At 44.4% G+C, this 64,986-nt stretch overlaps 1 protein-coding gene across 3 annotated transcripts; it reads right to left on the bottom strand.

Moving 5' to 3' along the window:
• Positions 1-15,829: 15,829 nt before the first annotated feature.
• C1H19orf44 (chromosome 1 C19orf44 homolog) lies at positions 15,830-63,326 on the bottom strand. 3 transcript variants are annotated; one of them, XM_083180670.1, is made up of 10 exons: positions 63,114-63,326; positions 61,755-61,870; positions 46,622-46,935; positions 46,193-46,481; positions 39,886-40,237; positions 36,902-36,972; positions 19,942-20,419; positions 19,643-19,717; positions 18,650-18,816; positions 15,830-16,074 (listed from the first exon to the last, which is right to left on the bottom strand). In XM_083180670.1, the coding sequence occupies exons 2-10, from the start codon at positions 61,860-61,862 to the stop codon at positions 15,964-15,966; spliced, it is 1,965 nt and encodes a 654-aa protein (XP_083036796.1). In that variant the 5' UTR covers positions 61,863-61,870; positions 63,114-63,326; the 3' UTR covers positions 15,830-15,963. The 3 variants fall into 3 exon arrangements, with proteins under 3 accessions (XP_083036796.1, XP_083036792.1, XP_083036801.1); XM_083180666.1 differs by having other exon boundaries at positions 63,119-63,326; XM_083180675.1 differs by having other exon boundaries at positions 19,942-20,416; positions 63,119-63,325.
• Positions 63,327-64,986: the final 1,660 nt, after the last annotated feature.

Raw genomic sequence — 64,986 nt, 5'->3', positions numbered from 1 at the left:
TTACATCAGGGTATTAGAGCTGGGAATGCTGGGAGCTAGGCACTTCTCAATATTAATTAGGGGATACTGGCTCCTCCCCTCTAAGACCCATCATCCCCCAGTGAGAAAATTGTGCCAAGGGAGTTAGGTCACAATTTTCACTGCTCCTAGCAGAGTTTGGCTTTTATTGATTTTACACAAATTAGATCCCTTCCCCACTTACTGAAAAGTGTGGGTCCGGGTATCCTGCGCCCCTGGACATCCAGGCAGTCGGTCAGGACCTCTAAAAGGTTCCTGCCTGGACTTTGACGTGCACCTGCCGCCCCTGCTGCAAAGGGGACGCCAGGCACGATTCCGGACCTCCGGGGGTAAGTACTGCGCTTGGCGAACTTTCCCCAAACCTTTCCCTGCTCTCACATACAGCCGCGCTGTATAGCGGCGGTGGCTGAGGAAGACGCCATTACAGAGACCGCACGCGCGCTCGCGTCATGTGTCCCACGGCTTCCTGGCTTGGTAGGCGAGTTTCCAGCACGGCCAGGGTGTTGCACTGTGCTAAGGCTGACTCTTTTCCTTTTTCACAGGATTACTGCAGCCTAGTGTGTGCTCGACCTTATAGGGTCTGTCAGTACATATATATACTGTATATATAGAGTGTTTATTGCTATATATTTAATTTGTGCATCAGGGCTTATTCTCTTCCAGGACCCACAGACCCCAGAGGTATTGGTATGTGGCTGAGTATCTGGAAGTGTGAGTGTGAGTGTTGCACTGTGGTACGGTTCGGTTTGGGGCCGGTCTTTTGCAGTGACCATGACGGGCAGGTCCAAGGCCTCGCAGAAGGCTTTCACTTGCACCGTCTGTACAGCGAAGTTTTCGCATTACGCGGCAGATGGGAACGCGACTGTGTGCCAGTCATATTCCGATGCCTCATCGGCGTCTCAGTCAGGCGCTCAGACTAATGGGCTTCGGTTTTGGTGGGTACCATGTCGAAGCTGTCGTCGGAGCTGGCGGTATCTCGCAGGGAGGAACCTGCTTGGGTGGCTTCCTTGGCGAGATCAGTGGAGGCTTTGGCGGGCTCCATGAGCAGACCGCAGAGACCTGCTGCAACAAGCCAGAAACGCCCCTTTCAGGGGCTAATTCAAGACGATGATTTGGAGGAGGAGCAGGAGCCTTTTGATGAGATGGAGGATGGTGAATGGGAGGAGGTACAGGATATACTTCCTGATACAGAGCCTACTCCAATGGGTATAGAAGCCCTTATTTTGGCTGCTAAGGAAGTCCTGCGGTTGCCAGAAGATCCGCTTCCTGAGCCTCAGTAATTCAACCTCTTTGGCATTACTCAGAAAGCTTCAGTTGTATTCCCTTGCCCGAATCAGGACCAGCTGTTGGCGGCATGGAAAAATCCGGATAAAAGGTTTCAGATTCCGAGGCGGTTTCCGTCCCTGTATCCTTTTGATCCGGCAGCCCTGAGCAAATGGGAGAATCCACCACCAGTGGACACGTCTGTTTCCCGGCTGTCGAAGAAGACTACGTTGCCGGTCCCAGGGGCTTCTAAAAGATCTGTCGGATCGGAAAATGGAAGCTACTCTCAAGACCATTTATGTGGCCGCAGGTACTCAGCTCAGACCGGCCATTGTGTCGGCTTGGGCGAATAAAGCCAATGTCAAGTGGGCATACTTAATTATTGAAGGATTGGAGTCTGGGATGCCTCTGGATGAACTTCGCCAGCTGGCAGAACACATCAAGGAGTCGGCCACGTTCCTAGGGGAGGCTGCTAAGGATGCTTCCCTGATTTCAGCAAGGATCTCAGCAAATGCTATTTCTGCTCGGCGAGCCCTTTGGCTTCGCTCATGGCAAGCGGACGCGGAATCTAAGAGGGAAGTGGAGGGTCTTCCGTTTACGGGGGATATCCTCTTCGGTCCAGAATTAGATAAGTGGATCTCGCAGGCAACGGGAGGGAAGTCGGCTTTCCTCCCATCGGCGGCGCCTCCTCCTCCTAGGCGACAGTTTACAGGACCGTCGTTCCAGTCCTTTCGGACGCAGCGGCCCTTTCGGGGCCGTGAAAGAGTTTTCCAGTCATCCAGAGGTGGCCGAGCCAGAGCTCGGCCTTAAGCCGCCCCAAGAGCTCAGGATCCTAAGCCCCCGCAGAAGCCGGTGTCATGACGGTTTACCAGCTTCCGTCAACGACTCGCAGGTAGGTGCCCATCTGTTGGCCTTCAGAACCCAATGGTTCTCCCTGTCAGAGGATCCGTGGGTTCACAGGATCATCTCAGAGGGCTACCGAATTCAGTTCGAAGCTACTCCTCCGATACGTTATTTTACAACGGCTCTGCCGACAGACCGGGACAAGAGAATGGGCCTTCTTCAAGCGATCCGGGGTTTATTGGATTCTCATGTCATTATTCCAGTGCCAGCAGCCCAAAGGAATTCGGGGTATTACTCAAACCTCTTTGTGATCCCCAAGCCGGATGGGTCTGTTCGGCCCATTCTCAACCTCAAGTCATTGAATCTGCTCGTCTCCTATCAACCATTGAAGATGGAATCGAACCATTCAGTAATTGCATCCTTGGAGCCAGGGGAGTACATGGTATCCTTGGATATCAGGGATGCGTACTTGCATATCCCCATTTGGATCAATCACCAAGCATTTCTTCGCTTTGCCATCGGAAGGGATCATTTTCAATTCAGGGCTCTTCCGTTCTGGTTATCTTCAGCTCCCAGGGTCTTTACCAAGACTCTGTCGGTGGTCATTGCGTCACTCAGGAGTCAGGGAGTGACGATAATCCCGTATCTGGACGACCTCCTAATCAAGGCCCCAACGGTGGAGTTACTGGAGGTTCATGCAAGGTTGACAACTCAGTCACTCACCAGCCTGGGTTGGATAATGAATTTCAAGAAATCCTCACTAGTTCCATCCAGGAGGATTTTATTTCTGGGTCTTTGGCTAGACACAGAAGTACAGAGAGTTTTCTTACCAGAGGACAAGATCCAGGCGATTTTGGTTCTTGTACAGAAGGTTTTGCTTCCTCACAAGGGCCCTTATTCTGGTTGGTGCGGTCAGAGCCGCACACGGGGCTCCGACCGCACAAACCAAGGGCCGCCCACCCGACGGATCGCCACGGCCGTCCGTACACGGACGGCTGGCGATCCGCACAAAAATGGTGGAGGCTACGCCTCCACCATGGTGGGAGCTGCCCCCTGCCTTCGATGGTCGACGACCATCGAAGGCAGGCCCGCACGCCGCGGCAGCTCCCGCAAGCTCAGACCACACGGACAATCGTCCGTGTGGGAGCTTGAAAGGGGGCTGAAAGCTGACATCCGGCGACGTCAGCTTTCCGCCCCCATGTCATGGTAATGAGGGCGTCATGCCCTCATTACCATGCATACGCCCCGCGTTTGCATGGGAACGCCCATGAAACGCGGGGCGTACACATAGGGTAATGAGGGGCTGAAGCCCCTCACGCCCCTATACGCCCCCTTTGCGGCGGACGAAATCCGTCTGCGGCGAAGGGGGCTGCACATGCGCAGAATGACCTCTGCGCATGTGCAGAACAAAAACATCGGCGGTACGGCCGCACGCGGGCCGTACCGAGCCGAGTAGAATAAGGGCCAAGGTGAGCCTTCATCTGTGTGTACAGCTGTTAGGGAAAATGGTGGCGACCTTCCCGGCCCTGACATGGGTGCGTTTCCATTCAAGACAGTTCCAGTGGGATCTCCTCAGGAAAGGTGCGGGTTCGCATCTAAATCTTCACAGACGGATTTGATTATCGGCAGAGGCAAGATGCTCTTTACTATGGTGGCGTCACAGAAACCACCTACTAGAGGGCCGTCGGTTTGCAATCCAAGACTGGATTGTATTAACAAAGGACGCCAGTCTCCGCGGCTGCGGAGCCGTGGTGCTTCATCTCCGACTTCAGGGCAGGTGGAGGCCTCACGAGCAACACTTATCCATCAACGTGTTGGAGATCAGAGCGATTTATAATGCCCTGTTGGAAGCTCAGGACCATCTTCAAGGACAGCAGGTGAAGATAAGGTCGGACAATGCCACGGCAGTCGCCTACGTAAACAGGCAGGGCGGCACAAGAAGCGGGATGGCCATGAAGGAGGTGACAAAAATTCTGCAGTGGGCAGAACGGATGAAGGTAGTTCTTGTGGCCGTTTTCCTTCCTGGTCTAGAAAATCTGGAGGCCGATTTCCTCAGCCGGGAGGATCTACATCCAGGCGAATGGGCTCTCAACCCCGAAGTATTCCAGGAACTCACCATCAGGTGGGGAGTCCCCGAGGTGGACCTGATGGCGTCTCGGAAGAACCATCAGTTGCCAGCTTACGTGGCTCGCGCAAGGGACCCTCACGCCATAGCAGTAGACGCTCTGTCGACGCCGTGGGAGTTCGATTTTGTGTACCTGTTCCCTCCGCTGCCGCTGTTGGGTCGGGTTCTCAAAAGACTCAAAAGGGAGTCAGTGCAGGCAATTCTGATAGCACCTTGGTGGCCTCGCAGGACTTGGTTCTCGGACATCCAGTTGTTGCTGGCGGACGAGCCGGTTCGTCTGCCCCTCAGACCAGACCTTCTTCAGCAAGGACCCATCCTTCATCAGGGTCTGCCCCAACTGCATTTGACGGCGTGGCTGTTGAGACCTCAGTCTTGCGGGAAAGGGGGGTTCCAAGGATAGTGATTCCTACTATGTTAACCCCTTCCCGACATTTGACGTACATTTACGTCATGGTCGGGATGTACTTCCCGACACATGGCATAAATGTACGTCATGACTGTAAACTGTCACCGCATCTATAGACGCGGTGACAGAGGGACGATGGCTGCTGTCCCTGACAGCAGCCATCTTCCCTCGTGGCCCAGGGGGGGCAGCGATGCCCCCCCCCCATCGGCAATCGCTGTGATTGGCTGTTCAAATGTGAACAGCCAATTACAGCGTTTTCTGTGTACCGGCGAATAACGTCGCTCGGTAACACAGGGATCGGTGGTGATTGGTGCTGTTAAGTACAGCACCAATCACCACCGGGTGTAAAGGGGTCACTGGTGGTCACCCCACCTCAACCCACCTGCCCCCAAGGCTGTGATTGGTCCGTCGGACCGACGGACCAATCACAGCCATTACACCTCACAGAAAATAACGGAGACAGCCCTGCAGCCGCCATTCCGGTCAGGAACAGCGTGCAGAGCGGTCTCCGTGCCCATCTGTCCCCTTATACTGACCTGATCAGCGTTGGTGGCATCCGTGCTGCCAGCTGCTGGTGCTTCCTGGTTGCTGTTGCTTCCTGGTGCTTGTGCTGCTGCTGCTGCAGCGTCATTGTGTCATAGAACATAATATTGTATAATATAATTTTGTCTCTGCTGCCCCCTGCTGCCCCCCTTTTGTGCTGATCAGTATAAATTAACTGATCAGCAACTTTTTTGGGGTGCAGGTTTTTTTTTTTTTATGTATACCCCGTCAGGTTGCACCAAAAGTTGTGTGCCTGCTGCCCCTCACTGCTAATCAGTGTTGCATCACTGATCAGCAGTTTTTTTTTTTTTTTATGGTGTTGTGGGTTTTTTTTTTACATTTTTTTTACACCCACGGTGATTTTGTGGGTGTCCTGTTGCCGCTGAGCGCTGATCAGTGACGTACATCACTGATCAGCATTTTTGGCACAGGGTTGATCTAATTTTTTTTTTTTGGATCAAATTCCTGCTGCCTTTGACTCATCAGCAGTTTTTTTTAAGTTTTTTTTTTTGGAGGGTGCTGTGGGGTCTTTTTTTTAATTTTTTTTTACACCCACGGTGATTTTGTGGGTGTCCTGTGGCCGCTGAGCACTGATCAGTGACGGACGTTACTGACCAACATCTGTGCTCAATTTTTGGCGCAGAAGCTTTTTTTTTTTCTTTTAACTTACACGTGTTAAAGCACTACATACACACTACATACCCCCCGTGTTGAAATAAAGTTTGTACCCCCCCCCTACACTATACACGTGTTGAAACACTACACTTACACAAACACAAAAATAATAAAAATGTCCCAATCATCGCAAAGACTGTTTTCAGCGGAGGAGGCATATGCCCTTATTGCCTCTGACACTGACACAGCCAGTGAAGTAAGCGATGAATTTGCATTCGTCTTAAGCTCCTCTTCCTCCTCTAGTGATGAGGGACCCCCTCAAAGACGCCCCCGTAGAGCAGCTGAGACCCCGCCCCAATGATTGATCTCGTATGGACCCCACCACCAGACAATTTTGAGCCCCAGGTTCCTAAATTTTTGGCCAACCCAGGAATCCAATTTGATACTACAGGCCTCAAAGAAATTGACTTTTTCAAAGTCTTTTTCTCTGATGATTTTATAAATTTAATGGTGGACCAAAGTAATTTATATGCCCAGCAGTTTATTGCCCAAAACCCCACGTCATCATTTGCTAGGTGGACCCCTGTAGATGCAGTAGAGATGATGACGTTTTGGGGTCTGGTGTTACATATGGGCATAGTTAAAAAGCCAGAAATTAGACAATATTGGAGTACAGATGTTCTGTACAGCACCCCACTTCATCGTATGGCCATGACCCGGACTTGTTTTGAGACGATCCTTAAATTTTTGCATTACAACGATAATGCACAGTGCCCACCCAGAGATTGTCTGGGATTTAGTGCACCCCTTCCTGGATAAGGGTTATCACCTCTATGTGGATAACTTTTACACCAGCATCCCCCTGTTTAAGGCCCTTGGTTCAAGAGGTACAGCAGCTTGCGGTACTGTGCGCAAGAACCAAAGAGGCCTCCCAAAAACGCACGTTGCCCAATTACTGAGAAAGGGTGAAAGCAGGGCACAATCCACCGAAAATATGTTGTTGGTCAAATATAAGGACAAGAGGGATGTCCTTATACTGACAACAATTCACGGAGACAGTACCACCTCCGTCCCTGTACGAGGTACCAGTACCCACACCTCAAAACCTATTTGTATCCTAGATTACAATAAGTACATGGGCGGAGTGGATCTTTCAGATCAGGTACTGAAGCCGTACAGTGCCCTGCGGAAAACAAAAATATGGTATAAGAAGCTGGCCGTGTATATCATCCAGATGGCACTGTATAACGCTTACGTACTATTCCGTTCTACCAGCCTAGTTCTACTTCTAGTACTGGCCCCAGTACTTCTAGTACTGGCCCCCGTATTGTATCAGGGCAGCATTTTCCTAACGAAATCCCCTCCACTGGAAAAAAGGGCAGGACACAAAAAAGGTGCAAAGTTTGCTATAAAAAGGGAATAAGAAAGCAAACTATTTTCCACTGTGAAACTTGCCCCGACAAACCAGGCCTATGTATGAAGGAGTGTTTTAAAATATACCACACATCTATGGATTATTAGGTTCATCATTTCACCGTGCTTCGGGGGTCTTGCTAATGCGACATAGCACCCACCATTCATTCCACCAGAATCTGTGCTGCAAAATCCAAATATCACTCCTTCCCTTCTGAGTCCTGCCATGCACCCAAATGGTATTTTTTGGTCACATATGAGGCATTGCCGTACTCGGGAGAAATTGCGGCACAGATTTTGGGGTGCTTTGTCTCCTTCATTCCTTGTGAAAATGAAAAATTTTGAGCCAGAACTGCATTTTTGTGTAAAAAAATGTAATTTTTCATTTTCACAGCCCAGTTGTACCAAAATTGGTGAAACCCCATGGGGTTTGAAATGTACACTATACCCCTAGATGAATTCCCTGAGGGGTGTAGTTTGCAAAATGGGGTCACTTGTGGGGGGGTTCCTAACTTTTAGCATCTTATGGTGCCTAGAAACCTACATGGTGCCTAAAAAATAATCTCATAAAAAGGAGGCTCCAAAATCAAGTAGGTGCTCCTTCTATTATGAAGCCTGTGGTTTGGTCAACGTGCACACTAGGGCCACATATAGGATATTTATGAAAACAAAAGAATTGGGGGAATCAATTTTTAGTCACATTTCTCTAGTAAAATCTACTGTGTTCCTTAGAAAAATGTATTAAAATTGAAAATCTGCAAAAAAAAATGAAATTTTGAAATTTCACCTACACTTTGTTTTAATTCCTGTGAAACACCTAAAGGGTTAACAAACTTCCAAAATGCTGTTTTGAATACTGTGAGGGGTGCAGTTTTTGAAATGGCATCATTTATGGGGGTGTCTCACATACAAGTCCCTCAAAGTCACATCAGAACTGAACTGGTCCCTAAAAAAATCAGTGTTTGAAATTTTCTTGAAAATTTAAGAATTTGCTATTCATGTTTTAAGCCTCCTAGTGTCCAAAAAAATTAAAAGGAGGTTGAAATAATGATGGCAACATAAAGTAGACATATGGTCTTTGTTAGTTATTAACTATTTTGAGTGGTATGATTATTTGTCTCACAAGCAGAAAATTTAACATTTTGCAAATTGCAAAATTTTCAATTTTTTTACGACATTTTGGTATTTTTCACAAAAAAACACAGACTGTATCGACCAAAATTTACCACTAACTTGAAGTACAATGTGTCACGAGAAAACAATCTCAAAATCACTGGGATAAGTAAAAGCAAAAAAAAGTTATCCCCACATAAAGTGATACATGTCAGATTTGAAAAAAAGGGCTCTGTCAGGAAGGCAAAAACAGGCTGCGGCGGTAAGGGGTTAAGGGCTAGGAAGCCTTCAGCGGCTCATTAACACAGGATATGGCGCTCGTATGCTGCCTGGTGTGAATCAAAAGGCTGGCCATTTCGGGTCTTCAAATTGTTTAGCCTTTTACTGTTCCTGCAAAGAGGGTTGGACGGGGGGCTGAGACTGGGATCTCTGAAGGTACAGGTCTCGGCCTTGTCCATTCTTTTCCAGAAAAAGTTGGGCCATATTCCAGAGGTGCAGACCTTTTTTCAAGGAGTTCTTCGGGTTCAGCCTCCCTTTATTCCTCCGACGGCACCTTGGGACTTAGATTTGGTGCTAGCTTTTCTTCGGTCACAGACCTTTGAGCCTTTGGATAAGGTGGATCTAAAGTTTTTGTGTTGGAAGACCGTTCTTCTATTAGCACTGGCCTCGGCTCGGAGAGTGTCGGAGCTTAGTGCTCTTTCATGTAAGCCTCCGTATCTCATTTTCCATGAAGACAGAGCGGAGTTACGTACGCATTCCGGGTTCCTCCCGAAGGTGGTATCCTTTTACCACATTAACCAACCCATTGTGGTTCCTGCGTTTCGCGGGGACTTGCCGGAGCAATCCTCTTTGGATGTTGTCCGGGCTCTGCAGATTTATGTGGACAGAACAAAATCTATTCGCAGATCCGATTGTCTGTTTGTTCTGTATGACGCATTCCGCAGGGGTTGGCCTGCGTCTAAGCAGACGATCGCACGTTGGATCAGGTTGACGATCCATAGTGCATACTTGCATGTGGGTCAGGTTCCACCTGCTTCTGTGATCGGTGAGTACGTCTTGGGCCGCCGGGAGAGGGGCTTCGGTTTCTCAGCTTTGCAGGGCGGCCACTTGGTCATCGCGGAATACTTTCGTGCGATTCTACCAGTTTGATACTTTTGCCTCTTCAGCCTCGACCTTTGGTCGGTTGGTATTGCAGGATCCTCAGCATTCTCCCTCCTGGGGCTTGGTCTTGGAAACCTCCCCGATGTAAGCCAGTGGTCCCTGCTGCATGTCAGAGAAAAGAGGATTTTGGTACTTACCGGTAAATCCATTTCTCTGAGATCAGCAGGGACCACTGGACGCCCGCCCGGCTTCTGGATCCTGCCTGTTGTGGTTACTGTTTCAGCCCGGTCTTGTTTCTGACTGTGTGTGTGTGTTTGTGGTTTATGTTTGGTGTTCCTGTAACCCTTTCCTCTAGTGGGCCAATTTCCTCACTGGGGGATGATGGGTCTTAGAGGGGAGGAGCCAGTATCCCCTAATTAATATTGAGAAGTGCCTAGCTCCCAGCATTCCCAGCTCTAATACCCCGATGTAAGCCAGTGGTCCCTGCTGATCTCAGAGAAATGGATTTACCGGTAAGTACCAAAATCCTCTTTTTTTTGGAAAAGTTCCCGTTTGAGTGCCACTGCTGTTTTCTTCGACTTCTGATTATATATATATATATATATATATATATATATATATATATATATATATATAAACAGGGAAGGGACCGCGGCACTGAAATAAACAGACTGACACCTACCTCTCACAGGTTAACGTTTCAGCCCTTATTCAGGCTTTTTGTCAAAACAGCTTAGTGGTTCCATAATTTTTTTTATTAATAATATGGAATATGTACGGTGATTCTCTGTATCACTGGATGCATTTTTAAAAAATTAAGGAACCACTTAGCTCTTTAGATAGAAGATCGAAGAGTCACGCATTAATTTCTCTGCTGTCCCACCATGTAAGATTTGCACTGAGGTACAGCTTATTTTATTTATCCATTTTTTTTTTTTTATACGGTCATCCTGTGCATATGCATTTATTAATTTTAAAAGTGTCTAGAAAAGATCCTTTAAAAACTTTCTAAAAGTATTCTTGAAACTCCGCATCCAGTGAGGGAGGGAAACATCAAAAAAATCCCCACTCTGTAATGTTTTTAAATAGATGTATGTGTATTGGGCGGTCCCCAGGGCCGGACTGGCCATCTGGCACTTCTGGCAAATGCCAGAAGGGCCAATGGACTTGTGGGCCGATATTGTGCTGCAGTAATAATAATAATTGCGGCTGCCGCGGCCGTTATTTACATACTGACGCCATGACACCGCAGCGTCATGATGTAGGGGCCGCTATTGAAACCTCCCAGCTATTTACAGCTCCATCCCTGTACATTATTGTGGCTGCCGCGGCCGTCATTTGTATACTGACGCCATGACGCCGCCGCGTCATGACGTAGCTGCCTCTATTGACACCTCCCGCTATTTACACTATTTCCAGGAAGCCCGGCTGGCCGCCGTACAGTCCGCGCCGCCCCTTCTTTACTAACCAATTGCTGCATCATGACACCGCTGCGTCATGACGTCTTCACGCGGCGGCATTATTGAGGCCGCCGGCACCCTGCTGTAAGTCTGCACAGTGCAGCGTCCGGCGTCCCCCATTACCAATAGCCCACATCATGACACGGCGGGCGCTAGTGAGCCTGCCCCGCTGCCTCGTATCTTGGCCGCACTCTAGGCTGCCCCGTCCGGCATTAACAGTTTTACATCATGACGCCTCAGCGTTATGACGTCAGGACGCCAGGACGCCGGCCCCCACTTGACCCGGAAGAGATGGAGTGGACTCAGGGCAGGGGAGTCAGACAAGTCACGACCCCACCACCGTAAGAAGTGATCAACAACATGATCACATGCATTATTTAAGGGAGTGCTATTTAAGCAGAGAGTGGTGGCTATAGGAGGATTCCGTCCATGCTGTACTGAGTTCCTGCAGTGTCACACAGTCCAAGGAAGCAGAGATAGTAAAGGTGCCCACACACTAGAAAGATCTGCGATCAAGTGTTTTTTGGTTTCTGACTGAGTGACTACTACTAGTTTAGTCCTTATTTCCTACCCCTTGTCTTGCCCTACCCTAGGCTCCAAACCTCTGACTTAAGGTGCCCACACACTAGAATGATTTTTGGGCCGATTTTCGATTAATCGGTCAAAAATCGGTCAAAAATCGGCCGATGCTCGCTCCCGTGGATCTTTTGCTAAATCTTCTGATCTTACGTGCTGCTCAACAGATCAGAAGATTTAACAAAAGATCCAAAGAAATGCACACGGGATCTTAAGAAAAATCTTTGGTAAAGATGTGCGCTTGCCTGAAATCTTTTGTCCAGATCGGACAAAAGATTTGAAGGCTAATTTATGCGCTCATCTTAAGATCGCAGATTTATTTATCTCTAGTACTGCCTTAGGCAGCTTCCTGCAACCCACTTTGAAGACTCAGTGAGATTTCTTGTCTGACACTCTGTCTGTAAATTTGCACCCAGGCTCAGCCAGCAGAAATAATTTCCATTATTTTATTTAGTTAAAGTAAACCACTGACTGTGACAGACTGCCTGCTAGCTTGTAATAACCTATAGGGGTCACTTGTAGTTCTGTGGTGGGCAAAGAAAGTTTAATTTTTATTCTATGGACTGAGTGACAGTGATTGTGTGATGGCCAGCTAAAGTGTTAATCAGGAGCCCCAGGAGGGCCCTGAATGACTGATCATGTGCTAAGCATATTTCCATTCCTGGTCCAGGGCGGACTTACTACATAAGTAGATGCACAAATGTGAATGGGCATAACAGTGTGTGCTACAATGTGTAATGGACATAACGGTGTGTGCTACAATGTGTAATGGGCATAACGATGTGTGCCACAATGTGTAATGGGCATAACAGTGTGTGCTACAATGTGTAATAGACATAACGGTGTGTGCTACAATGTGTAATGGGCATAACGATGTGTGCCACAATGTGTAATGGGCATAACGGTGTGTACCACAATGTGTAATGGGCATAGCGGTGTGTTCCATAATGTGTAATGAGCAGTGTAATGCCTCCTTTTTGTGATGCCAAGCCTCCTTTCCATCAGGCCACACCCCCTTTTTGCTGCACGGCTTGGCCGCGCAAAGGTCCCTCCTCCTTCAGGTGGGCCTGTGTGCTCTAAAAATGCCAGGGCCGATTTTTGGTCCCAGTCCCGCCCTGGCGGTCCCCTAGAATGGAGAGCCGCATATAAGGAGTTACCAGCGTCAGCCAGGCCACCCCACTGATGAAGTCTTCTGTCGAAACGCGTAGGGGCGTGGCCTGACTGACACAAACGTGTTCGGAGCAGAGGAGAGCGGAGTGTGTCCCCGGAGTACTGTGCGGCATGGCGTTTCCATCCCTGCACACAGCCAGTGTGTAGTCGGTAACCGTGAATATATATATACACACACACTTACACTTTTCTTGTAGTCGGGCAACTCCTGTGCTGACAGGTTCAGCTTACAGGTACTTGCCCGGGTGCCCGCTTAAAGGGTTGGTGTCCCCCCACATACAGAAAATAACAAACCAGCGTCACTCCGGGTCTAGTGAAAAAAACTCAAACTTTACTGCGTGATGTCACACAGTAAAGTTTAGTTTTTTTTCACTAGACCCGGAGTGACGCTGGTCTGTTATTTATATAATATATATATATATAAAAAAACACATGGTTGTGGGACTTCTCTTGGGTGTGGCTTTATGTCTGCAAGGCCACTCCCCCTGCTGTATGACAATTTTGGGGCATGACTGTGTGTTATTTGTCACACTGGGAACAAGTCCAGCACTTCAGCAGCTGTTGAGCTGTCCCCAGTCTCTCCCACCCCTAAATGGATGGGATACGGTCATTTGGTCTACAGCATGATAGTCAACAGTCATTAGGTCGACATGGTTCTAGGTCAAAAGGTCATTAGTTCGACAGGTCATTAGTTCGACAATGTCTAGGTCGACATGGGGTTTTTCACTGTTTTTTTGAGACAACATGTTCCGACAGGTGGTATTTCATGCCCTACCATCCACTAGGGCGTGGTGGGAGAATAAAATAGTGTGCCGAGCGCAGCGAGGCACCGTGCACTGAAATTGTGTCCATGTTGACTGTGTTGACATTCAGGTAATGACTGTCGACCATCATGCTGTAGACCAAATGATCCCAACCCAAACAGATGCCTTAATCAACACATCAGTGACACAATCTGTCGCCCTCCTAGCAGTACCAAGTTGTGGGGAATGCAGAGTGTATCTGCAGATTGTGGAGGCCATTTTCCCCAGCAGGAGATAATAAATATATATGTATTAATGACCTGCTACTATTACCATGATCACCGAGTGTACAGGCAAGTGGATACAACACTTTATAACATCATTGGGGCACCATTGTTATTTCATATGTCAGTGGTGGCCAACTCCAGTCCTTGAGAGCTGCCAACAGTTCACATTTTCCAGACAACCTGTCTGCTGCACAGGTGCACTCATTACTCACACATTTTAAATGATCCACAGGTGGAGGTAATTACTTCACTTGTAATTCTGTGGGGAGACATAGAAAACATTAACTGTTGGTAGCTCTCGAGGACTGATTGAGTGAATTCAGCCAATCAGCATCCGGCCAGTTTTTTGTAAAAAAAAAAATATTTACTTCCTGCCCCTGCAAATGCCGCTACCAGCACCCAGCCGCTGCTCTGACCCCCGCTGCACATAGATGTGTGCCAGTGGTGCTTCACCACTGGCGCGCACCTAAGGATCAGATAAGACACATTGTGGGTACTAAAAAGCTCCCACAATGTGACACTGATGGGTCCGATTGCGAGACATTTGATGCCCCGCCGTTGTGATTACAAGGTCTGGGTCCGATGCGCACAGGACCGGCATATCACCAATTTTTGGCCCGATTTCACAGCACGATCCGTCGGAATCAGACCAGTGCATTTGGGGCCTTTAGGTAGCCACAGTCTGGATTCCAGAGATATATATATATATATACACATACCTCCCAACATGACCCTCTCCAGGAGGGACACAATGCTCTGTTTCTGGACTTCCCTCTTAATTTATGATTACCATCACCTGTGCTGAACCACCTTTCTTATCAATTAACCTGATTAAAACAGGTGATGGCAATCATACATTAAGAGGGAAGTCCAGAAACAGAGCATTGTGTCCCTCCTGGAGAGGGTCATGTTGGGAGGTATGTATATATATATATATATATAAATATAATTAGTTATACCCAATTCTCTGAGGTTTCAGTGTGGAAAAATGGGCAATGGGCCCAATTCAGACCTGATCACACAGCTGCAATCTCGCAGGCCAGGCGATTATCGATAGACTGTGCATGATCTGAGTACGCATGTGCTCTGCGATACGTTTCTGCATGGCCAGGCATTTGAGGAGAAGTCATGTGATGTCAGCTCCGTTCTTGATCTGTGGCTATTGAAGCCGCCGCATAAGTCCTGGGTTACGCACAGATTGCATACACTGGAAAAATCATTTGATGGATTTGAAGCTAATTTTCTTAATGCCTCACTAATCAATTAGGCTTGCACGGGGTGGGATTTCACTCTGTCAGAGCAGTGTATTCCTGATCGCAGGGCTCCAAATATAGCAGTGAAGCGATCAGGTCTGAATTAATGTTTAACTCCAGAGAAGACATGATTTGTATGGGTAGAACTGATTCAGACCTCACCTCACAACTGCAAATTTGCAGATGACTGCGAGTAGGTATCCACCACCCAGACAGAGTGAAAACCTGCCCTTTGTAAACCTGCGAGTAAATTGCAAAAATGACGAAATCCGTACGCAATTCACACACCACAGAATAATGTTTCCAGTCTGTGCAAATGTAAGTGATGCAAGGGGCAAACCGGAAGATTTCTAGAACAACTGCTGGACTCACATATTGGCTATACACACACTGAATGATCTGGCCAATATGTCTTTCTGATTGGGCAAAAATATATAATGGGCCATATTCTGGTTACTACTGAACTCCTGATAGCACAAAATTGGCGATCATCACTATTGCTCAAATTGAAATGAATGAATATGAAATGGCAGGTATTCCCTATGGGTCCTCGGCTTCCGATTCGATGGTTCCTGTGGCATGATTATTGGACCAATAGGCCATAAATGTTTTACTAGGAATATATATTCCTGGATGGATCATCAGCGCTAATCTGATTATACTCTGATTCTAATCTAATTATGATGCTACTTCCCTTTCTTCTGTAATATCTATCCAAAATTACTTGGGCAGGATTGTGTCTGTTTTCTCCTTCATATCTGTGTGCAATGATTTCCGATTATGTTTTTTCCCTTACCCTGTCCCCATCCCCTTTTATTATTTCTGTACCCGGTTTCCCAATTTTTTGTTATATAAATCCCAAAAATTATTATTGAGGGGAAAAAAAACAAACTACACCAATGTTTTATATATCAACTTTTATAAAAAAAATATATGTATTAAAAGCGAGTTCTTCTACTTTCAATGCAGAAGCTGGAGAAGAGATTCAGCATACAAATCAGAAAAAAAATTTGCATTTAGTGACTAGAGTTAAATTAGCTAGCTTTAACGTGTCCTTGCTCCCGGGCTGCTGATAGAGATTGCAGCCTGCTTCCTTTCGCTCTCAACCCATGATTCCATCCCAGAGCCTTCTGCTGTTTAATGTACTGTGAACAAGACAAGAGTAAAAGAAAAAGCTATTTAAAAGTTATTTTTTTAACATTTCTATTGACAAATATTTACTAAAATACAAAAAACCCAAAAACAAATGTAGAACCTAAATGGTGTGGACACACGGTGAGATTCCCTTGCTATTCGAGTGCTATACAATCTTTGCTAACTCTGTACTATTTACATACAATTCATACAATCTGCATTAGATTTGCACTATATAGTCATTGCTGCCCTGTCTATCTGGCTTTCGATTTGTGCTGTCACGGGAGCGCGCATCAGGATCGCAAATGTAAAAAAACCTATGTGATCTACATACGATCTGCATGCGATGTTGACTATATAGTCAAAAACTAATGTCAAATCTCACTGTGTGTACACAGCATAAGCCACGTACACCATAGATGCTTAGAAAATATGGGAAAACAACCCAGTGTTTATGCCCCCTTACCTAGCAATTCAATTAAAACACTCACTTGCCCCCAAACATGACAAAAGTTGCTGAAATTACTAGTAACAAGTAGAAATCCCACGGCACATTGGGCCTTATTCTGGTTCACTCTTAGAGGCAAATTCCTTCTCAAATGGACAAAACTATGTGCACTGCAGGTGGGGTAGATGTAAAATGTGCAGAGAGAGTTAGATTTGGGTGACTTATTTGGTTTCTGTGCAGGGTAAATACTGGCTGCTTTATTTTTACACTGCAATATAGATCTTACTTTAAAGTAAAACTCCACCCAAATCTAATTCGCTCTGCACACTGTTACATATGCCCCACCTGCAGTGCACATGGTTTTGTCCATTTGAGAAGGAATTTGCCTCTGAGAGTGAACCAGAATAATTGGCCAGTAACACACCATAGAGCACTAAATCACAGTAAATTCCCTTTTTTCCCCCAAAGAAAATCCCTTTCCTATGAATGTTAGATGGTAAATATAATACAGGTTGCATACAAATTCTTATCAGAAAATGCCACTCTATGGTAGTGTTTACAGCTGTAGACATCAGTATACACATTCCCAACAGTATGCCAATGCCATTCTACACAGTATTCCCAGAAAAATGCATTCAGCATCCTGGCAGTTAGGGGTAGGCACTTAGAAGCGGAGGGTAGGGCTAGGCTGCATGAAGGGGAGGGGCTGTTTAAGCCCTAACAGGGGGTGCTAAAGTTATTTTTTCAGGGGGGGGGGGGGTTAAATATACTTACCTGGGCAGTTAGGATTCCCTCCATCGGATGCTGGCATTGGCATTCTGAATGCACTCGACCCATCCCACCATTCATTCATTTTTATTCAGCTGTAGGTATAAGCATACACAAGCTGCATACACATTTACATCAGGAATGTAGGCATCTTTGTGTATGCAACTCCCCAGCAGTTCTGTCTGCAAATGCCTGTAGTCAATACCATCATATGCAGACCTGTCCCATGCTGGGTGTGGGAGATATGGCATACACATTGCACAGGCACAACTCATTCAGTAACTCTGGCAAAACACCCAGGTGGCTATTCTCTTCCATGAATACACCTAATTGCCACCTAGCAACGCTCAGTTCTTGTACAGCAAGAGGCGGCCAAGGTACACAAGACTCATATGCATGCTGCAAGCAACGTAAGCAAAAACAAAAAATGCTACACCCTCTCTGTAGAGCAAATCTGAGTGAGGCCCAATCTGTCCAGAGTGTCCAAGATATGCCTATTTTAGGTCAGGTAATAACTACTTGGCCCATGTAGTCTGCCCTAAACAAGTATACACACACACACACACACACACACACACACACACACACACACACACACACACACAATTACACACTATAGTACATTTTTGTCAGAAGCCATTTAACCTAACAGGATATTTTTTTGATTGTGGGAGGAAATCAGACTACCCAGTGGACACCCTCACAAGCATGGGGAGAATATACAAACTCCACACATTTAGGGCCATAGTGGTACTCGAACGCATGACCTCAGTGTTTTGAACCATTACACCATCCGTACAGTTGCAGGATATTTTTTGTTGTTTAAATAATGTCTCTCAACACAACTGCAATCATCATTACTGTTTAACCAAGACCTCAATCAAAACTGCTGCAAAAACAAAAATGTATCCATAGCTAAAAATCAAGTTTATGTTTACATAATAGCCGTCTCTACATAATATCCATGTCTATGCATAATATTTGTCTGTCCTATGTCAAAGTGGCACTAGGGCACTCCATCAGATCCAGCATGCAGGCATCCTGATGGTATATGCATTGCGTGTAAGGCCTGGGGGAGGGGTTAGGGTGCAGGGTAGGAAACAGGGTTAGTGGGGAGGCAGGGAGAAGGTAAGTATACTTACCAGACTTCTCTCAGGATTCCCTCTATCAGGATGCGGACGTCAGTACTCTGACTGCCAGCATCCCCTCTAACGGTCGTCTGTATGTACTCCATTTGTAAGAAATATTCTCAAACCTGCATCCACACAGTTAACTTAATATTCTGTATTTGTTTTGTGGTTAATTATGGAGGGTTTTCATATGAAGTTACTTACGTACTGGCTGTAACTGAATTGTAAAAGACTACAAACCTCTTTAGTCTCCTCCAGCGTGGTATAGTTATACAGATCATTTTCCAGAGACTGAACTGTGGAGAGGTGGAACTGTCTAGCCATGTCTGCAAATGTCTGAGTGAGGAGAAGCTGCTGCTTTAACATGTCATTCAGTGCCAGAGCCATAGGACTGTATGTTGTAAGAGCTACAGGAAGAATACAATGAAAATAACAAATAATGAATACAAAAACTAATATGCAACATAGACAATTCAGTGAATATGTAATAGTAAAGTAAGTTGTCGCCATCAGTAGGACAGATACACACTTGTTGATATCCTTTGTTCAATTGAACAGATGATCTATCTCGTGGGAGTGGCTATGTAATTCACAGACATATCATGTCCACTTACAGCACGGCCAATGACTGCTATATTTGTAGATATATCTGTGCATCGTGCTGTGGTTATGGGCGATCGTGGTTATCAAACTCAGCCCTCAAGGACCCCCAACAGCTAACGTTTTTCAGGTCACCTATCAGGTGCACAGTTGTATTCATTACTTAGGGGCATATTTATCAACAGGTGGAGCTAATTATTTCACTTGAGATTCTATAAGGATACCTGGAAAACATGAACTGTTTAGAGTACGGAGGACAGAATTTGAAAACTTATGCAATAAGCTACCCTCCAGCTGTTGAACAAGTACACATCAGAGCATACACTGCAAGAGTTTTAGCATGGCCAAATCGCAAAATGATGGCAGAATATGCTGGGATGTGTAATTATACAACAGAAGGAGGGACAATTATTGCCCCCCCCTGCTCTGGTGCACAATTTGAAAATACCCATCATCTGCTAAATACATACATTAATAGTATACCAGTAAGCCATATAAAATAGCCACACAATATTATAGAGCAATACGTATTGGTAAAAGGTATGAGGGAAGCCTATTATAGTCCAACTAGGGTTGGGAAAAGTGGTGTAAATATCTTAACCATTAGATTGCTAAACTGATTGATTAGATTACCTTCAATTAATTCATGGCTCACCACATGACTGACCATTGACACTGGCTCCATGATGATGGGGGTGGTAGCGTGCCCTGTGACACAAAGAAACAGTATTGAAACAAAACGGAAATGATTGCTACAGGATTAAAATAGACTTCAGATAAAGGTTTCTCTATCATGCTATAATGGAAGAAGATGGAAAAAGGAAGTGTAGTTTGCGTAAAGAAGAATAAAGGGATACAAGACAAATGTAGTATTAGGGGTAGTAAATGGCATTTGTGATAATGCGTTGTATATACGTGGTTAGAATTACTACCTTGTGGCCAGTGGTAAATTAATCCAGCATCACTGGTCTGTACAGCAATTTCCTTTACTGGCACACTCTGCCCCTTTCCAGACCATTTCTTGCTGTCTCTTGGCTTTTTGGGCTGAGTGATAGAACGACTGGAGGGAAAGCTGTATTCTTTTGATGATTTAGAGCTAGAACTCGACTTTGAACTTGGTTCTGTTTCAGAGAGCACAGAATGTTCAAAATCCTTAGAGTAGACAGACTGTATGTCAGATTCTTCAGGTTGTCCTTTAACATAGGACTCGGAGGAACCTGAACGGTCTTCATGGCGATGCTCTGACATGTCTGAATCCTCGTTGGTCTCTGACTGTATTTCTGATGCAGAATCCTCTTCAGAGGTGGAGCTCTGCTTTCTGGGCAACCTATTACCTTTTTTGTGTGAAAGTTCATGGTTTTGGGTATCAGAGAGATGACCAAGATTCATAGCTCTGTGATTAGCAGTCTGCTGGTGGAGGAAATTAATTAATACTGATTATAACAAAGCCAGCCACATATCTACTAAATAGCTTAAGTCACGTTTTTCCATATCTCAATAATCTGAACTCATTAAGGGGGTTATTCTAGATCACTCTCTCTGACAAAATCCTTCTTAGATGGACAAAACCATGTGCACTGCAGGGAGGCAGATGTTACTTGTGTAGAGAGAATTAGATTTGGGTGGGGTTTTACTTCAAAGTGATCTATTGTCAGTATTTTCCCTGCACAGAAACAAAACAACTCACCCAAATCGAATTCTCTCTGCACATGTTACATCTGCCCCCCTGCAGTGCACATGGTTTTGTCCATCAAAAGGCCCATACACACTTGTAGACTTTCATTTCAAAAGACTTTGCCAAAATCTCTAATAGATTTATCTTTCACCAAAGTAGTGCGAACACACTGAACTATTTTCCCCAAAGAGCAAAAGATTTTCAGGAGGCAAAAGACTTTGCTGAAAATCTTTCAGTATAAGGCTATTTACATGGTGGGTGGGTTTAAATTCCAAGGGTGGGAACAGCGGCCATATTATTCTGTGCATTTCTGTTCTTGAGGCCTGATTCAGAACTGATCGCTAGGCTGCATATTTTCGGAGCCCAGCGATCAGGTAAACGCCACCTCGGTCAGGCAAAATCCCGCCCATGTGTATGGCAATGATTATTTGCAGCCTTGTACATAGGGAGAAATCCATTCGCCTGCGCCAGCAATGAATACGTTACCACCATAACATAATGTATATTGGTGGGCAGTGGCGGCTGCAACGTTTACATTGCTGGCAATGTATACATTGTCGCCATAAAAAATACACTGGTGGGCAGTGGCCTGTGCCAGCAATGTATATACAGATGGGGCCACTGCATCGGAGCGGCTCTCATTGTGCCGTCCCACGTTGTCTGCCAGAATGGGGCGTGCGCGCAGGAGATGCTCGCGTGCCACATTCTCAGCAATGAGACACTCGTCCCACCGTCCACCATCTCCTGCCAGCTACAGCAATATGGCAAGCTGGCGGCAAGGGGGAGAGCGGCTCCATCTGTATTACAGCCTTATAAATATCGTTGGTGGGCAGTGGTGACAGAAATATATACATGACTGGCATGTGCCATCCATGTATATATTACTGACATATATATATCTCATTGGTGGGCAGTGGTGACAGAAATATATACATGGCTGGCATGTGCAATCCATGTATATATTACTGACATATATATATCATTGGTGGGCAGTGGTGACAGAAATATATACAGGACTGGCATGTGCCATCCATGTATATGTTACTGCCATATATATATCATTGGTGGGCAGTGGTGACAGAAATATATACATGGCTGGCATGTGTCAGTCATATATATATATTACTGCCTTTAGAAAAGTCATTGGTGGGCAGTGTATGGAACAGTGCAGGGGGCGGGGCGTTCCGGCGGACGGGGCATCACGCAGGGATGTGAGGCCGGGGGAGCAGAGCTGCAGGCCGGAGCCAGCGTGGGAGAAGGTAGAGCGGTGTATGTGGCAGCGCCGCAGCGGCAGAGCGGCAGGAGCAGGTGAGTATGCTCCATCAACAGCACGGGGGAGCCGTGGGCGGGAGCTGGGGGAGGGCGCAGGGCGGCAGCCGGGCTGAAAGCAGCTCCGAGTTCAGCCCGGCTGCTGTATACACTCAGCGATGATGGCTGAGAAAGCAGCCATCATCGCTGGCATGCTGGTAAAACCAGCAGATAGGAGACTTTGCTAGCGATGATGCGGGAGCGCGCATCATCGCTAGTCTTCCATCGGTGGGCCATACACACTAGGCGATTTTCAGCGGAAAATCGCTCAAAAAGGCTGTTTTGTGAGATTTTCAGGTGAAATCGTTAAGTGTGTATGGGCCTTAAGAAGGATTTTGTCAGAAAGAGTGAACCCTAAATGTGCAATAATTTAGTGTTCATTTACGCTATGAAAAAAAAAAGAGGGGATTAAGAGGGGACATAATTAAATATCTACAAATACATTAAGGGACAATACAGAGAATGGTCAGGTGCTCTGTTTAACAGAAGGTCTATGCAAAGGACATTCGGCATCACCTAGGTTTAGAAGAAAAGAGATTTCATACACAGGAAAGGATTCTTCACAGTTAGGGCAGTTAAGATTTGGAATTCTCTACCATAAAAGGTGGCGACTGCTGATTCAATTAATACATAAAAAAAAAAAAACAACAACAGTTTTTTAAGACATCCAGGGATACAACTTTTATTAATGTCGTACAATGGGAGGATCAGTCAGGTAAATATCAGACATATAGCAATTGAAATACTGTTGAAGGAATGTTATCGTTTATATAATTAGTATTTTTTTCAACTTCACAAACCATGTCACTATGGCCCTTATTTAGGTTTGAGCGCAGTACAAATTTGTTCTCAGAATGGGCAAAACCATGTGCACTGCAGGTGGGGCAGATGTAACATGTATAGAGAGAGTTACATTTGGGTGGGGTGTGTAGAAATTGAAATCTAAATTGCAGTGTAAAAATAATGCAGCCAGTATTTACCCTGCACATAAACAAAATAACTCACACAAATCTAACTCTCTCTCTAAATACATGTTACATCTGCCCCACCCGCAGTGCACATGGTTTTGCCCATTTTGGGAACAAATTTGTACTGCGATCAGATCTGAATAAGGGCCTATGTCATTCTAGCATCCTGCACCTTTCAAAATCAAAGCAGTGCCACTGCCTGGGGTGTCATTCTCTATTGCCTGTATTTCAATTCTGATACAGACCAAACTGTGCTAGAAGCACCACAGCAGAGAGACACTCCCCAGGCAGAAAAGGGGGATTTTTGTAAGAACTTACCGTTCGAATCCCTTTCTCTGATTCTATCCTGGGGACACAGCTCAACCATGGGATGTAGGAGGGTCTAAAGGAGCCAGGCACCTATGCTAAAGCTTTGAGAGGCAGGCTCCTTCCTTCTGCATCCCAGACTCCTCAGTTCAACTTCCAGAGCACACTAGGATACATTAACTCAGTACAACGCCTGAACATATTAATATGCACAATCAATTTACATAACCATTATAACATGACAACACATGAAAGTTATTACTTACTGAGCAGAAGGGAGGGAACGCTCTGTCACCTGGATAGAATCAGAGAAAGGGATTCGAACAGTAAGTTCTTACAAAAATCCCCTTTTTTCTTTCATCCATCCTGGTGACACAGCTCAACCATGGGACGTTCAAGAGCCGGTCCTTTGGGAGGGTACGCTCAGGTCTGCAGTTCTCATCACTGCTCACCCGAATGATGTGTCCTCCGACGCAAACTCATGGAACCTATAATATTTGGTGAAAGTGTGAACAGATGACCAAGTGGCAGCCCTGCATATTTGTTCTGCTATAGCCCTGTGACGCACCGCCCAAGAAGCAGCAACCGACATGGTGGTATAAGCATTGATTCTGGAAGGCACTGGTCTGCCAACTCTGGTATAAGCAAAGGCAATTACCGACCGTAACCAAGAGCAATGGTCTGCTTAGAAGCTGGCCAGCCCCTTTTGTGAATATTATACAAGACCAATAGCGAATCAGTTTTACAGAGTTCCTTCACCCTGTCCACATAAACGCGCAAAGTGCAAACATCCACATTTTTTTGTCCCTTTTTTTGGTGTCCTTCGGAGGACTGAACACCGGAAGAACAATCTCTTGGTTTAAATGAAACGAAGAAACAACTTTTGGCAAAAACTTAGGAACTGTTCGCAACACAGCCCTATCATCATGAAAAATCAAGAATGGAGACCTACAAGATAAGGCCCCTAACACGGAAACACACCTTGCAGAGGCGATTGCCAATAAAAAGGTCAATTTCTATGTAACAAATTTCAGGTCAGCCGACCTTAACGGTTCAAAAGGAGGTTTATGAAGGACTGACAACACCAGGGACAAATCCCAGGGTGCCACTGGTTGTTTATAAGGAGGCTTCAGCCGCGTAACTCCTTTGAGAAAGGTCTGTACCTCCGGTAACAAAGCTATTTGTTTTGAAAAAAAAAGATAGACAAAGCAGACACTTGAACCTTCAAAGACTGAAGACTTAGGTCCGAAGAGAAACTGTCCTGTAAAAATTCTAGAAGTCTGGAAACTTTAAACCTAGATGTGTGTACTTTTTGTCATTCACACCACCTAATGTATGTCTTCCACACTCTATAATAGTTAGCAGAAGAAACCGGTTTCCTTGCATTAATCATGGTACGGAGAACGGCTTCTGAGAACCCCTTTCTCTTTAAGATAGAGGTTTCAAGAGCCAGGCCGTCAAATTTAGTCGAGCTAGATCCTGATGCAACAAAAGGACCCTGTCTGAGCAGGTCTGGCCGAAGGGGAAGACGCCACAACGCTGTCGATAACCTCAGAATGTTGGAGTACCAAAATGGCCAATCCAGTGCTATCATGATGACGCATGTTCCTTGTGACCCCTCTGCTTAAGAAACTCCTCTCTGCTTAAGAAATCCGCTTCCACATTCTGAATTCCTGGAATGAAAACCACAGATAAAGCCGGAACATTGGTCTCTGCCCATTTGAAGATTCAAGACATTTCTACCATCGCCATCTTGCTGCGACTGACCCCTTGGTGGTTCAGATATGCCACAGCCGTGGCATTGTCCAATTGAATGCGAATATGAGACCATCTCAGCATTGCTTCCGTCTGGGACAGAGTCTTCCAGACTGCACGCAATTCCAGCACATTGATCGGCAATGCCAATTCTTCCCTGGACCACAGGTCTTGCAACCTCAACTCCAGAGCCACTGCTCCCCAGCCCCTGAGACTGGTGTCAGTGGTGACCACATCCCCTTCCATGACCAAAGAGAGCGACCCAATTGGACAGCGTCCACCAAAGTAAAGATGTCTGCATCTCGGACATCAAGACCACTTTATCGGTTTTCATGGTCTTGGGATTTCCTGACCAACATGCCAAAATGTTCCATTGAAAACAGCAGAGAATGGAATCTGGCATACTGAAGGGTCTCGAAAGTCGTCACCATCTTGCCCAGTAATTTCAGGCAATGCCACAGTGATGGCCCGGGTTACCTCAGAATGCTCCAGACTAGCTGACAAATGTCCCTGGCCTTCACTTCCGGCAGGAATACATGATGCTCTTCATCATGTATTCCTGCCGGAAGTGAAGGCCAGGGACATTTGTCAGCTAGTCTGGAGCATTCTGAGGTAACCCGGGCCATCACTGTGGCATTGCCTGAAATTACTGGGCAAGACGGTGACGACTTTCGAGACCCTTCAGTATGCCAGATTCCATTCTCTGCTGTTTTCAATGGAACATTTTGGCATGTTGGTCAGGAAATCTCAAGACTATATATCCAATAAGACTCCCAAAAACTGAAGTTTAAGTGGGACACAGGTGAGACTTTCGTAGATTTAAAATCCACCCGTGGGGGCGTGGCTTGGCCGGGAAGCTGAGCAGGCAGGTATCACCACAGCTCCTACTAACCTGCACTGTGGGTCCCGATTGCAGCGACACCAGCGACCACAGAAGGGCAGATCCTTCTCCTCTACACCCGGAGAAGCCGGGCGGTGTGCGCCGCGGAGTCGGGGAGTGGTTTTAACCGCCGACCGGAACCCGGGGACTAAATTTTTGGAGCAGGCCGGGATTCGGGCTCCAGGACGGACGCGCCGTCCGCGATCACCCCTGCAGCGGGTAAAGAGCTCCCCAGAGGGAGCAAAAGCACCCCCACACCGACGCAGACCCCCTAGACCACCAGAGGCACTCCTATCTGCCTGGAGTGAGCCACAAAGAGAGGTAAGGTGATCAGGCTCCAGCACAGTGCTGTGGAGCCGGCGGCCATTTTACATAAGGATATCTGCAATATACAGCAGTGTGCCCACCCAGTGCCCCTTGTCCTGCGGGGACTGGGTTTCACAGTGGACTGAATTTCCACCAATTACTACTACCAGCAGATTACCTGCTCCCATCTCCCTGCACCCTAGCACTCTGGTGATGTCTATCCTGCTGAAGGGGGGTCTTCGGGGGCAACATCTGGTAGCTTTTCATTAAAGCCATCTGACTAACCCCAGGGCAGATTACAGACTCCATCATTTGACCGTCATCAGTTATTATTAAGATATAAGGAATACTGCTCTAATTTGTTTGGATCTGAGGAATATATTTGCTGCTCTGGTTAACTCTGAAGACAAATAAACCGGGAGCTTCATCTATTGGCCCAAACGAATAATTGCAGGACATTGCAGATCCAGCTCTCATTCACATGGGACCTTTTCTGGGGTACACTGATCAAAATACCACCATGAAGTAATTATGTAGGTGTGCCTCTGTCATTATATAGAACGAAGATTGTGCACATAACGACTGCCACATCATTAACAAGACTGCGAAGATACCAACACTACGACATTGCCTACTTCTGGTGATCCCAAAAGCTTAATATGCCAACTAAACGCCAAAAAGATACTCCTGGCACTTCACAAGTGAGTTTCTTCAAGGCTCAGCCTTCCCCATCGACCACAAAGTCGACATCCTCCACCGCGGCAGCAAACCATAAGCAACTTTCGGCCCTCTCATCCCCATTTGATCCCAAACGAAAATCACAGACTGACGACTCCGACATGGGAGACGATTCCCCTCTAACGGTGGGTCTAATGAAACAACTTCTTGCCTTCTTCAAGACAGACATCACGGCAGAATTTAAAACAGCTCTGCAAACCTGTCAACAATCAATTGATGATATTGGGCAGAGAACGGATCATCTGGAAACTAAATGTGAAGAAATAGTCGGCTCCCATAATGCCCTCCTCACCTCACATGATGAACTGCTAGTTGAGGTTGAATCCCTACGGAATAAAATGGGGGAACTCGAGGACCGATCAAGACGCAATAACGTCAAAATCAGAGGAATACCGGAATCGGTGACCAATTCAGAATTAGAAGATTATGTTACGAAAATATTCAAACGGCTACTACCAGAAGCAAGCAGCCAGGATCTACTCTTGGATCGTGTTCATAGACTCCCAAAACCCAGAACGGCCCCACAGGATGCAACTAGGGACACTATAATGCGCTTCCATTTCTACCATATCAAAGAAAAAATACTGCGGGCTACGAGATCCAAGGACCTGGCGACACCGATTCTGGGTCCCCTCCAGATCTTTGGTGACCTCTCGGCGGCCACCATAGCCCTTCGACGTACCTTTCTACCAGTAACCAGAGCGCTTCAAAAAGCCGAAATCCAATACAGATGGGGGTTTCCCACCAACTTAATAATTCGGCGCAATGGCTCTACAGATGTAGTGATGACACCAGAGGACGGTATCAAACTCCTCGTTAAATGGAACTTGGACGGTATCACAGCAGCTACTTCAAAGCATCCCAGGCTGAATAATGACTGGTCCATGGCGAAATAAGCTGGGCTTATCTTCATACACAGTATATCCTTTTGAATATTGCCCTATATAATCGTTGGCTGTTTTACCGTTTATACTTTAGAGAGTTGTCAGGTGTCTGTGTGGCTGACCCGCTCCTGGTAAGAATGAGGGGGTATGCCCTAGCTGCCTAACTTTGCTGCTTTCTCAGTAATGGGGAGGAGCGGGTTGGTAGTGCAGATACTACGTTTTTCTTGTTTTGTTTAAAAACCATAGCGTGATCTAGGAACGTATCCTGGAGTGTTATAATCGTACTGTTATACTAAAATTGTCTTAACCTTGGAAAATGATAATACCAGCTTGCACTAATCTCATGCATAATAAGCTAATCGACCAGAGAATGACAGAGGCATATATTTCCTCCACGCCTCCTAAATGTGCCGCCTCCTATGGTGGCCTTATTTAGTAGTGCCTACTTGGCACTCTCAAACCCCCCCTTATTTCCCTTGTTTTTTCCCCCCACCTAACCGAATGGTATGGTCTCTAGTATACTCCACTGAATGGTCCACGCCTCTGACTCTACACAGTGGTGGTCCTATTCCTAACTCTAAGCTAGTACTGGTGTTGGGAGCCAACCAACAAAAAAACTACAAGCATGTGAACAGCACTCATCATTTTCAACTAAATAATGGTTAATGTTTTATCTTTAAACGTTAAGGGTCTTAATTCACCGAATAAAAGGAAACTAGCTTTACATCATTTTGCTAAATTGAAAGCACATGTAGTGGCGGTCCAGGAGACCCATTTTATGGCCTCCTCTAAACCTAAATTCACTAACTTTAAATTCCCTACTTCTTACACCTCCAATGGCCCTAAGAAAAAAGCAGGAGTAGCACTCTTAATCTCCTCAGCATGCAAATTTGTATTAGAAAAACAAACAACAGACTTAGAGGGCCACTACCTGATCCTTAACGGTAAATTGGAAGATAAACAAGTCACGATAGCGAATGTATATGTACCCAACTCTAAACAGATCCCCTTTATACAAAAATTCTGTACAGTTTTACAGGCTAATTGCTCGGGCTCTTTATTACTCCTAGGTGATTTCAACCAGGTATTGGACATCCACATGGACAAATCATCCCCGCTTCGAACTTTAACCAGATCCACCCCTAAAGATCAATCTAAACAATTTAGAAGGATACTTAATGAATTTGCTCTCTATGATATTTGGAGGGCAAGGAACCCCTCATGTAGAGACTATACCTTCTACTCCCCGGTGCATAATTCTTACTCCAGAATTGACTTAGCTCTATCAGATAAATGGACACTTCAACAGATTAAAAAAGCTAGCATAATCCCCATACCTTGGTCCGACCACTCTGCTCTAACCCTAAGGTGGAACTTGACCTATTATCACCCATCCTCGAGACAGTGGCGCCTCAACGACTACCTTTTAGACGATCCTAGCGTTAAGGACTCGATCCAAAAAAAATTGCAGTCATTTCTAGACACAAATGATCCAACTGACACAAACACTTTTAACTATTGGTGCACTTTGAAAGCAGTGATCAGAGGTTCAATCATACAAGCAGCTGCTAGACATCGTGCCAAACAAAACAAATTGCTGAAGGATGTAGAGACCCGTCTAGATGAGCTAGAATCTAAACTTAAAATCGCCCCCACTAACAAATTAATATATAAAGATTTACTTAAAACTAGGGAGGAATGGAATGTGCTAACCCTACAAGAGGTGCATAAGAACCTTTTCAAATTAAAACAAAAATTCTATGTCCAAGGGGATAAAGCCGGTAGACTATTAGCACGAAAACTTAGGGGCAAAACAGCACAGGAAAGAGTAAAAGGAGTGGTACATTTGAAAGGCGCGAAAGTGACGGACCCATCCGAAATAGCAAATGCCTTCGCTGAGTATTATTCCTCACTATATAATTTAAAAGATGACCCTGGGACCCCTCAACCTACTACGGAAGGCATAACCGCCTTCTTAGAAAAAATATCTCTACCCTCCCTAGACCCGAGCACCCTCACCCCCCTAGAGAACCCCTGGACAATAGATGAGATTAGTAAAGCTATTTTGGATCTTCCAGCAGAAAAAGCACCAGGCCCTGACGGGTATTCCAATAAATTTTACAAAACCTTCAAAGATTCACTATCTCACCCATTGCAACAAGTGTATGAGGAGGCTTCCACGAAAGGGACCTTTCCAATAGAAATGCTGGAAGCGCGAATTGTAGCATTCCCTAAACCGGGGAAGAACCCCTCCAGTCTAGCCAATTTTCGCCCCATTGCACTTCTAAACACAGATGTGAAAATATATGCAAAGCTCATTGCCAATAGGCTCGCACCGCTACTACCATCCCTCATCTGTCACGACCAGGTGGGATTTGTGAGTGGCCGCCAGGCATCGGATAATACTAGAAGGATGATTGATGTTCTGGATGCCTTCTCCGTGTCCCCTGAGCCGCTACTATTGCTCTCGTTAGATGCGGAGAAGGCGTTTGACCGTTTGCACTGGGGTTATTTACGAGCAGTACTGAATAAATTTGGTATCAAAGATAGAGCCCTATCATCAATATTAGCCCTGTACTCAAACCCATCAGCTAGAGTCTTTATAAATGGAATGCTCTCAACTCCCTTTGCTATATCTAACGGCACGCGTCAGGGCTGTCCCCTATCCCCCCTGATGTTTGCCTTGGCAATTGAACCGTTGGCCGAAACCATCAGGACCACACCTTCAATAACAGGCCCCTCCCTATTTGGACACTCGCATAAAATCTGCCTATTCGCGGATGATGTTCTGCTAACCCTCACGAATCCAAGTACCTCTCTACGAGACCTACACAAAGTCCTACAGGACTATTCCTCAGTTTCCTTTTATAAATTAAACTGCTCCAAAACGGAGGCACTCGCGATCCATTTCACTACTACCTTACTAGACCAGCTTAAATCTAAATATTCATATGCATGGCAAGACAACAGCATTAAATACTTGGGAATACACATCCCGGCGAAGGCCCATGACATCCTACCATGTAACTACCTCCCCCTACTAACTAATCTCAAAAAATTAACACAGGAATGGATGATGCAACACGTATCCTGGATGGGCCGAATAGCTGCTCTAAAAATGGTTTTGCTCCCAAAACTGCTATATTTATTTAGAACAATACCCATATTACTACCCGACTCCCTACTCACAAAATTTTATAAATATTTTTTATAATACATATGGAAAGGCAAAAAACCAAGGCTAGCACGGAAAATAAAGGTTCAACCCAAATCCCATGGAGGTCTGGCGTATCCAGATCTCCAAGCGTACCAAATGGCCTCTATACTCTCCTCTATAGGGGCATGGATGATAACCGATAAACCCAAACCCTGGGTTATAGTGGAAAGGGGCCTAAATCTCAGTTCCCACTCATGGACCTATTATGGTTACCTCCCTCAGTTGTAAAACAATTCACCCAAACCTCCACAGTGGCCCAAACGATATGTAAAACATGGAATACTTTGAGGTCCTGTATGCTAGGAGGGCCACAACCTACATCAGAACTGTCATTAAGAGGATTAGCACGCCTGATCCCGAATCTGTCCCTCGACTTGTGGACATCTAGTAACATTATCTCGTTGAAGGACATAATAGACTCAGGAACATTACTTTCCTTCACCCAAATCCAAGAAAAATACTCTATACCTTGGAAAGAGTTCTACAAATACTTACAAGTGAGACACTGGCTGCAAACTGTGTCCCCACCTCCTCAGGCCCTAAAGCCAATACCCAATGCGATATGGGCATTAATCCAAAAGACAAATAGTAAAGGCGCAATATCTAGGTGGTACACATCCCTAGTCACACCTCAACATTTTTCAAAACTCCCCTCTCAAGTTAAATGGGAAAATGATATGGGCGTGACTCTATCAGAGGAGGAATGGCAATCCGTGTTTCAGATGGGTTTTAAATTGTCTAAGTGTATATACCATGTTGAACAATATTTTAAACTCCTACATAGGCTGTATATGACTCCCGCCCTCCTTCACAAAATAAGCGCCTCGAACCCTAGCTTCTGTTGGCGTAACTGTGGCGGAGTGGGATCGATATATCACATATTTTGGTCTTGCCCTCTATTGACAGATATATGGAGGCGAGTATTCCGACTTGTCTCCACCATATTACATAGTGTTATCGCCCCGCAATCGAAAATTGCACTGTTTCATATTCTTCCAGACATCGCCTCATCCTCAGATAAATATGTAATTGGTCATATACTGTCCTCAACTAAACGACTTCTGGCTCGCAACTGGAGGACAACTAACATACCTAGTCTTAAAGAGATAGAAGAAGCAGTACAATCTCACTTCGAATTCGAAACAGCTGGCACATCTTATAGCTCATCGCCATCATATCCCGCAACTAAGTTATGGCTAACTTGGATGGAATATAAATCGAATCTAGTAATGTAGGATACAGATATTGTATGTATGTTCTGAATATGACCATTCTACTGTATTGTATTAATATAGTATTGTATTATTACTAGAGACCGGATTATATGCAGTTGCATATGCATTTGCATATTTGCCCGATTTTCTGCAGAAATTGCATATCTGACATAAATGTCCTGATGGTGCATATTTGGCATAGTGCGGTCGGCGCGGAGCGTTCACCCTCACTTCCTGACTTTTTTTTTCTTTCCGTGAGGAAACGCCGCTGATAGGCTGACAGACTCGCCCATCAGAGGAATGAATTGAGCGGCCTGTCAGCGCGGCGGGGGGTGGGATGTGGGTGGAAGAGCTGATACGCCGCAGTGTGTACTGTAGGCTCTTCCAGCTACATCCCACACCCGCCGCGCTGACAGGCTGCCCGCCGCGCTGACAGGCTGCCCACCTCTGCTGACACGCGGGGAATCACTGCGCGCCACACGGGTGCTGGAGGCTTTTGGACAGAAGTTGAACACTGACCTCAACCAACGGATGGCAACGGTGAGTGTAACTTACAGCACAGTTTCTGCTGGGGCATTACAGTATGTGCGTTTTTGCTGGGGGCATTCTGTGCACTTCTGCTGGGGGCATTCTGTGCACTTCTGCTGGGGGCATTCTGTGCACTTCTGTTATACTGCTGGGGGCATTATCTGTGTTCCTGCTGGGGGCATTATCTGTGTTCCTGCTGGGGGCATTATGTGTGTTATACTGCTGGGGGCATTATGTGTGTTATACTGCTGGGGGCATTATGTGTGTTATACTGCTGGGGGCATTATGTGTGTTATACTGCTGGGGGCATTATGTGTGTTATACTGCTGGGGGCATTATGTGTGTTATACTGCTGGGGGCATTATGTGTGTTATACTGCTGGGGGCATTATGTGTGTTATACTGCTGGGGGCATTATGTGTGTTATACTGCTGGGGGCATTATCTGTGCTATACTGCTGGGGGCATTATCTGTGTTATACTGCTGGGGGCATTATCTGTGTTATACTGCTGGGGGCATTATCTGTGTTATACTGCTGGGGGCATTATCTGTGTGTTACTGCTGGGGGCATTATGTGTGTTATACTGCTGGGGGCATTATGTGTGTTATACTGCTGGGGGCATTATGTGTGTTATACTGCTGGGGGCATTATGTGTGTTATACTGCTGGGGGCATTATGTGTGTTATACTGCTGGGGGCATTATGTGTGTTATACTGCTGGGGGCATTATGTGTGTTATACTGCTGGGGGCATTATGTGTGTTATACTGCTGGGGGCATTATGTGTGTTATACTGCTGGGGGCATTATGTGTGTTATACTGCTGGGGGCATTATGTGTGTTATACTGCTGGGGGCATTATGTGTGTTATACTGCTGGGGGCGGCATTATGTGTGTTATACTGCTGGGGGCGGCATTATGTGTGTTATACTGCTGGGGGCGGCATTATGTGTGTTATACTGCTGGGGGCGGCATTATGTGTGTTATACTGCTGGGGGCGGCATTATGTGTGTTATACTGCTGGGGGCGGCATTATGTGTGTTATACTGCTGGGGGCGGCATTATGTGTGTTATACTGCTGGGGGCGGCATTATGTGTGTTATACTGCTGGGGGCGGCATTATGTGTGTTATACTGCTGGGGGCGGCATTATGTGTGTTATACTGCTGGGGGCGGCATTATGTGTGTTATACTGCTGGGGGCGGCATTATGTGTGTTATACTGCTGGGGGCGGCATTATGTGTGTTATACTGCTGGGGGCGGCATTATGTGTGTTATACTGCTGGGTGCGGCATTATGTGTGTTATACTGCTGGGTGCGGCATTATGTGTGTTATACTGCTGGGGGCGGCATTATGTGTGTTATACTGCTGGGGGCATTATCTGTGTTATACTGCTGGGGGCATTATCTGTGCTATACTGCTGGGGGCATTATGTGTGTTATACTGCTGGGGGCATTATGTGTGTTATACTGCTGGGGGCATTATGTGTGTTATACTGCTGGGGGCATTATGTGTGTTATACTGCTGGGGGCATTATGTGTGTTATACTGCTGGGGGCATTATGTGTGTTATACTGCTGGGGGCATTATGTGTGTTATACTGCTGGGGGCATTATGTGTGTTATACTGCTGGGGGCATTATGTGTGTTATACTGCTGGGGGCATTATGTGTGTTATACTGCTGGGGGCATTATGTGTGTTATACTGCTGGGGGCATTATCTGTGTTATACTGCTGGGGGCATTATCTGTGTTATACTGCTGGGGGCATTATCTGTGTTATACTGCTGGGGGCATTATCTGTGTTATACTGCTGGGGGCATTATCTGTGTTATACTGCTGGGGGCATTATGTGTGTTATACTGATGGGGGCATTATGTGTGTTATACTGCTGGGGGCATTATCTGTGCTATACTGCTGGGGGCATTATCTGTGTTATACTGCTGGGGGCATTATCTGTGTTATACTGCTGGGGGCATTATCTGTGTTATACTGCTGGGGGCATTATCTGTGTTATACTGCTGGGGGCATTATCTGTGTTATACTGCTGGGGGCATTATCTGTGCTATACTGCTGGGGGCATTATCTGTGTTATACTGCTGGGGGCATTATCTGTGTTATACTGCTGGGGGCATTATCTGTGTTATACTGCTGGGGGCATTATGTGTGTTACTGCTGGGGGCATTATGTGTGTTATACTGCTGGGGGCATTATGTGTGTTATACTGCTGGGGGCATTATGTGGGTTATACTGCTGGGGGCATTATGTGGGGTATACTGCTGGGGGTCATTTACTACTTACAGTAATAATTAGAGACAGGATTATATGCAACATAAAAAGCTCGAAATATGCATGCAAATATGCATGAAAAATACTTAAAATATGCATGAAAAGCGTCAAAATATGCTAAATAAAAAATACAAAATAAAGTGAAATTTTATAGTTTTTCATTTAAATCAGCATACAATTAGTATGCTGATTTAAATAAAAAACTATAAAATTTCACTTTATTTTGTATTTTTTATTTAGCATATTTTGACGCTTTTCATGCATATTTTAAGTATTTTTCATGCATATTTGCATGCATATTTCGAGCTTTTTATGTTGCATATAATCCTGTCTCTAATTATTACTGTACCTAAAAAAATCCACCCGTGGCTCTGCGAATACGGAATGGCCTCTGAAAGATTTTGTTGCAGTTTCTCTGCAGACTCTGCTTTGAACAAAAGGTTGTCCAAATATGGGATGACTACTATACCCCTGAGTCTGAGAGCAGCTGCAATGACCATAATTTTTGTAAAACACCCTCGGAGCTGTAGCCAGCCGGAAGGGAGGAGCATGAAATTGTAGATGTAAGTCCCCTATTGCGAAACGCAGTAAAGACGATGTTCTGCACATATAGGAATGTGTAAATATGCGTCTTGAATGTCCGCTAGGGGTAGCGTTGCCTCAGAGGAAAGCTGGTCTGCAGTAGAAAACTCCTTCCAGCTCCACACAGTAAGGGATGAAAGGGTGCCAAGGCAGAGTGCAGGAAGAGACCAAAGTCTCTACTACAGCAGGATCTGAGGCTTTTAGTGCCTTTTTTCCCCCTGTGAGCTGCTGCTGTAGTTGCTTACTCTGTTTCTAGTGCCTCCCCTTGGCTGGGGATCACTTGGAATCACCCAGTCTCTGAGCTCCTGTTCCAGGCTGTGATCTGCGCAGAGTTTAACCTGCAAACCCAAGCCCAAAATGGCGGCCACCATCGCGGGGTACCCGGTACCCATGATCTCATCCTATGCAGGTAGCCGGCTCCAGGGTCCCTCACGGTCTAGGAAACCTCCTTTTAAGGAGGTCTGAGCGCTGTGCAGTGAGACCAGACAGTGGCCCTTATTCAGATCTGATTGCAGTACAAATTTGTTCTAAAAAATGGGACAAACCATGTAGGGAAGATGTAACATGTGCAGAGAGAAATATATTTGCGTGGGGTGTGTTGAAACTGAAATCTAAATTGCAGTGTAAAAATAATGCAGCCAGTATTTACCCTGCACAGAAACAAAATAACTCACATAAATTGAAATCTCTCTATACATGATAAATCTGCCCCACCTGCAGTGCACATGGTTTTGGCCATTTTGAGAACAAATTTGTACTGCGATCAGATCTGAATAAGGGCCAATGTCTCACTGCACACAGGGAACGGACAGGAAGCGCTTCTGTCAGCCACTGCTGCGCTGTCAGTGTGAGGAACTTCTCAAGGAAGCCTCACACTGTTCCTGCCTAACGAATATGTAAAATTAATAAAAAAATAAACACCCTAGCTACTCTTCTTCTGGCTGCAGCAGCAGCCCTTCAGTATAGCACCCACTCCGGTGGGCACCTAACACGAACTGAGGAGTCTGGGATGCAGGAGGGAGCAGCTTGCCTCTCAAAGCTTTAGCATAGGTGCCTGGCTCTTTCAGTCCCTCCTACATCCCATGGTTGAGCTGTGTCACCGGTATAGATGAAAGAGAAAGAGGAACTGCTCATGTTTTGAAAGGTGCAGGATTCTAGAATGTGCACTAGAAACATCACCTGTTCAATTACTTAACACAAAATAAGCAATTTGGCGGGCATTTGTGCACAAAAAATATAAGCTCCCACCTTTTCTCCCAGAACTTCGCTATCTGCTGGAAGTGCCAATTCATCCAAACTTAAGATATTCAGCTTAAAGTCTATAGGGAAAATAATACAATGAGAAACATCAGAAATTAATAAATACACAGCAAGGTTGGTATAGCCAAATAACAGTACATTTTGTGTACATGTACCAAAAAATATCTGGAATGCAAGTGTTAAATTGTAAAATCCAGAACATGCAAATAACTGCTAGTAGTAGTAGTAGCAGCAGTAATAATAATATTAATAATAATAATAATAATATTATTATATACTGAGACATTATGGGGACAATTCAATTCCAGGTGATCTTGTAATGCCATTAGAACAGACATTGGGGAAACACAGCACCACATCCCCACTTCAACACTTTACACTGTCTTGCAATATTGGTACACAGGGAAATAAGTCAATTAGAGCTACCTACTGTACCTCACCTCTAATTTAATTGCTCCCTCAATCTGAGTTCTCCTATTGCGAAGTGCTAGTACAAATAAACAACAAAAAGAGGAGTTGCAATGGCAGCAATGAGGAGTTCATTTCTTTTCCGACATGAGACATTAGTTATTAGTACTTTAACCCGACTGAGTATGTATATATGTTCAGCTGGCATTCTGCCCTTCCTGATGTAAATGTCCTTGCTAAATAGTACTTGAGATGGGGTCTAGTGCTGAGCATTCTGTGCCTGCTGCAGATAGGCAGATGAGTCATCATGAGAACAAACTTATCTTAAACATGGATACCAAAACAACTCCGTTAGGGAACTATCCAGCACAGCAACGTGATTGTTTTTCTTCTGTTGAAAGCCAATGACAAGCTCCATACACTTGCACTGGCTGGGTCATTAGAGAATAGTAAATTCTAGAATTTAGGTAGAAATTTTGGAAGGATGAACATCCATACCATAAGATTAAACAGTTTCCACAGAACTTTTGCAGCAGGCAATGCCACCAGATGTGAGCTTATATCACCTTTCACATGCTCTATAGCCTGTAATTGGGATACTGATGTATAACCCATCTCTGGAATAGGATAGCACTGTTGTTGTTGCTGTATCCTTTATTCAAATACTAAGTTTGCCAATCTGGAGTATAAGGAAAGTCCCTTGCCGATCTTTGGAAGCCTGGGTGTGGAGGCTTGTATAATGCAGGGTAATCAGACCCACCCCAAAGAATTTCTCAGCAGCACCAACGTTTACAACAGTAAAAAATAACATTAAAAAATGGCATCATAAGTAGAAAGTCCAAAATTAATATGGCACTTTGTATGTTCCTATAACTTCTCAAAGCTTCAAAAGAGGATAACACATCCTCCAATGTCAATACATCATAATCACTTGATGGTGGGTGAGATAGCTACTGACTCAGGGGTGCAAGCATAAGAAGTTGTGGAAGACAGCAATCTGTAAATGACAGAGAGTGAACCATATAACTATTACAGCAATCCTTTATCCACAATCTATGGACCATGCCTCCTATACAACACTATAACCTCTATGTTTTTGAATACTTGCAAGAAGAAGAATACTGGCCCTGCCCCCTCCTCATGTACTAGTGGCTTGACATAGTGACCTCATGTACTAGTGACTTAAAGCACTATGGTTACCTCTTTGTTCATTTAAATAGGAAGAGGCTGAGATGTGGTAGAGGACACCTACTCTCCAAGGACAAATTTGTTCTCAAAATGGGCAAAACCATGTGCACTGCAGATAAGGCTGATGTAACATGTATAGAGAGAGTTAGATTTGGGTGAGTTATTTTGTTTCCGTGCAGGGTAAATACTGGCTGCATTATTTTTACACTGCAATTCAGATTTCAGTTTGTACACAACCCGCCCAAATATAACCCAAAGCCAATTCTCTTCTTCAAAAAAAGTACAATAGGCAGGATTCCTAGCTAAAATATTGGGAAGCACTGTTAACAAATGCTATGCTGAACTAAAAAGGGACACACTTACCCGCCACCATTATGTATGGGCTAGCTAAATGGAATAAAATTCTAACACTCATGGAGCAGATATTTGTCAGACATAAAAATGAATATCCTTTCAAATTTGCTGTAGTAATTTAAAATACTTCTAGCTGTAATATCCTCAAATTATGTCCAAATACTGCATAAAGGTGTTCGCATACTTATACGCATCATCTAGACAATGCATCCATGGGCTCCCGCCACATTCCTCTCAGGCTCATACTCTCCCTTCACTAAATTCTACCCTTTCTTAACATAATTATTTTTTCCTACCGCAACCAAGTCCCAAAATTAGTAATAAAAAAAACAACTTAATGCTAGTTTTGACTTTAAGTGTAATTTACAAATTACCGTATATTAACAATGGTGTCTCTGTAATGAGTACAGGGTGCGTGTGGTGCACCCATTTAAAGTTTTACTTTCCTCTCTGCCAGCTCAGTAGTCCTGTCTGCAGGGCAGCAAAACAAATCACAGGGAGGCCATTTTCCCTGTGATTTACGCACAAGCAGTGGGAACAAGGTGCCATGTTGCTGGAGTTCTGCACACATGCATCAGCTCTGGCACAAATCCATAGTCTACTGTCCTATCACTGGCAAAAAAGAGGGGGAAAGCAGGTAGCCTGCACATGGGCTCCGTCCTCTCTTAAATTATCCTGTAAATCAATGCAACGTGTTTTGGTTCATTTATTGAATAAAAGGTAACATACTTTTTTCAAGCACTTGCAGTTCACAATATGTTAGGATTGCTATGGGTGAGGGAAGAAGGATGTTCCTGCCTTCTGAGTCATGGGTCAAAGGCAGAACTAGTGGTGGTGCTCGGGAGAATCAGCTAACACCTTGCCTAGGGCATCATATTGGTTAGGGTCAGTCCTGACAGTTTTGTGTTAGATTCCAAGATCAAACATTCAAAATTACCTTAACTTTCAATATATGAAATGTTTATATCAAATTGTAGCCATAATATATGTTACAATGTATTTTTCTAAATGTGGAACATTACCATTGGAACTTGCACTGCTCAGATCTTCTGCTCTGGAAAACAGCTCATCCAGAGATTTGAGATCACTCCTTTGGGACATAGATGTTCGACTGCGTCTCCCCAGTCTCAACCTGGGAGAAGGGCTGCTCAGCGAGCTTCTTACAGATGGAGAAGGAGACCGAGAACCAAATCGAGTTAAAGAGAGTGTTCTCCTGTGGAATCTAGGAGTTCCATGACTAGGAGGGGAGGGAGTTCTGGAAGGTAAGCGGGAAGGGGGTCGACGGGGAGAGAAGAAACCTAGAGCTGAGGGGCTATGACGCAGTTTTCTGCGAGGAGTTGATTTGCTTGGAGGTGATGGCGTCCTGGGTGGTTCCTAGAGTGAATAAAAAAATAACTTGATTCACTAATTCAATTATTAAAATTATGCCAACAAAAGCAATTTAAAATACCTAGATAAAATATAAATTCACTAAAAAAATCTGTTACATTACTAATTATATAGGTATAAAATAAGCATAAGTGTACACAAAGCAAAACATACAATAATTATAAAATAGTTTAAAAGTGTACCACTATCTTGTTTAAACACATTAAAACAATTATGTATTATTTATTTACAGCTTCTTATATAGTGCAGCAGATTCCGTTGCGCTTTACAGTAGTAAACAGTGATAAAAAAAAACAGACAGACTTAGAGGTAGGAGAACCCTGCTGCAAGCTTACAATCTTTAGGGACATAGGAGGGAAACACAAGGACAGGCACCAGTAATAGCATAGCAGTCCCACCAAGTTGCAAGTCCAGAAGAAAAGCTATATAATATATAAGTGCCTCAGAGGGTTATGCTTGTGGTTCTTAAATAGGATAGGCTTGCCTGAAGAGGTGAGTTTTCAGGGAACACTTGAAAGTTTGGAGGCTAGTGGAGAGTCTTATTGTGCGTGGAAGGGCATTCCATAGGATAGGAGCAGCCCGATGAAAGTCCTGTAATAGTGAATGGGAGCTAGCGATCCGTGCAGAACAGAGACGGAGAGGGAGTGGTAGCTAGTCTTATATGTGAGGAAGTCAGTCATATTACGAGATTTACGCCATTGGTGTTCTACTTTACGTGACTGATTTCAGGACTTCTTACTACGAAGGTGCTGCAGGATAGAGAATTAGTGTATATACCCTGAATAATAACCATCTTTTTACACAAAAGTGAAATTGATGAAAATAAAGTCAAATTAGTATAGATCCATCATAACTGGGAAAACACTATATATTTGGTGAAGAGTTGGAAAAATTAGAACAGAACAAAAAAAAATCTAAGAAAGAAGAAAACAATAGCAAGAGATAATAAAAGGGCATACATAACATTGACAGACTGTACAAAAATCCAATTTTCTCATTTATCCATGGGGAATCCTGGAATATGCTTCCATAGCTGACCTTTAAGGTGGGTCAAAGTGGCACTATGGCAAATGTTACCCCGTGTTGGCCCTGCCAAGCTGGAAAAGTAGGACACTGCCTATTCAGAAATAAAGCATCCCACCCAATGCACAGCTAACAAATCACCAAATCAATCTATCGGTTAGTGCAGTGAGGAAGCGGGACAAATTCTTTGGTTAACAAGAAAAGGATGACCAAGAGCCATCATCTGGAAATTCAAGATTACTAGAACTGGGAACCACAGCAAGCAGAAAGTAAGACAGGTTGTAAGAAAAAAAAAAATATTCCAGAGAAATAAGAAAATTGAGACCTACCAGGATGGAACCATCCCACTCTCCTGCCATGGAGAAGATCAAACTTCCAGGTTAGAAATTTTAAGTCCAACAAATCCAAGTGCCGAAATGGGATGACTTCCCATGCAACTTCTTGCAGCAGTGTATGGCCATCTGATACCCCTTGAGATAGATTGCATTGCGCTCATTTGACATGCAATGCATCACATGCAACCCCCTTCCCTGCTGCCAAGAGGGGGTCAGAGTCAAAGGTCCGATGTGCAGCAGGTCTGACCTCCGACTCCGGTCTGGTGTGCACGGAACCGAGCATCGGATCCAATAGGATGTCAAGCACATCTGATTAGGGATGATTTTATCCGATTTCTAGGCCTGATCAATCAAAATTGGGTGAAATAAATCCAAATAAAACCAGTGTATGGAGCCTTTAGAGTGCGCACAGAGCTAGAGGGAAATAAATACCTCAAACACCAAAGCAAGTTCTTCACTTCAGAGGGGACAGATCTGAAATGCTAAAGGAGAGGAGACTTATCCCACTTTCAGACCACTTTGTAAAAAAAAAAAAAAAAACAGGAAATAGTTTAGCGACTGTGCAAGGGGTGTTAAAACCACCTGCACATTGCATGTGAGCTAGAATAAGGTCCAGTGTCCGACTTCAGCCAAATGACCTTCCTCTCAACAACTGCATGTGCAGTCAAATAGAACTGAAACTTGACCGATTTCCTATCTACCATTCTTAGGGTGTTCACACACTAACATTTTACAAAGACACTCTGAACGAAGAATGCAGAAAAGCTGCAAATACCTCCTTCAGTTGATCATTTCAGCAAAGGATAATCATCAACTCAATAAACAGAGACAAGTAGCAGGAACTGCCCTGCCTATTGTGGACTTACTCAGCATTGTAGCCTTGCTAGGCAAACTCTAGAAGAGCCAGGTGTCAATTCTTATTAATATTATGGTCCATTCCCAATTTTGTAAAAGCAGTTGCATATTTCTGAACCCATACACTAAGCTGTAGACCTGAAGTGCTCCATCAGGAACCTTAAGGATTTCCCAAACAGAATGGATTAGAAAAACGACCAGATAATAGACCCATAGATAACAGTCAAATCTCGTCTATACATCTGGGTCTAGAATTCGCAACTTAAAAGTTTTCCTTAGGTTAGATGTTCCCAAACACGAACAAACTAAAAGTCGAGTATTATACAGGAGTCAGAACAGATGGCTAAATAATTTAAAGGTACTATTTAAGTCACCGGTGGCCAAGCATGGATATACTCAAAAATGGATCGTTAGGGTGCCTTGGGGACCGCAATTGGGAACATCTGCTGTAGGGAAAAAACACAATGCTATGTATCCTTACAACTGCTAATGGGATGTGGTCAGGATGCCTGCATCCAGTATACCAACGCTATCTGCAGCCAAGGCACCTATGCCCTGTACACGGGGTAAGTTGAGCCTCCATGAGGAGCAATCTAGTTTCACAGCACACAGTGCTGTACCAGTGATGTTTGCTGAGCAATCTGTCATACCTATGTTCTCTGGGAGAGAACACTGGCAATGACTAGAGATTTCAAGCATGCTTGAAATCTCTAGTCCGGCAATAGCAATGCACATTGCCGTTGTCAGGGCCACACACACAGTGCTTCATTCCTATATGAGTACTGGTACCCTGTATTTCAAAGAAACAACACATACCTGAGGAGGTCCAGTGGCCAAAGCAGTAATCCACTGTTATTAGCTGGGGACTCCCTGAAGTCCCACAAACACCACCAAGGAACCATAAGTACCAAGGGCCCGTTGGTACCTATTACCCTATTTTTATATTATATTTGGTACTTGTGTACTTTCACGGCTCCCATCGCATGCCATATGTAGTGGCATGCGATGCGATGCCATGGTTTTATGCATTTTTGGTAAAAATCGAATGTGATCGCATCGCATGCAATCTCATGCGATGCAATGTCATTTTTCACTGAAATTATGGACAGGACTTGAAATCATGTAAAATGCACCCCAAATGTCATTTTTCACACTGTACCACCCCCACTATCAAAGCCAACCCGAAGCGTGGCGAGCACAGCGAGCCCGCGAGGGGCGGCGGTTCGCGTCCTACGACCTTTTCATACCCCCACTATCCACGTCGGCGTGGAGTTGAGAATAGAAAGTGTGGCGAGCGTAGCGAGCCACCGAGCCCGAAGCGTGGCGAGCGCAGCGAGCCCACGGATACCTTACTGCAGATGGGACCCTCTGAAGTTTCGAAATGGGGTCCCTCACAGCCTATAGCAGTGGTTGCCAACCCTAGCCCTCGAGAGCTACCAACAGTTCACATTTTCCAGACAACCTAGCTGCTGCACAGCTGCACTCATTAATCACTGACACATTTTAAAAGATACATAGATGGAGCTAATTAGCTCACTTGTGATTCTGTGAGGAGACCTGCAAAACATGCACTGTTGGTGTGGCCGGAGAGCCCGGCACACGGGGTTAATGGCAGCTACAGCACTGAAGGGGTTAACTCTCTCCGTGCTTTGCCGTTATTCAGAACAAGGGCACTTGACATGTTTTAGACTGTATGAGTAGCACTGAGCTGGGACAGGACCCCTTCTGCAGTGCTGATGTAAGTTGTAGCCTGCTGCTGGGCACCAGGCACAGATTATATGTACTTATGAAATATATGTTTGGCACTGAGCTAAGACTGCATCATATATTGTGTATATTGTATTGAATATTGAGGAATGCATTCTGGACTTACAATGCACTTTGTACATTTCTGGGGGAAGGAATTTAGCAAATCTTGGTGATGAGGAAATGAAATGCTAATCTGCCCCTCTTGTCAGAAGGTCTGTGAGTGTCCAAAACACAGCAGGGAGTAGGCTCTGTGTCTGTGATGGGTCACTGAACCCAGGCCATCCTGTGTGCCAGGTGTTGGTAATGCAGACATTTGTGTTTCTTTATGTAAACATGTCCAGGAGATAAATATCTCCCCTGTTCCTGGAAGTTATGTATCCTTAGGAAATTGGACTCATCCTTTGTAGTATGTAATCTTGGATCGTTATGCACTAGAAGTAACATGTCAGATTGAGATGCAAATTGTAAATGTATGGGGGAGGATCTGACAATGTCAGTGTATTTTCTGTCCTTATAAGCAGGGCCTGTGAGCCCAAGTTGTTGTACTTCTGCCTGTATCTGAATGCTGTAACATCACTTGTATGCTGTACCTCTGCAAGGAGAAGGGATATTTTCAGATCCATTGGCAATAAACCATCTTTTGCCCAAGAAGTCTGCTTCATCTGCGACCAACAGAATTAATTGCAATAATTCCGTTCTCCGGCTGTTCTGGGCATAGCATCCAGCGTCTCCGAGTCTCCGCTCTGCCAGCTACCAAAGCAGAGGTCTGGTCTGTGACCAGTGGGGGACCAGTCGACACCAGCAGCGTGTCGACGCAGGTAGTACTCAGGTGCCCGCGGTTGGGCCTGAGGAGGTATCCGTGGTTCCAGACGCCACGTAGGAGGAGTCTGGTGGTGGCAGCGATAACCCCGCCCACTGCGTAGTGGGTGGAGTCAGTAACAGGCGGTTACTGACGGTAACAGGGAATCCCCTATTGGCCAGGTCCCGTGACACCAGGAACCGCTATCTGTGGACCCGAAGGGCGTAGCCAGAGCTAAGGGCAGGCGTCCGGTCACAGTTGGTAGCTCTCGAGGACTAGGGTTGGCTACCCCAGGCCTATAGCATGTAAAAATTAGCTATAGCACATTCTTTGCAATCACTGCAAAGCAGACTCCGCTCATTAAGAAGCTGCAGTGCTATTTTTGTGGGAAGCCTGCCAGGGAGGTGGTGATTGCTTGCTTAGTGATATTACCGCTCAATAGAGAGGAGCAAAAGATGGCCGCTGTCTATATTGTTGGCTCCTCACCCCAAAATGTCTGTCTAGACTGAGACTCCCATTGGAACTCAATACCACCCTGATCATTTAGGTTAATGCACTATATATAGACCATCTCTGCAGATGATGGGAAGCTGGAAGGTCATGAGAAAATCCAACAGGAAACTTACATCAGTTTACAAATTAGCAGAAACTTGTACACCTTGGGGACTTACTTCGCTAACCACACTTCAGGCAAGGCTTGGCAAAAGCAAAAGCTTACTGTTCCCAATCGTAAAAAGTGGAAAATCAAATAAAAAAAATAAATAAAAAAAAACCTGTAAACTATTTGTGTACCAACAATTGTCATGTCGACCTATCGAATGTCTTTTTACTGTAGATCTAGCAGCAACCATATCCCAGTTCTATCAGCCTAATGGTGCTGGTGGCCTGGGGGTTGGGAGCAGGTACCTCCACAGTGCCCGCTGCTGACATCACATAGCTGTTTATGCTGAATCAAATAAAAGTAATAAATAGTAAAAACAGCAGCTGCCTGGTAGAAGTCTTTACCAGACTTCATTGGAAGAGACTGAGGAGCTAGCTAAAATATATTACACTCTGTTTATTCCAGTGTCCACAATGGAAAGAGACAAATGATTTTATAAAAACGCAGGAATATTTATAAAGATTTCTATTGGTTGCATCAATGCAGCAAAGATCTCATAATGTAAAAGTCAAACTCACCGGCTTTTTCCACCACCTTTCACCATTTTCTGACAACTCCAATGAGCTGCCAACAAGATGACGCATTTCTTCTACTTCACTCTCCATAGCTCCTCTCTTACTTGCGGATTTGCTCCGAACATGATGCCGTGCGTCCTGCTCCCTGGGCACTGGCTCCTTTATGTAAACTTTTTTCTTTATGAATCTGTTTTCTCTCACACTAAAGTCACTACTTGACCTATTGGAAAAAGGTCTTTCTTCAGATGTCTTCAGGTCAGAATCATTCTCAGAGATGTCCATTTCCAATTTTCTGCAAAAGACAAATAAATGACAGGACACCATGTAAACCAATTTAGATACAGATATAAACAAATATTTACAATCAATCAATTTCAAACTAACTGATTTAAAGATAAAGAAAGGCTATAAGCAAAGCAATCCCAAGTTCACCTTAACCGATGTCTGTTCTCAATCTCTGCCAGTCTCTTCAGAGCTGCACTGGTTGGCATCTTTGATTGGACAGGCTGCAGATGTGCAGGTTTTGTCTTTTCATTGGCACTGGCAGCCCTACCCTTTAGAATTTCACCGGATGGAGTCTTCTTCTTCAGGAAGCGACTCTTTGTTTCTGTTGTCTGCGGAGGACCAGAAGTAGCTTTGTACTTCTCACTCTCATGTTCTTCAACAGACAGGTCGCTGAGGTCAGTAAAGGATGGCTCATAGTGCCTCAAGGCACTAGTCTTCTTGTTAAGGGTACGCATATATTCCTAAAATAAATAAAGATTATGAATGTGCATTACCACTGTTATCCAAGTACAATTAAAGAAGAAGGAAAATGCTGCCCCATAAGAATACATGTCCTATTCAGGGTCTGGTGGACTGCACAAACTAGATCATGTGAGCCAAAGCAGATCTGATGATCTTCCTAATCAGAGACCACAATTTCTACTTCTTCCTGGAGAAAAACCTGTGTATTTGGACTCTCCATGAATACCGACTCGAGATGCAAGCAAATCTTTTTTGACAGTATTTTATACATGGAAAAAGGATATATTAGAAATGCAACTTTTCATTTTACAGGCCCATAAATTTTTTTTTAGAAAATGGATTAAAAGGGAACACTAGGGAGGGAGAATTACTGTACTCAGCTGGGCGTACGGATGGTGTAATGGTTCGCATTACTGCTTCACAGCACTGAGGTCACGGGTTCAATTCACAAGATGGCCCTAACTATGCGCAGTTTGTAAGTTTTCCCAGTGCTTGCGTGGATTTCCTCCGGGTACTCCGGTTTCCTTCCACACTCCAAAAAATATACTGCTAGGTTAATTGGCTCCTAAAAAAAAAATGAACCCAAGAATGAATGTGTGTGCGTGTATATGTGTTTGGGAATATAGATTGTAAGCTTCACTGGGGCAAAAAGGACTTAAAAAAAAAAAAAAGGCAGAAAACCAATACATGTGTCAGTCTCAAAACTTTTGTCCAGGAAGTTATGGACAGTTTGCCAAGGAGGGTGTTTGCAGTAATCACTGAACGTGGTGAATTTTATGATTATATACTGTTTTGTTTTTTAATTATTGTTTTTACTTTGTTCTGTTATTGTTATTAGTGCATATATGTAAATAAGGTGTAATGGGGTTGGTCTTTTTGGTATTCTGATCTGCCAAATATATTTTTACACCTATTTTCAGCCTCTTGCCCTCACATGTGCCCATAACCAACATGGCGTCCGTCATTTTTTCTGTTTAAAACCTCTTTAGTCATTTGCCCTTATATGCGCCCATTTCCAAAATGGCGCCCGCAACATCGTTTTTGCACATATTGAATAGAGAGGGACAGCGCTTCAGCAACAGTGCTGCGCTGTATCCCAACACCTACAGGCGGACCTATAGACGCAGGGCATAGTTGCCGAACGTCTTATACAGCGGGGACGCGTCTGTCCCTTGAGCGGATGTGACGTATGCAGACTTCCGGTTTCCTGGGCTTATATTCCAGGCTGTGTATACCAGCGTTTATGTGGATCTGAGGACACGTTTTGGAGTGTCTCCACAGGACCTCTTTGGATACCCACATATTTCCTGACCTAAAACGTCTGGTGAGCCTTTATATGCACTTGCACTTTATTGCACAGTATTTTTATTAATTTTTATATGGAGTATAGTTTTTATATACAAATATTTTTATATGGAAAACTTTTTTATCCGTCCCTCATTTGTTTGAACTCGTTGTTTACAGACACTTTATCTTGAAAAAGGCACCGCAGCGTGCTGAAACGCGTAGAAAACTTAGTGTCTGGTCAAATTCATGTGAGCAGCAGAGTTTGTGGAGCAGTATTTGGCAGTATCTGGTACCATATTCTACACCCGGGTTACATCTTATAGGTAGAAAGGCTGTCATTATATCATCCCTGCCCTGCTGTGATTTTTAAAGAATAAAAAGGAATTTGTATTTGTTGTGACTATTGGAGTCATATTTGGAGGAAAAAAAGATACCTTTATAAGAGTTCACACACCCTGTCTTGTGTAAGCATACATGTGAGCATAGTCCCTATACACACGAGTGGGGTGACCCTATAAACCGCTTTGGATCACTTTGGAAATCTTGGGAACACGCTCTCTGTTCTTCTAGATCCCACTGGGAAAGGAAAAGAAGTAACCAGTGTTTATATATCGCTAATTGGTATATATTTTTTCTGTTTCTCCATATATACGGAACTGTGTGAAACGGGAAAGAAGAAAGAAAAGAAATGTAATCCTTTCAAGGATTACATACATATGGACTTTTTAGCGCACGTGAGACTTCTCTTGTCTGTTGTAGTCCTGAACGTGGTGGACCTACAAAGAACTGATGTCAATATAATCTTGTTGATCAATTTTCTGTCAGTGTAAAGTCACTTTTGTCTACATAGTGTAATTGATTGGAGGATTAAGCTGCCCAAATACGATGTGCACCGTGAATTAGCGATATATAAACACTGGTTACTTCTTTTCCTTTCCCAGTGGGATCTAGAAGAACAGAGAGCGTGTTCCCAAGATTTCCAAAGTGGTCCAAAGCGGTTTATAGGGTCACCCCACTCGTGTGTATAGGGACTATGCTCACATGTATGCTTACACAAGACAGGGTGTGTGAACTCTTATAAAGGTATCTTTTTTTCCTCCAAATATGACTCCAATAGTCACGACAAATACAAATTCCTTTTTATTCTTTAAAAATCACAGCAGGGCAGGGATGATATAATGACAGCCTTTCTACCATATAAGATGTAACCCGGGTGTAGAATACAATGTGATCTAGTTAAAAAAATTATGGGCAGCACATACTTTTTGGACTTTACGATGTGATCTGTGTGGGAGCGTGCATCGCTTTCGAAGCCCAAAACGCTCCATGTATGAGCACCATAGCTGCAAGATAATATTGTTTGGCCTAATTTCCTAATATGGCACTCCAAAAATGGATTCCCCTGCATATATATATATAGAGTTTAATGGGGTTGATCCGGCTCTCCCTGTATTTAGCTTGTCTGCGCCGGGTGCCCGCTCCAATAAATAAATAGAAGGCAGGGGGGGGGAACAGCAGCACTCCAGGCGTCTTGTCAAAAAAACACGATCAGGCCATCCAATATGGACAACGTTTCATTGCTTTTATTTCAGCAATTTCGTCAGGTCATGGCATCCCATGACCTGACGAAATTGCTGAAATAAAAGCAATGAAACGTTGTCCATATTGGATGGCCTGATCGTGTTTTTTTGACAAGACACCTGGAGTGCTGCTGTTTCCCCCCCTGCCTTCTATATATATATATATATATATATAGTCAAAGTCGAGTTGCATGTACACCACAATAGAATGGTATGGCCGCCATCTTGGTTCGCAGAGTTAAGTAAATGGAGTACAGGAACCAGGTGACCTAATAATGTGAACCCCGTGCGCAGCCATACTACTACACATAAATTCATATCCCACACTTACATGCTAATAAAATATAGATAAATGGTTTTAATTCACAACACATAGCTTAAATAGTAAAACACGATCTTTCTTAAACATATTTCACATCTGTGTGTACTTCTTCCTGGACTGTATACTGGACAGAATATAGTGAGCTCGGACCGGGTTGCGCCAGCGCTATTGATGAGACGATAACATTTGCATTCCTGTTTGTGACTACTGTACTGTGGCTGATTGTAATTTTATATCTGTTGTTTTTCCCTTGTTAGTTTAGAACCTGTTTTGTATTGTGTAGCAGTCTGTATACCTTGTTATCCGTTTCAATATCTCTGTAATCCCCTGTTGTCAGTTCGGGACTGAAATATATATAGTATTAAAGCTGATATTTATATAACCAAAGAACAATAAGTGAAATGCGCAGTTTACGTACTTATTCCGTAAATTGCGTACCCTTTATTCCTAGCTACGTGCAAACAAAACGTAGCGCAGCGTAGCGTACCTTTTCCGTGTATAGTACACGCTGAATCAATAACAGTAATGGGAATCCCTTCGCAGTACTTAGTCTCTAATCTGTGAATACCTTTTATGGACAATGTCTGTAATATACGTTATCGCTAGATGCGAATAATAGACGAGACCACGATATAACAAGTGAGGAGATAGATTCTCCAAAATAGTGTATTTAGTCCCTAGCGGACAAAAGGGGATTACAGAAAGAAGAAAATACAGGATAACACGTGATACAATTATCTAACAATAATAAGTATACTTTAACCCCTTCACGACATTTGACGTATATATACGTCATGGCCGGGAAGTACTTCCCGACCGTTGACGTATATATACGTCATGGCTTAAAACTGTCACTGCGTCTAGAGACGCAGTGACAGAGGGACGATGTCTGCTGTCCCTGACAGCAGACATGTCCGTGCATGCCCAGGGGGGGCGGCGATGCCGCCCCCCCGTCGGCGATCGCTGTGATTGGCTGTTCATTGTGAACAGCCATTCACAGCGTTTTCTGTGTCACCGGCGAATAACGTTCGCCGGTGACACGGGATCGGAGGTGATTGGTGCTGTAAAGTACAGCACCAATCACCGCGGGGTGTAAGGGTGACACTGGTGTCACCCCACCTCACCCCTCCCGCCCCCAAAGGCCGTGATTGGTTCGTCGGACCGACGGACCAATCACAGCCATGGAGGGGGGTTTAAACTAACGGTGACTGCACTGCAGACGCCATTCCGGTCTGGAATAGCGTGCAGTGCGGTCACCGTGCCCAGCTGCCGCCTATACTGACCAGAACCCATCCAAAATACTTACCTGATCATTGAGATTGCTTATGCTTGTGACATCTTGTGACATCCTGTGACATCTTGTGCTGCTGCGATTTATTAGATAGAGAGAGAGTTAGAGAGAGAGAGATAGAGAGAGATAGAGAGAGATAGAGAGGCCTAGTGCTATATTTTGTGCTGCTGCAGTGTGATAGAGCTATAGATAGAGAGATAGAGAGAGATAGAGAGAGAGAGATAGAGAGAGAGATAGTGACAGATTGTGCTATATATTTTTTATATAACTGAAAGAGATAGAGAGAGATAGAGAGGCCTAGTGCTATATTTTGTGCTGCTGCAGTGTGATAGAGCTATAGATAGATAGAGAGAGATAGAGAGAGATAGAGAGAGAGAGATAGAGAGATAGTGACAGATTGTGCTATATATTTTTTTTATAACTGACTGCTGCCCCCCCTTTTGTGCTGATCAGTATAAATTAACTGATCAGCAACTTTTTGGGGGCGCAGGTTTTTTTTTTATATATAGATATACCTGTCAGTGCTGCTGCTGCAGTGTCATAGAGTGATAGATAGTGAGAGATAGAGAGATAGAGAGAGATAGTGACAGAGAGTGATAGAGAGTGCTAAATTTTGTGTCTGCTGCCCCCGCCTTTTGTGCTGATCACTATATCTGAGGTGATCAGCAACTTTTTAGGGGTGCAGAGGTTTTTTTTTTTTTATATATACCTGTCAGTACCACCAAAGGTTGTGCACCTGCTGCCCCTCACTGGTAATCAGTGTCGCATCACTGATCACCTTTTTTTATTTTTTGTGAGTGCTGTGGGGTCTTTTTTACATTTTTTTTTTTTACACACACTGTGATTTTGTGTGTGTCCTGTGGCCACTGTGCGCTGATCAGTGACGTACATCACTGATCAGCTTTTTCGGCACTTTCGGCACAGGGTTGATCCATTTTTTTTTTTTTTTAATCAAATTCCTGTTGCCTTTGAGCGCTGTTCAGTGACGGACGTTACTGACCAACATCTGTGCTCAATTTTTGGCGCAGGACCTTTTTTTTTTTTAACCCCTTCCATTTTTTTTTTTAACCCCTTCCATTTTTTTTTTAACCCCTTCCATTTTTTTTTTTTAACCCCTTCCATTTTTTTTTTAACCCCTTCCATTTTTTTTTTTTGAACCCTTCATTTTTTTTATTTTTGTATTTTTTTTTTTTTCTGCACTACATACATACACACTTCATACCCCCCGGGTTGAAATAAAGTTTGTACCCCCCCCTACACTATACACGTGTTGAAACATTTCACTACCAGTAACACAAAAATATAAATGGCATCCCAAATGTCATCCCAAATGTCGTCCCAGTCATCCAGGAGAATGTATTCGGTGGAGGAGGCATATGCCATGCTTGCCTCTGACTCTGACACAGCAAGTGAGGCAAGCGGGGAATTTGAAGGATTTGTCTTAAGCTCCTCTTCCTCCTCTGATGATGAGGGACCCCCTCAAAGACGCCCCCGTAGAGCAGCTGAGACCCCCCCCCCAATAATTGATCTCGTATGGACCCCACCACCAGACAATTTTGAGCCCCAGGTTCCTGAGTTTTTGGCCATCCCAGGAATCCAATTTGATTCAACAGGTCTCAGAGAAATTGACATTTTTAAATTATTTTTCTCTGATGATTTTATAAATTTAATGGTGGACCAAACTAATTTATATGCCCAGCAGTTTATTGCTCAAAACCCCACGTCATCATTTGCTAGGTGGACCCCTGTAGATGCAGTAGAGATGATGACGTTTTGGGGTCTGGTGTTACATATGGGCATAGTAAAAAAGCCACAAATTAGGCAATATTGGAGTACAGATGTTCTGTACAGCACCCCATTTCACCGTATGGCCATGCCCCGGGCTCGTTTTGAGGCAATCCATAAATTTATACATTACACCGATAATGCACAGTGCCCACCCAGAGATGATCCCACCTTTGACAGGCTATTCAAAGTCAGGCCGGTCATTGATCATTTCAGTGCCAAATTTGCAGAGCTATACATCCCTGATAAATGTATTAGTATCGACGAGTCCCTTATACATTTTAAAGGAAGGGTTAAATTCCGCCAGTACCTTCCCAGTAAGAGGGCAAGGTATGGGATAAAAATGTATAAGCTGTGTGAAAGCACCACAGGGTACACCCACAAGTTTAGGGTATATGAAGGGAAGGATTCAAGAATTGAACCACCAGAATGCCCCCCCTCCCTCGTAGGTGTTAGTGGAAAAATTGTCTGGGATTTAATGCACCCCTTCCTGGATAAGGGTTATCACCTCTATGTGGATAACTTTTACACCAGCATCCCCCTGTTTAAGGCCCTTGGTTCAAGAGGTACAGCAGCTTGCGGTACTGTGCGCAAGAACCAAAGAGGCCTCCCCAAAACGCACATTGCCCAAGTAATGAGAAGGGGTGAAAGCAGGGGAATATGCACCGAAAATATGTTGTTGGTCAAATATAAGGACAAGAGGGATGTCCTTATACTGACAACAATTCATGGAGACAGTACCACCTCCATCCCTGTACGAGGTACCAGTACCCACACCTCAAAACCAAATTGTATCCTAGATTACAATAAGTACATGGGTGGAGTGGATCTTTCAGATCAGGTACTGAAGCCGTACAGTGCCCTGCGGAAAACAAATATCTGGTACAAGAAGCTGGCCGTGTATATCATCCAGATGGCACTGTATAACGCTTACGTGCTATTCCGTTCTACCGGCCAGAGGGGGACATTTATGCACTTTCAAGAGGAAGTCATAAAGAGCCTAACATTTGGGAATCAGCAGGCAGAGGGCCCCAGTACTTCTAGTACTGGCCCCCGTATTGTACCAGGGCAGCATTTTCCCAACGAAATCCCCTCCACTGCAAGAAAGGGCAGGACACAAAAAAGGTGCAAAGTTTGCTATAAAAAGGGAATAAGAAAGGAAACTATTTTCCACTGTGAAACTTGCCCCGACAAACCCGGCCTATGTATAAAGGAGTGTTTCAAAATATACCACACATCGATGGATTATTAGGTTCATCATTTCACCGTGCATCGGGGGTCTTGCTAATGCCACATAGCACCCACCATTCATTCCACCAGAATCTGAGCTGCAAAATCCAAAAATCACTCCTTCCCTTCTGAGTCCTGCCATGCACCCAACTGGTATTTTTTGGTCACATGTGAGGCATTGCCGTACTCTGGAGAAATGGGGGCACAGATTTTGGGGTGCTTTGTCTCCTTCATTCCTTGTGAAAATGAAAAATTTTGAGCCAGAAGTACATTTTTGTGTAAAAAAATGTAATTTTTCATTTTCACAGCCCAGTTGTACCAAAATTGGTGAAACCCCTGGGGGTTTGAAATGTACACTATACCCCTAGATGAATTTCTTGAGGGGTGTAGTTTGCAAAATGGGGTCACTTGTGGGGGGGTTCCACTGTATTGACAATGCAACATAGCACCCACCATTCATTCCACCAAAATCTGTGCTGCAAAATCCAAAAATCACTCCTTCCCTTCTGAGTCCTGCCATGCACCCAACTGGTATTTTTTGGTCACATGTGAGGCATTGCCGTACTCGGGAGAAATTGGGGCACAGATTTTGGGGTGCTTTTTCTCCTTCATACCTTCTGAAAATGAAAAATTTTGAGCCAGAACTGCATTTTTGTGTAAAAAAATGTAATTTTTCATTTTCACTGCCCACTTGTATCAAAATTGGTGAAACCCCTGGGGGTTTGAAATGTACACTATACCCCTAGATGAATTCCCTGAGGGGTGTAGTTTGCAAAATGGGGTCACTTGTGGGGGGGTTCCACTGTATTGGCAATGCAACATAGCACCCACCATTCATTCCACCAAAATCTGTGCTGCAAAATCCAAAAATCACTCCTTCCCTTCTGAGTCCTGCCATGCACCCAACTGGTATTTTTTGGTCACATGTGAGGCATTGCCGTACTCGGGAGAAATTGGGGCACAGATTTTGGGGTGCTTTTTCTCCTTCATACCTTCTGAAAATGAAAAATTTTGAGCCAGAACTGCATTTTTGTGTAAAAAAATGTAATTTTTCATTTTCACTGCCCACTTGTATCAAAATTGGTGAAACCCCTGGGGGTTTGAAATGTGCACTATACCCCTAGATGAATTCCCTGAGGGGTGTACTTTGCAAAATGGGGTGACTTGTGGGGGGGTTCCACTGTATTGGTGCTTTGGGAGTCTTGCTAATGCAACATGGCACCCACCATTCATTCCACCAAAATCTGTGCTGCCAAATCCAAAAATCACTCCTTCCGTTCTGAGTCCTGCCATGCGCCCAACTGGTATTTTTTGGTCACATGTGAGGCATTGCCGTACTCGGGAGAAATTGGGGCACATATTTTGGGGTGCTTTGTCTCCTTCATTCCTTGTGAAAATGAAAAATTTTGAGCCAGAACTGCATTTTTGTGTAAAAAAATGTAATTTTCCATTTTCACATCCCAGTTGTATCAAAATTGGTGAAACCCCTGGGGGTTTGAAATGTACACTATACCCCTAGATGAATTCCCTGAGGGGTGTACTTTGCAAAATGGGGTGACTTGTGGGGGGGTTCCACTGTATTGGTGCTTTGGGAGTCTTGCTAATGCAACATGGCACCCACCATTCATTCCACCAAAATCTGTGCTGCCAAATCCAAAAATCACTCCTTCCCTTCTGAGTCCTGCCATGCGCCCAACTGGTATTTTTTGGTCACATGTGAGGCATTGCCGTACTCGGGAGAAATTGGGGCACAGATTTTGGGGTGCTTTGTCTCCTTCATTCCTTGTGAAAATGAAAAATTTTGAGCCAGAACTGCATTTTTGTGTAAAAAAATGTAATTTTTCATTTTCACTGCCCAGTTGTATCAAAATTGGTGAAACCCCTGGGGGTTTGAAATGTACACTATACCCCTAGATGAATTCCCTGAGGGGTGTACTTTGCAAAATGGGGTGACTTGTGGGGGGGTTCCACTGTATTGGTGCTTTGGGAGTCTTGCTAATGCAACATGGCACCCACCATTCATTCCACCAAAATCTGTGCTGCCAAATCCAAAAATCACTCCTTCCCTTCTGAGTCCTGCCATGCGCCCAACTGGTATTTTTTGGTCACATGTGAGGCATTGCCGTACTCGGAAGAAATTGGGGCACAGATTTTGGGGTGCTTTGTCTCCTTCATTCCTTGTGAAAATGAAAAATTTTGAGCCAGAACTGCATGTTTGTGTAAAAAAATGTAATTTTCCATTTTCACATCCCAGTTGTATCAAAATTGGTGAAACCCCTGGGGGTTTGAAATGTACACTATACCCCTAGATGAATTCCCTGAGGGGTGTACTTTGCAAAATGGGGTGACTTGTGGGGGGGTTCCACTGTATTGGTGCTTTGGGAGTCTTGCTAATGCAACATGGCACCCACCATTCATTCCACCAAAATCTGTGCTGCCAAATCCAAAAATCACTCCTTCCCTTCTGAGTCCTGCCATGCGCCCAACTGGTATTTTTTGGTCACATGTGAGGCATTGCCGTACTCGGGAGAAATTGGGGCACAGATTTTGGGGTGCTTTGTCTCCTTCATTCCTTGTGAAAATGAAAAATTTTGAGCCAGAACTGCATTTTTGTGTAAAAAAATGTAATTTTTCATTTTCACTGCCCAGTTGTATCAAAATTGGTGAAACCCCTGGGGGTTTGAAATGTACACTATACCCCTAGATGAATTCCCTGAGGGGTGTACTTTGCAAAATGGGGTGACTTGTGGGGGGGTTCCACTGTATTGGTGCTTTGGGAGTCTTGCTAATGCAACATGGCACCCACCATTCATTCCACCAAAATCTGTGCTGCCAAATCCAAAAATCACTCCTTCCCTTCTGAGTCCTGCCATGCGCCCCACTGGTATTTTTTGGTCACATGTGAGGCATTGCCGTACTCGGGAGAAATTGGGGCACAGATTTTGGGGTGCTTTGTCTCCTTCATTCCTTGTGAAAATGAAAAATTTTGAGCCAGAACTGCATGTTTGTGTAAAAAAATGTAATTTTCCATTTTCACATCCCAGTTGTACCAAAATTGGTGAAACCCCTGGGGGTTTGAAATGTACACTATACCCCTAGATGAATTCCCTGAGGGGTGTACTTTGCAAAATGGGGTGACTTGTGGGGGGGTTCCACTGTATTGGTGCAACATAGCACCCACCATTCATTCCACCAAAATCTGTGCTGCCAAATCCAAAAATCACTCCTTCCCTTCTGAGTCCTGCCATGCGCCCAACTGGTATTTTTTGGTCACATGTGAGGCATTGCCGTACTCGGGAGAAATTGGGGCACAGATTTTGGGGTGCTTTGTCTCCTTCATTCCTTGTGAAAATGAAAAATTTTGAGCCAGAACTGCATGTTTGTGTAAAAAAATGTAATTTTCCATTTTCACATCCCAGTTGTATCAAAATTGGTGAAACCCCTGGGGGTTTGAAATGTACACTATACCCCTAGATGAATTCCCTGAGGGGTGTACTTTGCAAAATGGGGTGACTTGTGGGGGGGTTCCACTGTATTGGTGCTTTGGGAGTCTTGCTAATGCAACATGGCACCCACCATTCATTCCACCAAAATCTGTGCTGCCAAATCCAAAAATCACTCCTTCCCTTCTGAGTCCTGCTATGCGCCCCACTGGTATTTTTTGGTCACATTTGAGGCATTGCCGTACTCGGGAGAAATTGGGGCACAGATATTGGGGTGCTTTGTCTCCTTCATTCCTTGTGAAAATGAAAAATTTTGAGCCAGAACTGCATGTTTGTGTAAAAAAATTTAATTTTCCATTTTCACATCCCAGTTGTACCAAAATTGGTGAAACCCCTGGGGGTTTGAAATGTACACTATACCCCTAGATGAATTCCCTGAGGGGTGTAGATTGCAAAATGGGGTGACTTGTGGGGAAAGTTCCTAACTTTTAGCACTTATGGTGCCTAGAAACCTACATGGTGCCTAAAAAAAAATCTCATAAAAAGGAGGCTCCAAAATCAAGTAGGTGCTCCTTCTATTATGAAGCCTGTGGTTTGGTCATCGTGCACACTAGGGCCACATATAGGATATTTTTGAAAACACAAGAATTGGGGGAATCAATTTTTAGTCACATTTCTCTAGTAAAATCTACTGTATTTGTTAGAAAAATGTATTAAAATTGAAACTCTGCAAAAAAAAAGAAATTTTGAAATTTCACCTACACTTTGTTTTAATTCCTGTGAAACACCTAAAGGGTTAACAAACTTCCAAAATGCTGTTTTGAATACTGTGAGGGGTGCAGTTTTTGAAATGGCATCATTTATGGGGGTGTCTCACATACAAGTCCCTCAAAGTCACATCAGAACTGAACTGGTCCCTAAAAAAATCAGTGTTTGAAATTTTCTTGAAAATTTGAGAATTTGCTATTCATATTATAAGCCTCCTAGTGTCCCAAAAAATTAAAAGGAAGTTGAAATAATGATGTCAACATAAAGTAGACATATGGTCTATGTTAGTTATTAACTATTTTGAGTGGTATGATTATTTGTCTCACAAGCAGAAAATTTAACATTTTGCAAATTGCTAAATTTTCCATTTTTTTACGACATTTTGGTATTTTTCACAAAAAAACACAGACTGTATCGACGAAAATTTACCACTAACTTGAAGTACAATGTGTCACGAAAAAACAATCTCAAAATCACTGGGATAAGTAAAAGCAAAAAAAAGTTATCCCCACTTAAGTGAGACATGTCAGATTTGAAAAAAAGGGCTCTGTCATGAAGGCACAAACTGGCTCTGTCATGAAGGGGTTAAAACACTAACAAAGGAACAGAAACAGATACAACTATAATCAGCCACGTTACACATAACAGGAATACAAATGTTACCGTCATGGAATAGCGCAGCGCAGTCCGGTCGGAGCTAGCTATATTCAAATAGAACTATAGCCCGGGTCAATGGTGAGGGGATAACAGCATTGCCAAAGTGACCGAGCCAGCCCAGGGTTTGCTATCTTTATAGGGTCAAAAGGGGGAGGTCAAAGGCCATTCCTATTGGTCCAGTGTTCGGATGTCCAGTCTTCAGTGATTTGGGCAAAGTATTACACCTGGTTTGGATTGGTGCAGGGGGAGTATAGTTTGGTGTCCTTTCTGTGTTGGCATCGTCGTCGGGGGTCGTAAACAGCAATAAGAACCGGTTATATCTGGATTCCTTTGTCTCACAGTTTAGTAGAAATAGTCCTTGAAATATGGATTTTGTCCGTAATTATCGGACCATATGAGTTGCGAAGTTTTCGCAACGACCTGAGTGCTGCGCATAAGAAACGGAACATAACGATACTAAACATTATACAGACATAGTGTGTATTGCTGATTAAACTATGTGTAGTGCTCTAAACCTTTAATTAACTATGTTTTATTTGGTGTAAGTATGGTATTATGAATTTATGTGTATTAGTATGGCTGCGCTTATGATCCACTTTGTTACACAGACTCTGGTATTTATACTTTATTTGCGCAACTCTGCGAACCAATATGGCGGCCATACTAACCTAAAATGCCGTGTGTGCAACTCGACTTTAACAATAGGGACTTTATCCCCTTATTCCGGAATTTATACCGAGTCTTGGCTTTTATTCGCAATAAGCGGAAAGGTTTATAAGGAAATAGTACTCAAATGTAAGTACACAATCAGGTATTAAGTACTGCGAAAAGATACCACTTTAATGGTATCGGTATAGCGTGATTTATACACGGACAAGGTTAGCTACGCTGTGCCACACTTTGTTCACAGGTAACTAGGAATAAAAGGTTATATACCGTATTTGCCGGCGTATAAGACGACCCGTATAAGACTACCCCCTCTTCCGCATTTTATTTCCATATTATGGATAGTACCAGTATTATAGACATAGCTGCCCCAGGGGTACACTTTTATACATTTTGCGACTCTCTCCTTGACCCCCCCCCCCCCTTATACCCCTTGAGTGGTGGGTTTTGCTGGGGCAGGACAAACCTATCAGGGCAGGTTTGTCCTGCCCCAGCAAAACCCACCACATAAAGTTGTAAGCCCCCCTCCGCTCTGGCGTTAGTACGACGAGGCTTCCCTGCAGTTCTGACGCTGTCCCCCCTGCCTAAGCCGCCTGTCACATTCAGCAGTGACGTCGGCGGCAGGCTGGGGATGTTCGCAGTGGCTCGGGAGGACTCTGGTGCCTGAGCGCTCCCGAGTCCCTCCGAGCCGCGGCGACCATACCCAAGCCTGCTGCCGACGTCACTGCTGAATGTGACAGGCGGCTTAGGCAGGGGGGACAGCGGCAGCACTGCCAGGTTTCTTATATGACCTTATAAGAGATTTGGATAGGGAGTATCAAGGTATGCATAAGAAGGGGGGGGCGAGGAGAGAGTCACAAAATGTATAAAAGTGTACCCCTGGGGCAGCTATGTCTATCCCAACGAAGTGCACCCGGCGTATAAGACGACCCCCCACATGGAGGCATGTTTTTCAGGGGAAAAAAGTTGTCTTATACGCCGGCAAATACGGTATTTACGAACACAGTACGTAAACTGCGCACTTCACTTATCATCTATTGGTTTAATCTTATATGGACATTGATAATTATATATATGTAAAAAAAAAACAGAGACTGAAAAGGTTTAAAAACACATACAGTATGCTCCTATTTGTATGATAGTGTATATGTCTTTAGATCAGGGTTGCCGACTTTCAAAAAATCCTCTCCGGGAGAAGCCCGGAGAGGAATCTTTCATTACAAATTTTGGGGGCGGGGCTTAACCGTGACGTCATTAAGCCCCACCCCCAATATGGGAAATAGGCTAAATAACTGATATCCATGGAGGGGGCGGGGCTAAAACGACACGATTGTGCCGTTTTAGCTCCGCCCCCTCCCCTGAGACCCGCGGATTGCGGCATATAAATGCCGCGATCGGGGGGCTCAGTGGGGGTCCCTCTGATTCCGGGAGGGTTGCCCACCCTTCCGGGGGCCGGGAGGAAGGACCCAATTTTCGGGAGACTCCCGCAATTTTCGCGAGTGTCGGCAACCCTGCTTTAGATGCAATATTGCATAGTTGTCATGTTACTAGATTCATGAATTTACTGTATTTCATTTTGCAAAGTGAAACAAGGATAGCAAACTTGAAAAGAAATCAAAACATACACAAAAAAATGCACAAAATATTTCTAAATTAAGCTTTGTCCAAGGTGAAATCCAATGAGACCCTACAAGACTAGATTTTCGGATGCTAATGAAACCATGATGTAAAATATACCTGCGAATTACAAGATTTTTACACAGATGTACAAATCCATGTAATAACTCACCTGTAATTCATCTGCAGTGTCTTTTGGTTTTATAGGAAGTCTCTGACCAGAAAGTTGGGCCTGTGCCCTGGCTAGGGCGGAGCTTCTAATCTCATTTCTCACCAACATGTTCTGTCCTGTTAATGAAGAACCGAATATCGAAATCTTAAAAACCGAACAAAAACATAATGGTGGGCATTTTCTACCTGCATAGAGAATTTTTTTATTTTTTTTAGGAAATAAATAGAACACCCCCTAACACCAAAAAACAAACAAACAATATCTAATTTGACCAAATATTTAACACACAACATATTATAATTTGGAATGACATAGGGATCTATTTAATTACAAAACAAATGCCGCTGGTGTTATTTTTCTTTAATAAATGGGACCCTTGGTATCAAGGCAATACAATGTAAATACCTTTCAGTCCAGAATTGCCCTGCTGCTGCTATATCATTGTATGGGCACCAAATTCTTCACACTCAAAAAATATTACATTATTGAAGTTTGACTGTGGAACTTTTGTCATCTTCAATAGAAAGGTCCGACCCCTTGTCCCCTACAGCTCATGTATGTGCAGAAAATCTCCTCACAAGGACAGCTCTTACAATGATTTTGTGACTTTAATCGCAATTGTACATGCACAGATTGTTATTAAATGCTGTCCTTAGCAGGGCATATGGCAAGCAAATATGATTCTTAGCATGTCGTGTCCTATGCAATGATTGATCATAGAATAAACTGCCTAGTGTTTGCCAGTATATGGTTTGATCCAATTTGCGCTGAACCCGCCTATGCAAATCATTGTTACAGCACTTTACAGGGGACAGAACTCACACAAAACTGCAAATTTGAGCTAACTGCCCGAAAGCTGAGCCTGTGAAGGGTATGAATCTGGGTGCCATGTCGGTGTTTAAACGCCTTTACAACAGCACCCTTTGATATTAATAGAATCGACCCCTATGTGTGTGCTGCTGCTGCTGCATTGCCTTGCATTAGTGAATAGTAGCATTAGTCTGCATAGCATGTTTACAATGTATGGGAATAAAATCAGTTCATTAACTCCACAATAGAGAACTGTGATGGGGTTAAGAAGGGACAGATGTATTAAATTTGGTGCAGTGATAAAGTACTACTTCACTATCACTGCACAGATTTTAATTAATCTGCTCCTCCTAAACCCCATAACAGTTCTCTCTTGTGGAGTTAATGAACTGATTTTAATTCCATACATTTTAAAAACACTATGCAGGGAAGGCTAAGGCTACTACTATAAATCTACCCCTCAGACTCTTTCGTGAGTGGGCGATGTTTCCTTCGATAAACTCAGTGATGGCAGCGTACGGACGCAGGCGCCAGACGTCCTCCTCTTACCGTACCCTTTGTATGCTACCAGCAGTTTACTATGGCCTCTGCCCGGTACCCCGCAGCAGCCTGTGCCCGCTGTACCAGCGATGTTGTCTCCCTCTCCAGATTAGCGGCATTACAAGGAGCTGCTGCAGCATGATGACCACACATAGCAACGCGCACAGCAACAGTCCCACGCCGCCATGTGATTGGCCGCACGCTCCCAATGTGTGACCTCCGTTCGCATTCCAAACCTCGTTTTAACTTAATCCTCTCGTCGTCAGGCGGCAGCAGTGGGTAGACGCGTATAGATCCCCTTCAGTTCCAGTTACTGCATTGGGTAATAGCACTTTTAATTATCCCAGCTAGTTCCTCTTCTGCAAATGTAAATATTTCCCCCTGTAGGTCATGAACGGAATGAGAAGTGTATTTAGCCTATTTTATTATTTGTGTCTACAACCACTTCTTTTTTTGTACCAAGTACATGAATTGAAGTGGATGCATACCTCCCAACATGACCCTTTCCAGGAGGGACAGAATGCTCTGTTTCTGGACTTCTCTCTCTTTTTTTTTAAAGACGTTTTTTATTTTTACATTTATAAAACAACATTGAAAACAGACAAGAATAAAGGTGCTATCACATTTACATCATGGCTCTAAATTCGTATTAATTTTGAAATATATAACATACGACAGGGGAATCATACAATTTGGTTCTCCCAGGTGAGAGAGCATCATGTGTCTTCACAATACACTCACTGTGACTAGTATGTGTATCAGCAAGTATTAGTGCGACAAATGCATCAGAAATGCAAAGGCATACATTTTCCCCATGCATAGCATGAAACATAAATGGATAGTCATGACACATAGGGGGAAATTTACTAAGAATCCGAATACAAAAAATTGTATTCGTATTCTTGCTACGAATTATTATTATTATAATTTTATTTATAAGGCGCCACAAGTGTTTCGCAGCGCCGTACAAAGGAACAATACAGGGAGACAAAGCTTGGCATAACATTGAATAAATAACAAGAATACAGTACAAATAAAGAGCGCACAGTTTAATACACATTACAGCTTGGATATAAGTAGTGAGGACTCAATCAACATACTACTAGAGGCTTAAGGCCAATGATGGAGATGAGTATGCGGACAAAGATGGTCACTGAGTGATGGAGTATAGGAGAGCTGTGAGTGACATGTGAAGAGAAGAGGGCTTTGACAACAGGAGGGAAGAGGGCCCTACTCGGAGGAGCTTACAATCTAGTAGGAAGGGGAGACTGACAGATTACAAGAGGTGCAAGCAAGTGGGTGGTGGTTAGATAGCAGGATGTAAAAAGGCAAGGGGTCGGAGAACCATCTGGTTTATGCAGTGGGAGGGTATGCTTTGATGAATAGGTGAGTTTTCAGTGCCCGTTTGAAGCTTTGCAAGGTCGGGGAGAGTCTAATGGAGCGAGGGAGTGCGTTCCACTGAAGGGGTGCAGCACAGGCAAAGTCCTGTACTCTAGCATGGGAAGCAGTGATCAGGGTGGAGGAGAGACGACAGTCGTCAGCCGACTCTAGAGGGCGGGAGGGTGTATGAATGGAGATGAGGTTAGAGATATATGGAATGGAATTAGAGATGTCCCTGTATGTGAGTGTGAGGTGTTTGAAGAGGATTCTGTAGGTGAATGGAAGCCAGTGCAGATTTTGTTGAAGGGGAGTGGCAGAATTAGAGCGGCGAGAGAGGAAGATAAGCCTGGCTGCAGCATTGAGGACAGATTGGAGAGGAGCCAGTTGGGATTGAGCAAGGCCGGTGAGGAGAACATTGCAGTAGTAGAGCCGTGAGATGACCAATGAGTGGATGATCAGCTTAGTTGGACTCTGTGAAAGAAAGGGCCTGATGCGAGCAATG

Source organism: Crinia signifera, chromosome 1 (assembly GCF_055691185.1).
Source record: "Crinia signifera chromosome 1, ASM5569118v1, whole genome shotgun sequence".
Taxonomy (NCBI): Eukaryota; Metazoa; Chordata; class Amphibia; order Anura; family Myobatrachidae; genus Crinia; species Crinia signifera.
This window is presented reverse-complemented; position numbering and strand designations above follow the sequence as displayed.

Bases quoted from the DNA above. Each gene is read 5' to 3' on its own strand.
- C1H19orf44 (XM_083180670.1), bottom strand. From the start codon at position 61,862: ATGTTGGTGAGAAATGAGATTAGAAGCTCCGCCCTAGCCAGGGCACAG. The intron at 19,718-19,941 runs GTAGTAATTCTA...TTTGTGTCACAG, and splicing joins AATTTACCACTGGCCACAAG to GGCACGCTACCACCCCCATC. The intron at 18,817-19,642 runs GTAATCTAATCA...TTCTTCCTGTAG, and splicing joins GAGCCATGAATTAATTGAAG to CTCTTACAACATACAGTCCT.